A 72,089-nucleotide genomic window follows, 5' to 3' on the forward strand; every position below is an offset into this window, starting at 1 on the left:
TATATATATGTATATATATATATATATATATACACACACAGAATATCCTATAAGTGACTCCACCCCATATATACATATATTGTAGTACAAATCGTTAATCCTCTGTACTGTAGGAAATCTTCTTGGATGAAGCGTTGTTCCTTCGGTGTCACTAGGTGGCGATGAAGGGTTAATGTCAGAGCTCCGCGCCCGGTGTCATGTGTTTTATCGGATGTGTCTGTTTTAGTTTTTTCTTCTCTCTTCATCAGTTTTGGTAAAACCTCCATTAGTTGGGATTGCAGTTCTTCTGTATCTTCAGCACAGAACGCGCCATGTGACGTATGTGAGAACATGCGGCGCTATATCTGTCCTCAATGTCATGACAATCTTGCCAGTGAGGTCACAACCTGAGGTCACCGCGTCCGCACATCTAACACGTGACTCCTGTGATGGGGTAATAGCGGCACAATGTATAGACGCAGTTCACACTGTGCATTTATCTAGCGTTAAAATAGACCTTATTAGATATAATGCTCCGTAGTGGAGTTAATATAATCCGTATTCTATTATATCTGTATTCTATTATAATCCGTATTCTATTATATCTATATTCTATTATATCTGTATTCTATTATAATCTCTATTCTATTATATCTATAATCTATTATAATCTGTATTCTATTATAATCTATATTCTATTATAATCTGTACTCTATTATATCTGTATTCTATTATAATCCGTATTCTATTATATCTATATTCTATTATAATCCGTATTCTATTATATCTGTATTCTATTATTATCTGTATTCTATTATATCTATATTCTATTATAATCTCTATTCTATTATATCTATATTCTATTATAATCTGTATTCTATTATAATCCGTATTCTATTATATCTATATTCTATTATAATCCGTATTCTATTATATCTATATTCTATTATAATCCGTATTCTATTATATCTATATTCTATTATTATCTGTATTCTATTATAATCCGTATTCTATTATATCTATATTCTATTATTATCTGTATTCTATTATAATCTGTACTCTATTATATCTATATTCTATTATAATCCGTATTCTATTATATCTATATTCTATTATAATCCGTATTCTATTATAATCCGTATTCTATTATATCTATATTCTATTATTATCTGTATTCTATTATAATCTGTATTCTATTATATCTATATTCTATTATAATCCGTATTCTATTATATCTATATTCTATTATAATCCGTATTCTATTATATCTGTATTCTATTATAATCCGTATTCTATTATATCTATATTCTATTATTATCTGTATTCTATTATAATCTGTACTCTATTATATCTATATTCTATTATAATCCGTATTCTATTATATCTATATTTATTATAATCCGTATTCTATTATATCTGTATTCTATTATAATCCGTATTCTATTATATCTATATTCTATTATAATCCGTATTCTATTATATCTGTATTCTATTATAATCCGTATTCTATTATATCTATATTCTATTATAATCCGTATTCTATTATAATCCGTATTCTATTATTATCTGTATTCTATTATAATCCGTATTCTATTATATCTATATTCTATTATAATCCGTATTCTATTATATCTATATTCTATTATAATCCGTATTCTATTATATCTGTATTCTATTATAATCCGTATTCTATTATATCTATATTCTATTATAATCCGTATTATATTATATCTATATTCTATTATAATCCGTATTCTATTATATCTATATTCTATTATAATCCGTATTCTATTATAATCCGTATTCTATTATTATCTGTATTCTATTATAATCTATATTCTATTATAATCTGTATTCTATTATATCTGTATTCTATTATTATCTGTATTCTATTATAATCTATATTCTATTATTATCTGTATTCTATTATAATCCATAATCTATTATTATCTGTATTCTATTATAATCTATATTCTATTATAATCTGTATTCTATTATATCTGTATTCTATTATAATCTGTAATCTATTATAATCTGTGTTCTATTATAATCTGTATTCTATTATAATCCATAATCTATTATTATCAGTATTCTATTATAATCTGTATTCTATTATAATCTGTGTTCTATTATAATCTGTATTCTATTATAATCCATAATCTATTATCTGTGTTCTATTATAATCTATAATCTATTATTATCAGTATTCTATTATAATCTGTATTCTATTATAATCTGTGTTCTATTATAATCTGTATTCTAATATAATCCATAATCTATCATAATTCAGATTCTATTATTGGCGCACACAGAGGTAAAACAAAGTAACACCGGCCAATAATATCACCCATATAATATCACCCATATAATGTCACCCATATAATATCACCCATATAAAGTTCCTATATAATATCCCCCCTATAATTTTCCCCATATAATATCACCCATATAATTTCCCCCATATAATATATCCCATATAATGTCCCCCTTATAATGTCCCCCATATAATATCATCCATATAATATCCCCCATATAATATATCCCATATAATGTCCCCCTTATAATGTCCCCCTTATAATGTCCCCCATATAATATCACCCATATAATATCCCCCATATAATATATCCCATATAATGTCCCCCTTATAATGTCCCCCTTATAATGTCCCCCATATAATATCACCCATATAAGATCCCCCATATAATATATCCCATATAATGTCCCCCATATAATATATCCCATATAATGTCCCCCTTATAATGTCCCCATATAATATCACACATATAATGTCCCCCATGTAATATATCCCATATAATGTCCCCCTTATAATTTTCGCATACGCAAATTTTCATTTATGCAAATTTTCGCATATGTAAATTTTCGTACATGCGAGTTTTCATTTATGCTAATTTTTGCATACGCAAATTTTAGCATATGCAAATTTCCGCATATGCGAAAATATAACGTGAATATTACGAATATGCGAATTTTGCGAATATATGACGAATATTCGTCCATATATTCGTGAAATATCGCAAATTCGAATATGGCCTATGCTGCTCAACACTAATACAGTCCTGGGTATAAATAGATCATGGAGAGATCTCTGTACTGTCCTGATATATTATATATATTATTAGGTCATATCCTTGTTATATATACAGTCCTGGGTATAAATAGATCATGGAGAGATCTCTGTACTGTCCCCTGATATATTTATACATAGTTATTAGGTCTCCTCCTTGTTATATATACAGTCCTGGGTATAAATAGATGATGGAGAGATCTCTGTACTGTCCTGATATATTATATATATATTATTAGGTCACCTCCTTGTTATATATACAGTCCTGGGTATAAATAGATCATGGAGAGATCTCTGTACTGTCCTGATATATTATATATATTATTAGGTCACCTCCTTGTTATATATACAGTCCTGGGTATAAATAGATCATTGAGAGATCTCTGTACTGTCCTGATATATTATATATATTATTAGGTCACCTCCTTGTTATATATACAGTCCTGGGTATAAATAGATCATGGAGAGATCTCTGTACTGTCCTGATATATTATATATATATTATTAGGTCACCTCCTTGTTATATATACAGTCCTGGGTATAAATAGATCAGGAAGAGATCTCTGTACTGTCCTGATATATTTATACATAGTTATTAGGTCGCCCCTAAACCTTCTTTTTTCTAAACTAAATAACCCTAATTCTGATAATCTTTCTGGGTCCTGTAGTCCTCCCATTCCCCGTCTTATCCTGGTTGCCCGTCTTTGAACCCTCTCCAGCTCCACTATATCTTTCTTGTACACTGGAGCCCAGTACTGTACACTGTATTCTATGTGTGGTCTGACCAGTACTGTACACAGTATTCTATGTGTGGTCTGACCAGTACTGTACACAGTATTCTATGTGTGGTCTGACCAGTACTGTACACAGTATTCTATGTGTGGTCTGACCAGTACTGTACACAGTATTCTATGTGTGGTCTGACCAGTGCTGTACACAGTATTCTATGTGTGGTCTGACCAGTACTGTACACAGTATTCCATGTGTGGTCTGACCAGTACTGTACACAGTATTCTATACGTGATCTGACCAGTACTGTACACAGTATTCTATGTGTGGTCTGACCAGTACTGTACACAGTATTCTATGTGTGGTCTGACCAGTACTGTACACAGTATTCTATGTGTGGTCTGACCAGTACTGTACACAGTATTCTATGTGTGGTCTGACCAGTACTGTACATAGTATTCTATGTGTGGTCTGACCAGTACTGTACACAGTATTCTATGTGTGGTCTGACCAGTACTGTACACAGTATTCTATGTGTGGTCTGACCAGTACTGTGCACAGTATTCTATGTGTGGTCTGACCAGTACTGTACACAGTATTCTATGTGTGGTCTGACCAGTATTGTACACAGTATTCTATGTGTAGTCTGACCAGTACTGTACACAGTATTCTATGTGTGGTCTGACCAGTACTGTACACAGTATTCTATGTGTGGTCTGACCAGTACTGTACACAGTATTCTATGTGTGGTCTGACCAGTACTGTACACAGTATTCTATGTGTGGTCTGACCAGTACTGTACACAGTATTCTATGTGTGGTCTGACCAGTACTGTACACAGTATTCTATGTGTGGTCTGACCAGTACTGTACACAGTATTCCATGTGTGGTCTGACCAGTACTGTACACAGTATTCCATGTGTGGTCTGACCAGTACTGTACACAGTATTCTATGTGTGGTCTGATCAGTACTGTACACAGTATTCTATGTGTGGTCTGACCAGTACTGTACACAGTATTCTATGTGTGGTCTGACCAGTACTGTACACAGTATTCTATGTGTGGTCTGACCAGTACTGTACACAGTATTCTATGTGTGGTCTGACCAGTACTTTACACAGTATTCTATGTGTGGTCTGACCAGTACTGTACACAGTTTTCCATGTGTGGTCTGACCAGTACTGTACACAGTATTCCATGTGTGGTCTGACCAGTACTGTACACAGTATTCTATGTGTGATCTGACCAGTACTGTACACAGTATTCTATGTGTGGTCTGACCAGTACTGTACACAGTATTCCATTTGTGGTCTGACTAGTGATTTGTACAGCGGTAGAATTATTTATTTGTCGTGGGCATCTATGCCCCTATTGATGCCCCCCATTATTATATTTGCCTTGGCAGCAGCGGCCTGACACTGGTCTCTATAGCTAAATTTACTGGTAACTAAGACTCCCAAATCCTTTTCCATGTCAATCGTCCCAAATTTAATACATAATCCCAGCCTGGATTTTTCTACCCCATGTGCATTACCTTACATTTATCAGTGTTGAACCTCATTTGCCACTTCCCAGCCCAAACCTCCAACCTACCCAGATCCATTTGTAACAGTGCACTGTCCTCTATTGTGTTATCTACTATATACAGTGCACTGTCCTCTATTATGTTATCTACTATACACAGTGCACAGTCCTTTATTGTGTTATCTACTATACACAGTGCACTGTCCTCTATTGTGTTATCTATTATACACAGTGCACTGTCCTCTATTGTGTTATCTTCTATACACAGTGCACTGTCCTCTATAGTGTTTACCACTTTACAGAGTTTAGTATCATCTGCAAAGATTGTTACTTTACTATTTAACCCCTCTACAAGGTCACTAATGAATATATTAAAGAACAGGACCCAAGACTGACCCCTGGGGTCCCCACTAGTAAGTCACCCAACCAGAATAAGTACCATTAATAACCACCCTCTGTTTCCTATCACTGAGCCAGTTACTTACCCACTTACACACATTCTCCCCCAGCCCCATCCTTCTCATTTTATGCACCAATCTTTTATGTGGCACCGTATCAAATGCTTTGGAAAAATCCAGATATACGACATCCAGCGATTGCCCCTGGTCCAGTCTGGAGCTCACCTCCTCATAAAAGCTGATCAGGTGACAAGACCGATCCCTCATAAAGCCATGCTGATATCGGGTCATACATTTATTTTTATCAAAATACTCCAAAATAGCATCTCTTAGAAGACCCTCAAACAATTTACATACAACCGAGGTTAAACTAACAGGTCTATAATTTCCGGGGTCACCTTTTGACCACTTTTTTTTACCCCTTAAGGACCCCTTAAGCCCATTTTGGCCTTAAGGACTCAGACAATTTAATTTTTATGTTTTCATTTTTTCCTCCTCGCCTTCTAAAAATCATAACTCTTTTTTATATTTTCATCCACAGACTAGTTTGAGGCTTGTTTTTTGCGCGACCAGTTGTCCTTTGTAATGACATCACTCATTATATCATGAAATGTATGGCGCAACCAAAAAACACTATTTTTGTGGGGAAATTAAAAAGAAAAATGCAATTTTGCTAATTTTGGAAGGTTTCGTTTTCACGCCGTACAATTTACGGTAAAAATGACATGTGTCCTTTATTCTGAGGGTCAATACAATTAAAATGATACCCATTATTTCGTACTTTTGTATTATTGTTGCGCTTAAAAAAAATCACAAACTTTTTAACCAAATTAGTACGTTTATAATCCCTTTATTTTGATGGCCTATAACTTTTTTATTTTTCAGTATAAGCAGCGGTATGAGGGCTCATTTTTTGCGCCATGATCTGTACTTTTTTTTGATACTACATTTGCATATAAAAAACTTTTAATAAATTTTTTAGAATTTTTTTTTTATAAAATGTATTTAAAAAAGTAGCAATTTTGGACTTTTTTTTTTTTTACGTTCACGCCGTTCACCGTACGGGATCATTAACATTTTATTTTTATATTTCGGACATTTACGCACACGGCGATACCAAATATGTCTATTAAATTTATTTTTTACGCTTTTTGGGGGTAAAATAGGAAAAAACGGACGTTTTACTTTTTTATTGGGGGAGGGGATTTTTCACTTTTTTTTAACTTTAACTTTTAAATTTTTTTACATTTTTTTTTACACTTGAATAGTCCCCATAGGGGACTATTCATAGCAATACCATGATTGCTAATACTGATCTGTTCTATGTATAGGACACAGAACAGATCAGTGTTTTCGGTCATCTTCTGCTCTGGTCTGCTCGATCACCTGGACCGAGGAAGGTGAGGGGATCTCCGTGCGGTGTTCTGAATGATCGGATCCCCGCAGCAGCGCTGCGGGCGATCCGATCATTCATTGAAATCGCGCACTGCCGCAAGTGCCAAGATCTGTATTGATCCCGGCACCTGAGGGGTTAATGGCGACGCCTGCGAAATCGCGGGCGTCGGCCATTGCCGGCGGGTCCCTGGCTGCGATCAGCAGCCGGGATCAGCCGCACATGACACGTGCATCGCTCCGATGCCCGCCGTTATGCACAGGACGTAAATGTACGTCCTGGTGCGTTAAGTACCACCGCACCAGGACGTACATTTACGTCCTGCGTCCTTAAGGGGTTAAATATTGGCACCACATTTGCCATGTGCCAGTCCTGGGGAACAGTCCCCGTCACTATAAAGTCCCTGAATATTAAAAATAGGGGTCTGTCTATTACATTACTTAATTCCTTTAGAACACGAGGGTGAATGCCATCTGGACCAGGTGATTTGTACATTTAGATTTTTTTGTAGGCGGCACTCTACTTCTTCCTGGGTTAGACAGGTGACCTGTACTTCTTCCTGGGTTAGACAGGTGACCTGTACTTCTTCCTGGGTTAGACAGGTGACCTGTACTTCTTCCTGGGTTAGACAGGTGACCTGTACTTCTTCCTGGGTTAGACAGGTGACCTGTACTTCTTCCTGGGTTAGACAGGTGACCTGTACTTCTTCCTGGGTTAGACAGGTGACCTGTACTGGGGAGTTTACCTTATCTCGCTGTATTTCACCTTACATTTAATTTTCCTCGGTGAACACAGTGGAGAAGAATTTGTTTAACCCCTGAACGACCACGGACGTAAATGTACGTCCTGGTTTGGCGGGACCATCGGAAGGGTGCTCGCATCATACAGCCGCATCATACAGCAGCAGCCGGGGACCCGCCCGTAATGTCCGACATCCGCGATCGCGCGGATGACCACCTTTAACCCCTCCGATGCCGTGATCAATACAGATCACGGAATCTGCGGCAATGCGGCACTTTGATTGGATGATCGGATCGCCCGCACCGCTGCCGCGGGGATCCGATCATCCAGCATGACAGCCGGAGGTCCCCTTACCTAGCTCTGGCCGTCTCCCGGGGTCTTCTGCTCTGGTCTGCGATCGAGCAGACCAGAGCAGAAGATGACCGATAATACTGAGCAGTGCTATGTCCTTTACATAGCACTGCACAGTATTAGCAATCAAAGCATTGCTATAGATAGTAAAAATAAAAAGTAAAAAAAAAAGTGAAAAATCCCCTCCCCAATAAAAATGAAAATGGTCTTTTTTTCCCATTTTACCCCCAAAAAGCGTAATTTTTTTAAATAAACATATTTGGTATCGATGCGTGCGTACATGTCCGAACTATCAAAATATAATGTTAATGATCCCATACGGTGAATGGTGTAAATGTAAAAAATGTAAAAAGTCAAAAAATGCTGCTTTTTTGTCACATTTTATTTAAAAAAATTTATAAAAAATGATCTAAAAGTTTTATATATGCAAATGTGGTACCAAAAAAAGAACAAACGAAAAAAAAAATTAGCCCTCATACCGCCCTATATACGGAAACATGAAAAAGTTATATTTTGTACAAAATGTTTTCGATTTTTTTTAAGTGGTACAAAAATATAAAAGTATCTAGCCATGGGTATCATTTTAATCGTATTGACCCACAGAATAAAGAACACATGTCATTTTTACCATAAAGTGTACAGTGTGAAAGCAAAACCCTCCAAAATGTGCAAAATTTTGGTTTTCATTTAAATTTCCTCCCTAAATTTTTTTTTTATTGGGTTCACCGTACATTTTATGGTAAAATGAGAGGTTTCATTACAAAGTACAATTGGTCACGCAAAAAACAAGCCCTTGTATGGGTCTTTAGATGGAAATATAAAAGAGTTATGGATTTTAGAAGGCGAGGAGGAAAAAACGAAAATGCAAAAATAAAATTGGCCTGGTCCTTAAGGTAAAAATGGGCTTGGTCATTAAGGGGTTAATATATTTGCTTTTTCTTGATCCCCGTTTATAATTTCTTTGTCATCATTTTTTAAAGGGCTGACACTTTAATTTTTGACCTTTTTGCTATTTATATAGTTAAAGAACATTTTGGGGTTAGTTTTATTCTCTTTGACAATGAGTCTTTTTGTCTCTATTTTTCCGGCTTTTATCTGTTTTTTTTTACATATTTTACTTTTTTCTCTATAGCTTTTTAATGCTTCCTCACTGCCGTACTGTTTTAGTAGTTTAAATGCTTTATTATTGTCATTTATTGCCCCCTTAACATTTTTATTCTTCCATATTGGTTTTCTTTTATTTCTGACCCTTTTATTCCCATAAGGTTGATACATCTTACAGTGAGAATTTGAGATATATTTTTTATTTTTTTATTTTTTTTTATTTGAAGGTTTTTTATTTTCAAACAATAAAACAAAATACAATAAAAAGATTATGGCATAGGAAGAAAGCATACAAGTAGGCATATCCGTCGATAGAATGGTAGTGGCTACCTCTAAGGTTTGCATAGGACTGCAAGGTCCACACATTGAACTCAAAACAATGCTAAGGCAATTATGGAAGCAGTTCAGCAAGTAACAGGCATTGCAAGATCCACCCAACAAGGAGGGTGGGACAGGCTGTGTTCCACATAAGGGAAAACCATAACAATATTCGAGAATGACTCTTGTTTAGAAAAACAGGCGAGTCCAACAATGAGGGAGAAGAAGAAAAGACAGACAAGATATCAGGATAGACGAGGCAGCGAAATAGACCCAAAATAAGAAAACAAGGGGGGGGGGAAGGAATGGGGAGAAGAAAAACAGAAGAGCATAAGAGCAATAAAGACTACAAACGGACATGGGGAGACAACCAGAAACAATAGGAATAGGGGACACAAAAGACAGTCAAATGGAGGAAGGGCAGAGGTAGGGAACATGAGAGGGGCCAGGAGAGGAGGTGCAAACTCTAGCAGGCTGCTAAGGGGCGGGAGGAGGGCCAAACAGATCCCTATACCCAGGGGAGGATTGAAATGTCAGCCAATCAAACCAAGTTTTCGTGTAACGGTCATTCATACTCCTAGCTCCTCCATACTCTGGGTAAGCATAATTTCAGTTAACCACTCCCCAACAGGATCAGGGGACTTCCACCTACGTGGAATGACCGTACGCGCCGCCTGGAGCATATGACTAATGAGGGACTTCTGGACCGAGTTGGCCGACATAGATAGATGAGAAAGAAGAACAGCATCCGTTGAATGAGGAATGTCCCCCTTTGTCACCTCCCGTGTCACTCTGAGTACCGTAGACCAGAAAGATGTGAGACTAGGGCAAGACCACCATATGTGGGTCATAGTGCCTACTGACTCCCCACACCGCCAACAAGCGCCAGGAACCATTGGAAACCAATGCCGAAGTTGAGCAGGTGTACGGTACCAACGAGTGAGCACTTTATAATTCGTCTCTTGGGCCTTACAGGCCATCACTGATTTATGACAGAGCCTAAAGCACTTAGCCCACTGGGCTGGAGATAATGATATACCCAGCTCTTGTTCCCACGCTGCACAGTAAGATGGGAGAGTCGTGTTGTAACAGGAAAGCAACAAGCGGTACAGAAAGCTAATCTTGTGAGAGGGCATTGGGGGCAGAAGACACAGTTTCTCAAATGCGGTCAGCTCCCTATGCAGCTTCGATCGTCGTTTGGTAGCTGCATAAAAATGGTGAAGTTGCGCATAGGTATAGAGACAACTTCCACTAGGGGATCCTTCCCGCATAAGAGAAGCAATGGGCAACAGGTCAGTAGCGGAAAGCATATGGCAGAAACGAGCAGGGGGTAATGTGGGAACCTACAATAGGCACCCGGGGGTTAGCCCAGGAGGAAAAGCAGGATTGCCAGTGACAGGGAGCATGGGACCAGCAGGGTCTATTAAGGAATCATTTAACTTCTGGCCACATAAAACGGACTACGTCCGTTGGGAGGTGAAGGTCAGCAAGGACAAGGAGGAGGGGGGTGGGGGCCATGTCCAGGGCAGTCCAGCCAACACACCAGGGTATAAGACATGGGCCATCCATACCCAGAGTTTCAATTCAGCGTTATGCAACAAATCCAACAGTCTAGCATGCATAGCTGCCAGATAGTATGAACGACAGTCCGGAAGGCCCAAGCCCCCCTCCTGCTTTGGACGGAATAAGACCCTACGGCTAATCCGCGGTCTTCCACCCTTCCACACAAATAACCCAAACCTCCCGTGCATAGTACGCCAATAAGAGGCTGGCAAGGGTATGGGGATTGTTTGTAAAAGGTACAACAGCTTGGGTAGAAGAGTCATTTTCAGGGCATGGACCCTCCCAAACCAAGAAAGAGTCTTGGTCTGCCAGTTCTCTAGGTAGGACGTGAAGTGGGAAAGGAGAGGGGCAAAATTACGCTGGTATAAGAGGGATAAGTCTGAGGGGACCACAATACCTCGATACTTGATTCCCTGAGGGGGCCAGGAGAAGGGAAAATTGGATTTAAGCACATCAACCATTGGGAGGGGGAGTGAAACATTCAGAGCCTCGGATTTGGATACATTAATTTTAAAATTGGACCAAGCCCCGAATCCGGACACCACAGACATCAAGGAGGGGAGTGACACAAGGGGGTTAGTGATATAAACCAAAAGGTCATCTGCAAATGCAGAGCATATATAGTCTACTTCACCAATCATAATCCCCGTATTGTCCGGATTCTCGCGGATTGCTGTCAGAAGGTGTTCCATGACAAGCACATAAAGCAGGGGGGATAATGGGCAACCCTGGCGAGTGTCGTTATGAACAGAAAAGGGGGGGGGGATAGAGAACCATTAATCCTTAACCTAGCGGAGGGGTTATGGTATAAGGACATAATTTTAGCCGTAAGAACCGGACCCAACCCTATAACTCCCAGCACCTCCCTCAAGGACGACCACAAAATGCGATCAAACGCTTTTTCGGCATCTAGGGATATAATCATGAGGGGGATTTGTCTTGATTGGGCATGATGAAAAATATCCAGGGTTTTTAACGTGTTATCACGTGCCTCCCTTCCCGGTACAAAGCCCACCTGATCAGAATGAACAAGCTTAGGCAAATGGGCTCCCAGCCGAATTGCGATCAATTTAGAAAACAGCTTAGTGTCCACATTTAGCAGCGAAATGGGCCTATAGCTGGCGCATATTTGTGGGTCTTTGCCCGGTTTGGGAAGCACAGCAACGTGAGCCATAGTAGATTGGGGAGGAAATGGGCATTCCGGACCCACTGCATTAAAGGAAGCTATCATCAAGGGAGCTAGTTGTTCCCCAAATTTCTTATAGAAAGCCACGGTGTAGCCATCCGGGCCCGGACTCTTCCCCCCGGCAGCGAGGAAATAACTCCAAGGAGCTGCTCCGCTGTGAATGGGGTGTCCAGCTCCCCAGACACCTCAGCAGAAAGCCTGGGGAGGTCAGGTATGGGGAAAGAAGCAGGGCCAGGACGAGTAACGGCAGGAAGGTTATAAAGGTCACTGTAATATTGACAAAATTCCGCGGCTATTTCAGAGGTTGTATGGACCCATGTACCTGAACTCTGTTTAATACAGGGAATATGGGAAGACACCCTGCGTTCTCTTAGTGCTCTAGCAAGCATCCGGCCACTTTTATTGCCAAATTCATAGAATTTACTGCGGCATAAGTGTTAGGCCCGCTTGTAAGAGGCGTCCAAAAGACGTCTAGCTTCCTGGCGCGCCAACATCAATTCACCTAAGACAGAGGATGAGAGAGCTCGTTTGTGAGCCAGTTCAAGGTCTGCCACCTTCCTAAGAGCACGCTGCAGAGCATGGGCTTTTCCCCTTTTTAACCTGGTGCCATGCTTAATAAATACCCCACGGATCACGCATTTAACAGCTTCCCATTTCATCAAGGGGGATGTGGAGTCCCGGGCATGATCCAGGAGGAAATTAGCAATCGACCTTTCCACATCGGTCGCACAGACAGGGTCTAGCAGGAGCGAATCATTCAACCGCCAGGTCCACTCCCCCCTGATCAATGAAGGCAAGCTCAGCGTGCATAGTACCGGTGCATGATCGGACCATAGGATATTCCCCATACTAGAGGAGGTAACCCAGGGGAGGGCACTATGTTGCAATAAGATATAGTCTATCCTGCTATAGGAGTTATGAGAGGGTGAGTAAAAACTAAAATCCCTATCCGAAGGGTGAAGCAAGCGCCAGACATCGCATAGTTGCAGGAGGCTCAGTGTACGCTTAAGGCGTTTAATGGCAGTGTACGAAATGGATGAGCGCCCTGACGAGTTATCCAAGACCGGGTCAAGGGTCAGATTAAGGTCCCCACACAGGATTAGGGTACCCGCAGAAGCGGCATAACCTCATCCACCAGGCTCCCCAAAAACGCTATTTGATTCACATTAGGGGCATAAACATTAAGTAATGTAAGTTCCTGACCCCCCACCATGAGAGAAAGGAGGACGTATCTAGACTCCGGATCAATCCTGCAGTTCAGGACCTGATGAGGGAGGGATTTGTGGACAGCAATCGCCGTCCCACAGGACCTGGAGTGAGGGTTGTCTGCGCAGTACCAGGATGTATAGTGTGGATGCTTAAGGGAAGGAGCATGGCCTACCTTAAAATGAGTTTCTTGCAGACATACCAACTGCACCTTTTGCTTATGGAAATGGTGAAGTACCTGTGAGCGTTTTTCAGGCGTATTCAGTCCCTTTGCGTTGTACGTAGCAATCTTAAGATCCGCCCCAGCCATATTGGAAGAGATGAACAACAATTAGTAAAGGACCACACTAGCTATGAGGCACTATTAAGTGAGAGAGAGAGACTCCCCTGAGGATAGGGGGGGGGGGGGAAGGGGTGACATACACAAGGATTGGGGAGGACACAGGAGGAATGGAGACACAAGGAAAGAGGACGTCAAATAGGTGAGGGTGGGGAGAAAACCAAACAAAACCAAAAAAGGAGACTTTTAGAAAATACCAAGGAGGCCAAGAGAAAGCAGAGGAAAAGTAGACAAGAAAGCGGAAAAAGAAATTAAACTAAGATAAATAATGTAGAAAAAAGAGGAAACCCAAAAGGCAGTAAAGGACAGGAAAGATTCTACTGCTGCTGTATCTAAGAGGAAGAAAACAACAAGGACCTAAGGTTGTCAACCCCGGTACTCGCTACCTACGAGGGGGTGAAGAATGTCAGGCCACAGAAAAATGGAGATGGAGACTCCTGCCACCACTAACTTAGGACAGTAACATTAAGGAATAACTCCCGCCACCGGAAAGGACCGGGGAGGGAGCAAGGGGAGCAGAGGCAGGAAACAGGGTAGGGAGAAGAGCAAATGACACAATATGACCATGCAAGAACACCATGATCCAGGGCACATTCGGTATGAAAAAAGAAAAACAGAAATAACATAGGCACATTGCATCAAGTACACTAATATCTCCATCACATATCTCCATCGCAGTAGGTACACCCGCTGCGTCATCACAGAGCAATCACCACAATAGCAACCACCGAGACTAGGTAGGCTACTGAGAGGAGCCAGCAGGAGGCATTTGCAGAGCTGTACGTGGACCTTTGCGGGAGGGGTCCCTTGGTGGGAGACCCGCTCTAGGAGTCTTTGCAGGGGGGGAGACCAACCCCTGAGAAGTACTTTGCAAGGGACGTTTGGTAGAGAAAGTCTGTGGCAGAGGCCAGTCCGTCAGGGACAGATCAGGGAGGTCAAGTTCCTGAAGAAAGCTGGGTAGGTCATCCGGTGACCTCAGGGTAATAAAGCGACCTTTTTGTTTCACATTAAGAGAGAAGGGGAAGCCCCAGCGATATTGAGTCCCCCTCTCACGTAAGGCAGACAGTAGAGGCTTAAGAGCAGCTCGTTGCGCCAGTGTGTGGCGAGAAAGATCCTGGTATAGCTGTATGGGCGTGTCCTTATAGAAGAGCCTTTGGCGCCATCTGGCGCTATGCAGAATATCCTCCTTTAGTCAATAGAAATGAACACGGCAGATTACATCTCGAGGGTTATTATCATCAGTGCTCGGGGGTCTCAAGGCTCTGTGGGCTCTGTCCATCTCAATGTATGTATCCAGTGGACGACCTAGTAGGTCATTGAATATAGATGTAAGGGCATCCCAAAGTTCACCAGAGGAGACTGCTTCCGGAAGACCCCGGACTCGGATATTATTCCTGCGGCTACGGTTTTCAAGGTCGTCCAGGTGTCGATGTATGGAGAACAGTTGTTCTTTATGACTATTCACCACCGATTGCACAGCTTGAACAGAACTGGAGGTAGACTCATGGGAGGTTTCCACCACCGAGACCCTATTTTCAAGAGTAGATAGTTCTGAGCGAAATTGCGCAAATTCTGGTTTGCATTCATTGACAATTTGTTGAGCAAGATTGGAAATGTCCACCTTGGTAGGAAGGGCATGTACCAAGGATTGTAAATCCGTCAGTGTGATGGGTGTGGAGGGAGGTTGAGTGCCATAGACACCAGGCAACTGGCATTGCGGGACCCCAGGATGAGGACCAGGTATAGGAGATGGAGCATAACTGAGGTGAAACCAAGCTGCCAGCAGGTGGGAGAGAAGACGGAGCAGGCAGGTGCACTAAACCCCCAGGGAGGAGACACTCAGTTCCCCTAGGAGGGGACCCAGGGTCCATAAGGGAGAGGTGGCAGGCTTCCCCTTCAGGAGATGATGCTGGGGCTTCAAACCAAGGTGACCCCGAGGCCCAGTTTGGGGATGGGACCGGGGCCCGGACCGAGGCCGGTGAGGGTGGCTTCAGGGCTCTATGCACTTCAGGTGAGCCCATCTGTGTCTCAGCAACCGGGGAGGGATGGTGGTCAGAGCGCTGCTGAGAGGGAGGGAAGGCCCCATAGGAGACTGCAGACGCGGCTCAGAAGGGGTTAACGCACAGTCCCCTGTTAGCAGGTCCAGAAGAGGGGGTCTCACTGGGGTGGATCCCTGCGGTACCGGCCGGGGAGAGAGCCGTGGGGAGTCTGAGGGCAAACAGAGGGGCTGCGGGCTCCTTCCCTGCTGACTCACCCCTCCGGTCGCGGTGCGCTCCGACTGTGGTGCTGTAGGAGCTGGCTGGCGGGAGTGCTGCGCATTCGGTCGCGTCTCCTCTATCCCGGCTTGGACCTCCGTCGGCGATGACAGTGCCGATCCCTCCGGGACTCCAGGAGCAGCAGCTTTCGGCAGGGGAGTGGAGGCCGGGGTCTGGCGAGCAGGCTGGCAGTTCTCCTGTGCAGGCCCCTCCAAGATGGCGCCCGGCAAGGCCGTCCGGAGCGAGGACCCTGAGCGGAGGGTCTGGGAGCGGGTAAAGTAGCTTTCCAGATCCATCTGGGGGGTCAGTGATGTCGAGGCAGATTTCTTCTCCCGGCGGTGAGTTTTCCCCATTAATACCAGCAGGGCAGGTGCAAATATAACAGCGGCAGGCAGGAGCTCCGGAAAGTGCGACTTCACGCGGCCATGACCAGACACGCCCCCCAGAATTTAAGATATTTTGAAGTCTCCCATTTACTGTCAGTATTCTTGTTTCTGAGGACATTATCCCATTTTATATTGTTCAGGGCTTCTCTGAGTTGATCGGACTTTGCCTTCCTAAAGTTCATTGTTTTTGTGGCCCCTCGAGAGATTCCCTTATTGCAGAACAAGTTATAATGTATTATATTATGGTCACTATTTCCTAGGTGTCCTTCTACCTGCACATTAGTTACTCTGTCAGGTCTGTTGGTTAATATTAAGTCTAGTAGGGCGCCCCCTCTGGTCAGGTCTGTTGGATAATATTAACTCTAGTAGGGCGCCCCCTCTGGTCAGGTCTGTTGGTTAATATTAAGTCTAGTAGGGCGCCCCCTCTGTCAGGTCTGTTGGTTAATATTAAGTCTAGTAGGGCGCCCCCTCTGGTCAGGTCTGTTGGTTAATATTAAGTCTAGTAGGGCGCCCCCTCTGTCAGGTCTGTTGGTTAATATTAAGTCTAGTAGGGCGCCCCCTCTGGTCAGGTCTGTTGGTTAATATTAAGTCTAGTAGGGCGCCCCCTCTGTCAGGTCTGTTGGTTAATATTAAGTCTAGTAGGACGCCCCCTCTGGTCGGGCCCTGCACCATTTGGGACAGATAATTGTCTTTAGTTATAGTCAGATGTTTCCTTTTTGAGATTCTCAGGTCTCAGTCTCCAGTTTATATCAGGATAAAGTCTCCATTATTATCCACTCGTTCTGATGATTATTTCCTCAGTAATTGATCTTCTGCCTCTTCCATTATGTTTGGAGGTTTATAGGTTATAACCCCTATCCGAATTTTTTTATTTTTATCTCCATATATTTCTACCCATAATGACTCCACATCTCCTCCCGTATTTCCTCCCGCAGTGCGACCTCCACATTATCGTTTCCCTCCCGTATTTCCTCCCGCAGTGCGACCTCCACATTATCGTTTCCCTCCCGTATTTCCTCCCGCAGTGTGACCTCCACATTATCGTTTCCCTCCCATATATCTTGCTGCTGTGCGGCCTTCAGACTGGACTTTACATAAAGACAAACTCCTCCCCCTTTCTGTTTTGTCCGATCCTTTCTGAATAGACTATAACCCTGTATGTTACCGCCCAGTCACAGCGATCGTCCAACCAAATCTCTGTTAGGCCCCTTTCACACTATAAAAATTCATCCGTAATGAATGTCCGTCATAAAAATCTTGGAAATCGGCCATTAATCAGCCGTTAAAAAATCCCATAATGGGATTTTTCTAATAGCCATTTTAACCCGTTATCGCCCATTATTAATAGCGGCCGTAATTTTGTGACGAGCGATAGTAACGGGAGAAATAGTGCATGCACTATTTCTTCCATTCATTCACCCGTCACAAAATCACGGCCGTTATTAATACTGGGCGATAACGGGTTAAAATGGCTATTAGAAAAATTCCATAGACTATGATGGGATTTTCCAACGGCCGTTTAACGGACGATTTCCAGGGCTTTTATACTGGGCGTTTATAACGGAGGTATTTTTACAGTGTGAAAGGTGCCTGATACCCAACTATGTCATAATCCTCCTCCGAGATTTTCAACTCCATTTTCTGTTTTATTGGTCAGACTTCTGGCATTAGTCAACATGCAATTCAATGGTGTGTGTGTTTTTTTTTCCTATAACGCCTATCCCTATTAACTATTCTAACCCCTCCCCCGCTCCTATCCCTATTAACTATTCTAACCGCTCCCCCCGCTCCTATCCCTATTAACTATTCTAACCCCTCCCCCGCTCCTATCCCTATTAACTATTCTAACCGCTCCCCCCGCTCCTATCCCTATTAACTATTCTAACCCCTCCCCCGCTCCTATCCCTATTAACTATTCTAACCGCTCCCCCCCGCTCCTATCCCTATTAACTATTCTAACCCCTCCCCTGCTCCTATCCCTATTAACTATTCTAACCCCTCCCCCGCTCCTATCCCTATTAACTATTCTAACCGCTCCCCCCGCTCCTATCCCTATTAACTATTCTAACCGCTCCCCCCGCTCCTATCCCTATTAACTATTCTAACCGCTCCCCCCGCTCCTATCCCTATTAATTATTCTAACCCCTCCCCCGCTCCTATCCCTATTAACTATTCTAACCCCTCACCCGCTCCTTTCCCTATTAACTATTCTAACCCCTCCCCAGCCCCTTTCCCTATTAACTATTCTAACCCCTCCCTCCTCCCTATCCCTATTAACTATTCTAACCCCTCCCCCGCTCCTATCCCTATTTACTATTCTAACCCCTCCCTCCACTCCACCTCCAGGTACATTAATAATTCCCCCCTCTCTATCTACACTATCTTCTCCCTCTATGTTGTAGGTTCCCTCCCCCCCAGTCCCTAGTTTAAACACTCCTCCACCCTTCAAGCCATCTTCTCCCCCAAGCATAGCTTCACCCTCCGCATTGAGGTGCAGCCTGTCCCTACTGTAGAGCCATATGTTCCCCCATTTAATGTCCCCCATATAATGACCCCATATAATATCACCCATATAATGTCCCCCATATAATATCTCCCATATAATATCACCCATATAACGTCCCCTATATAACATATCCCATATAATGTCCCCTATATAATATATCCCATATAATATCACCCATATAATGTCCCCTATATAATATCTCCCATATAATGCACCCTATATAATATATCCCATATAATATCACCCATATAATGTCCCCTATATAATATCACCCATATAATGTACTCTATATAATATATCCCATATAATGTCCCCCATATAATATATCCCATATAATATCACCCATATAATATCACCCATATAATGTCCCCTATATAATATCACCCATATAATGTATCCTATATAATATATCCCATATAATGTCAATCTCCACTGAGAACGCAGATACAACCTGTCTCTCTTGTATGGATAATTAGTCATTGGTAACTCTGCGGCCATGAAGTTGTTAAATAAACACGTCAGAAGATGGTAATCTTTATCATTACGCTTCTGTTACATTATTTTCCTTGGAGGCGAAGCTGATGCATTTTTCACTAAATCACTTTATAAAAATAATGATATGTTTTACGTGCAGCTCTAAACATAGTATTACATATCCAGGATGCGCTTGCAGCTGGCACGTCTGGTGACTGTGGTGACAGATAATTACGATATGGAGAGTGGAGGAAATAGAGAAAAATGGTATCATAAGGTGTCCAGGTAGGAGAAGGAATGGCCGCCTGCGATGTCTTCAGAGGATCAAGCTTGTGTGAGCTTCATTCCCTATCTAAAGTCTGTGTGAGCTGTCCTCAATAAATGCTCTCCTCTCTCTCTACAGTCTGTGTGAGCTGTCCTCAATAAATGCTCTCCTCTCTCTCTACAGTCTGTGTGAGCTGTACCCTATAAATGCTCTCCTCCCCCTCTACAGTCTGTGTGAGCTGTCCTCCATAAATGCTCTCCTCCCTCTCTACAATCTGTGTAAGCTGTCCTCTATTAATGCTCTCCTCCCTCTCTACAGTCTGTGTGAGCTGTCCTCTATAAATGCTGTCCTCCCCCTCTACAGTCTGTGTGAGCTGTCCTCTATAAATGCTCTCCTCCCCCTCTACAGTCGGTGTGAGCTGTACTCTGTAAATGCTCTCCTCCCTCTCTACAGTCTGTGTGAGCTGTCCTCTATAAATGCTCTCCTCCCTCACTACAGTCTGTGTGAGCTGTCCTTTATAAATGCTCTTCAACCTATCTACAGTCTGTGTAATCGGTCCTCTATGAATTCTCTCCTCCTTCTCTACAGTCTGTGTAAGCTGTCCTCTATAAATGCTCACCTCCCTCTCTACAGTCTGTGTAAGCTGTCCTCCATAAATGCTCTCCTCCTTCTCTACAGTCTGTGTAAGCTGTCCTCTATAAATGCTCTCCTCCCTCTCTACAGTCTGTGTAAGCTGTCCTCTATAAATGCTCTCCTCCCTCTCTACAGTCTGTGTGAGCTTTCCTCTATAAATGCTCTCCTCCCTCTCTACAGTCTGTTTGAGCTGTCCTCTATAAATGCTCTCCTCCCTCTCTATAGTCTGTGTGAGCTGTGCTCTCTAAATGCTCTCCTCCCTCTCTATAGTCTGTGTGAGCTGTCCTCTGTGAATGTTCTCCTCCCTATCTACAGTCTGTGTGAGTTGTCCTCTATAAATGCTCTCCTCCCTATCTACAGTCTTAGTAAGCTGTCCTCTATAAATGCTCTCCCCCTCTCCACAGTCTGTGTGAGCTGTCCTCTATAAATGCTCTCTCTCTTCTGTGTGAGTGGTCCTCTATAAATGCTCTCCTCCCTCTCCACAGTCTGTTTGAGCTGTCCTCTATAAATGCTCTCACCCTCTCTATAGTCTGTGTGAGCTGTCCTCTATAAATACTCTCCTTCCTCTCTATAGTCTATGTGAGCTGTCTTCTATAAATGCTCCCCTCTATATCTACAGTCTGTTCGAGTTGTCCTCTATAAATGCTCTCCTTCCTCTCTACAGTCTGTGTGAGCTTTCCTCTATCAATGCTCTTCTCCCTCCCCCTCCCCCTCCCCCTCCCCTCCCCCTCCCCCTCCCCCTCCCCCTCCCCCTCCCCCTCCCCCTCCCCCTCCCCCTCCCCCTCCCCCCCTCTCTCTCTCTCTCTCTCTCTCTCTCTCTCTCTCTCTCTCTCTCTCTCTCTCTCTCTCTCTCTCTCCCTCTCTCCCTCTCTCCCTCTCTCTCCCTCCCTCTCCCTCCCTCCCTCTCTCTCTCTCTCTCTCTCTCTCTCTCTCTCTCTCTCTCTCTCTCTCTCTCTCCCCCTCCCTCCCCCCCTCCCTCCCTCCCTCTCTCTCTCTCTCTCTCTCTCTCTCCCTCTCCCTCTCCCTCTCCCTCTCCCTCTCCCTCCCTCCCTCTCCCTCTCCTCTGTCTATTTGAGCTGTCCTCTATAAATGCTGTCCCCCCCTCCACAGTCTGTATGGGTTGTCCTCTATAAATTCTCTCCTCCTTCTCTCTAGTCTGTGTGAGCTGTCCTCTATGAATGCTCTCCTCCCTATCTACAGTCTTAGTAAGCTGTCCTCTATAAATGCTCTCCCCCCTCTCCACAGTCTGTGTGAGCTGTTTTCTATAAATGCTCTCTCTCTTCTGTGTGAGCTGTCCTCTATAAATGCTCTCCCCCTCTCTACAGTAGTGATGTCGCAAACATAAAATCTTTGGTTCGCGAAACGCGAACACGAACTTCCTCAAATGTTCGCGAACCGGGCGAACCGCCATTGACTTCTCTCTCTCTCTCTCTAGTCTGTTTGAGCTGTCCTCTATAAATGCTCTCCCCTCTCCACAGTCTGTATGGGCTGTCCTCTATAAATGCTCTCCTCCCTCTCTATAGTGGGATTTGAACCTAAGGCCCCAGCGCTGCAAGGCAGCAGTGCTAACCCCTGAGCCCCAATGCTACCCTTAGCATACATCTAATATCTACGGTTGCTAAAATGGACAGAGATGTCAGCAGAGAGTACCAGAAAAATTAGGCATGTACACATGGAGGAAAAATTGGGTATTGTCGTAGCCGCAGCTGTAGCAACAGCCAGAAAAATTGCAGCACCATAACAAGTGCAGCAGCAGAGTCCCGAAAAATTAGGCATGTAAAATTTATGTTTGTTTCGCCAGGCAGATAGTGCCCTAAAACATTACGGCTTGAACCCTAGTTGGTGGCGGCTAAGTCACGCAAGTCATCCGGCATTCAAATGCAGCGTGTGGACCATTTTTAGGCAAGGCAGCTCATCTGATCAGGCCTTGTTCAGTCAAATGTATCGCCCAGTGTCAGTCCCTTCGGGATCCATCCCTCATTCATCTTAAGAAAGGTGAGGTAATCCAGACTTTTTTGACCAAGGCGACTCCTCTTCTCAGTGACAATACCTCCTGCTTCACTGAAGGTCCTTTCTGACAGGACACTTGAAGCGGGGCAGGCCAGAAGTTCGAGCGCAAATTGGGATAGCTCAGGCCACAGGTCAAGCCGGCACACCCAGTAGTCAAGGAGTTCATCGCTCCTCAGAGTGTCAATATCTGCGGTTAAGGCCAGGTAGTCTGCTACCTGTCGGTCAAGTCGTTCTCTGATGGTGGACCCCGAAGGGCTGTGGCGATGCGTAGGACTTAAAAAGCTCCGCATGTCCTCCATCAACAGCATGTCTGTACAGCATCCTGTCCTTGCCAGCGTGTTCGTGGGAGGAGGAGTAGGATTACTTTCACCTCTTCCCCTGTTAGATCCCTGTTGTGCTGTGACATGACCCTTATACGCTGTGTACAGCATACTTCTTAATTTATTTTGGACCTGCTGAATCCTTTCCGCCTTGCTGTAATGCGGTAACATGTCAGGCACTTTATGTTTATATCAGGGGTCTAGTAGTGTGGACACCCAGTACAGGTTGTTCTCCTTTATCCTTTTTATACGGGGGTCCCTCAACAGGCACGACAGCATGAAAGACCCCATTTGCACAAGGACGGATGCCGAGCTACTCATGTCCCGTTCCTCGTCCTCAGTGATGTCAGGGAAGGTATCATCTTCTTCCCCCCAGCCACGTACAACACCACGGGAACCAGACAGGTGACAAGGAGCACCCTGGGATGCCTGCTGTGGTTGGTCTTCCTCCTCCTCTTCAAAGCCACATTCCTCCTCTGACTCCTCTTCCTCACAATCCTCTTCCAGCGTTGCCGCAGGTCCAGCAAGCGATGCTGATAAGGCTGTTTCTGGTGGTGATGGTGTCCACAACTCTTCCTCTTCACGCTCATCTACTGCCTGATCCAGCACTCTTCGCAGGGCACGCTCCAGGAGGAAATCAAACGGTATGATGTCGCTGATGGTGCCTTCGGTGCGAATGACCAGGTTTGTCACCTCCTCAAAAGGACGCATGAGCCTACAGGCATTGCGCATGAGCCTCCAGTAACGTGGCAAAAAAATTCCCAGCTCCGCAGATGATGTCCTAGCACCCCGGTCATACAAATATTCGTTGATGGCTTTTTCTTGTTGGAGAAGGCGGTCGAACATTAGGAGTGTTGAATTCCAACGTTTCGGGCTGTCGCAAATCAAGCGCCTCACTGGCATGTTGTTTCGCCGCTGGATATCTGACAAGTGCGCCATGGCCGTGTAGGAACGCCTGAAATGGCAACACACCTTCCTGGCCTGCTTCAGGACATCCTGTAAGCCTGAGTACTTGAGCACAAAGCGTTGTACAATCAGATTACACACAAGTGCCATGCACGGCACGTGTCAACTTGCCCAACTTCAATGCCGCCAACAAATTTGTTCCATTGTCACAAACCACCTTGCCGATCTCCAGTTGTTGCGGAGTCAGCCACTGGTCCACCTGTGCGTTCAGGGCCGAGAGGAGCGCTGGTGTGGTGTGACTCTCTGCTTTGAGGCAAGTCAACCACAAGATGGCGTGACACTGCCGTATCCGGGATGTTGAATAGCACCTGGGGAGCTGGGGAGCTGGGGAGCTGGGGGGGGGGGGGGGCGGGGATGTGGAGCAAGATGCAGCAGTGGAAGAGGACTCGGCCGAGGATGTTATTGAAGAGGATGGAGTAGGAGGAGTAGAGGAGGTGGCAAGTCGTGGCGGTGTCACCAACTCCTCTGCAGAGCCACGCATTCCATGCTTGGCAGCCGTCACCAGCTTTACCCAATGCGCAGTGTAGGTGATATACCTGCCCTGACCATGCTTTTCAGACTAGGTATCAGTGGTCAGATGGAACCTTGCCCCTACACTGTGTGCCAGACATGCCATAAAATGCCTCAGACTCCACCAGCTTGTATGGTAAAAGTTGGCGGACTAGCAGTTCTGACAAGCCAGCTGTCAGACGCCGGGCTAGGGGGTAACTTTAAGACATTGTCTTCTTGAACTCAAACATCTCCTTGACAGATACCTGACTGTGGGCAGATGAGCAGGAACTGCTCAAGGCGAGAGACGGAGAGGCAGATGGTTGAGAGAGGGCAAGGAGGGCAGCAGTGGTTGACCTGGCTGAAGATGCTGGACCAGGAGGAGGATGGCGGCTTTGACTTTGTGTGCTGCTTGTACTGACGTGTTGATCCCATAGGCGTTTGTGATGTGCGATCATGTGCCTTCGCAAAGCAGTTGTGCCTAGGTGGGTGTTGGACTTCCCACAACTCAGTTTCTTCTGGCACAAGTTGCAAATGGCCTCGCTGTTGTCAGAGGCAGACACACAAAAAAAATGCCACACTGCTGAGCTCTGCGATGACGGCATTCTGGTGGTGGCAACAGCATGCGTTGATTGGTGTCTCGTCTGGCTGACCCCGGGTGCCGATGCATGCTGTCTGACTGTGCCACTAGCTCCTTGCGACGACCTCCCCCTGCTTCCAACTCGTCTCCTCCTCCTCCTCCTCTCTGTCTCCCCATCTGAACTTTCCCCCTCTTCTTCTCTTCTAGCGGGCACCCACGTGGCATCCACGGACACATCGTCATCATTAACACCTTCACCGCTATCTGACACCTCAAGAAAGGAAGCAGCAGCGGGTACAACATCATCATCACACCGTACGTCCATGTGTGTAATGCTGCCTGACAGACATATCCCTGTTATCTACATCCTCTGGCAATAATGGTTGCGCATCACTCATGTCTTCAAACTGATGTGTAAATAACTCCTCTGACGGATGAAGTAAAGTTGCTGCGGTGCTAGTGTTGGTGGTGGCGGCAGGCGGGCAAGTGGTAGCATGAGAGGTGCCCGAAGCTAAGCTAGAGGAGGAGAAGGAGGGTGCGTCTGATAGCCAGTCAACTAAGTCCTCAGAACTTTGGGGGTTCAGGGTACGTGGTCTCTGAACACTGGCCATTCTAGGGCCAAAGAGAATCCCAGTGTAACGCTGATATCCATCCCGCAGCGCTCGCGGCGTCTGGTCTCCTGCAGCGCCCCGGTCTCTCACTCTGACCGGGAGCGCTGCTACAGTGCTGCCGATGGGGATGCGATCCGCATGGCGGCACTAGTCCGCTTGCGGATCGCATCTCCGTTTTGATTACCTGCCCCGTCCTCTGTCTCAGCCCCGGCGCGTGCGGTCCCGCTCTCTAGGGCGCGCGCGCGCCGGGTCTCTCAGATTTAAAGGGCCAGTGCACCATTAATTGGTGCCTGGACCAATCTGCTCCTATCAGTCCTAATTACTGTGAATACTATATAAAATCACTTCCCCTTCCTGTCCCTGATGGATCTTGTTGCCTAGTGCCTTGTGAAAGCGTTTAATGTGTGACTTTCTGCTGTTGCCCCTGACTACGAACTTTTGCCGCCTGCCCTGACCTTCTGCTACGTCTGACCTCGCCTCTGTCTAGTCCTTCTGTACCACGCCTATCTCAGCTATCAGTGAGGTCGAGTCGCTATCGGGGGATATGACCAGGGAGTTACCGCCGCAGCAAGCCGATCCCGTCTTGCGGCGGGCTCTGGTGAAAACCAGTAACTCCTTAGAACCGGTCCCCCGGTGCGGCCCGCGTCTTCGCCTCACTGACCAGAGGATCCACTACCTGCATACCAGTCCGGATCGTGACACCCAGCACCACAACGGCCCCTGCGGGATGGCCTTCCTCTGCCTGTCATTTTTTTGGTAAAATTTGCACAATTGTCACACCAAATGTGGTTTGCACTAGGGTGACACAATTTGCCCTGCAGGCAAAAATACTGGCAACTGTGACGTGAACTGACAGTGACGACTGATTTTATTTAACAGCCAAAAAAGGTATTTTTCTTTTTAATTTGCACAACTGTCACACCTAATTTGATTTGCACTAGTGTGACAATGAGCAAAAAAGCTTGCCAGCGGAGTTCCCCTTTTAAGCAGTGGTCCCCAACCAGGGTGCCTCCAGCTGTTGCAAAACACATGGACTGATATATTTCAGCCCTTTGAATACTGTAGTAGTTAGTTCCTTGAAGTAACTTAAGTTTTATACTGGAGTATCCCTTTTAACCAGCGGTTCCCTCCCAACCAGGGTTCCTCCAGCTGTTGCAAGACACACGGACTGATATCTTTCAGCCCTAAAAAGGGCTTTTTTGGGTGCTGTCCTTAAAGCAGATGTTACACTTGTGCTCTAGGAGTAAACTGGACCCTGAATACACCACCTAGTAGCAACCTAGCTATCGCTTTCCCTATACAGCAGGAGCAGCTTCTCTGACCATCCACTTCCTAAGCCTGCAGCATGCTGAATGAGGCTAAAATGGCGTCCGTGCAAGAGGTAGGAGGTAGTGTTGCTCGCGAATATTCGCAATTCGAATATTATTCGCGAATATCGCATATTCGCGAATTCGCGAATTTCGCGAATATAGTGCTATATATTCGTAATTACGAATATTCGTTTTTTATTTTTTTTATTTATTTTTTCACAGTACACATCACAGTGATCATCCCTCTCTGCTTCCAGCTTGTGTGGTGTAAAGAAGGCTGTAATACTACTGTGTGAGACTGGCGTGTAACAATTCGCATATGCGAAAATTAGCACATGCTAATATTCGCATATGCGAATTTTCACGAGTGTTAATTTTGTATATGTAAATTTTCGCATATGTTAATTTTCGCATGTGCGAATATTCGCATATGCGAAAATAAAACAAGAATATAACGAATATGCGAATATTCGTCCATATATTCGCGAATATTCGCGAATTCGAATATGGCCTATGCCGCTCAACACTAGTAGGAGGGTCTGGAAGGGAGGGACTGCTGCTGATTGGCTGTAATGTGTCTGCTGACTCACAGGGTCAAAGTTTACTACAATGTTAAAGTATAGGGGGCGAATCGAACTTCACATATGTTCGCCCGGCGATGCGAACACGAACATGCTAAATTCGCCGGGAACTGTTCGCCAGGCGAACAATTCGCGACATCTCTACTCTACAGTCTGTTTGAGCTGTCCTCTATAAATGCTCTCCTCTCTCTCAATAGTCTGTGTGAGCTGTCCTCTATAAATGCTACCCTCCCTATCTACAGTCTGTGTGAGTTTTCCTCTATAAATGCTCTCCTCCCTATCTACAGTCTTAGTAAGCTGTCCTCTATAAATGCTCTCCTCCCTCTCTACAGTCTGTGTGAGCTTTCCTCTATAAATGCTCTCCTCCCTATCTACAGTCTGTGTAAACTGTCCTCTATCAATGCTCTTCTCTCTCTTTCTCTCCTGTCTATTTGAGCTGTCCTCTATAAATGCTGTCCCCCCCTTCACAGTCTGTATGGGCTGTCCTCTATAAATGCTCTCCTCCTTCGCTACATTCTGTGTAAGCTGTCCTCTATAAATGCTCTCCTCCCTCTCTACAGTCTGTGTGAGCTGTTCTCTATAAATGCTCTCTCTCTTCTGTGTGAGCGGTCCTCTATAAATGCTCCCCTCCCTATCTACAGTCTTTGAAAGCTGTCCTCTATAAATGCTCTCCTCCCTATCTACAGTCTGTGTGAGCTGCCCTCTATAAATGCTCTCTCTTTCTTTTCTGTGTGTGGGAGTTGCCCTTTATAAATGCCCTTCTACCTATCTACAGTAAGCTGTAATATCGAGCTCTATCTTCTTCACTGATGGAGGATGGAATGGAGGTCTATCCTCTTCAGTCATGGAGGCTGGAATGGAGGTCTGTCCTCTTCAGTGATGGAGGATGTAATGGAGGTCTGTCCTCTTCAGTCATGGAGGATGGAATGGAGGTCTATCCTTTTCAATGATGGAGGCTGGAATGGAGGTCTGTCCTCTTCAGTAGTGTTGAGCGGCATAGGCCATATTCGAATTCGCGAATATTCGCGAATATATGGACGAATATTCGTCATATATTCGCGAATATTCGCATATTCATTATATTCCCGTTTTATTTTCGCATATGCGAACATTCGCGTATGCGAAAACTATCATATGTGCATATTGGCATACACAAAATTAGCATTCGCGAAAAATTCGCATATACGAAAATTAGCATATGCTAATTTTCGCATATGCGAATTTTCGTACGCCAGTCTCACACAGTAGTATTACAGCCTTCTTTACACCACACAAGCTGGAAGCAGAGAGGGGTGATCACTGTGATGTGTACTGTGAAAAAAAACAAAAAAAAAAACGAATATTCGTAATTACGAATATATAGCGCTACATTCGCGAAATTCGCGAATTCGCGAATATGCGATATTCGCGAATAATATTCGAATTGCGAATATTCGTGAGCAACACTACTCTTCAGTGATGGAGGATGGAATGGAGGTCTATCCTCTTCAGTGATGGATGGTGTAATGAAGGTCTATCCTCTTCAGTGACGGAGGGTGGAATGGAGGTCTATCCTTTTCAGTGATGGAGGTTGGAATGGAGATCTATCCTCTTCAGTGATGGAGTCTGGAATGGAGGTCTATCCTCTTCAGTGATGAAGGATGTAATGAAGGTCTATCCTCTTCAGTGATGGAGGCTGGAATGGAGGTCTATCCTCTTCAGTGATGGAGGGTGGAATGGAGGTATTTCCTCTTCAGTGATGGAGTGTGGAATGGAGGTCTATCCTCTTCAGTGATGGAGTGTGGAATGGAGGTCTATCCTCTTCAGTGATGGAGTGTGGAATGGAGGTCTATCCTCTTCAGTGATGGAGGCTGGAAAGGAGGTCTATCCTCTTCAGTGATGGAGTGTGGAATGGAGATCAATCCTCTTCAGTGATGGAGAGTGGAATGGAGGTCTATCCTCTTCAGTGATGGAGTGTGGAATGGAGGTCTATCCTCTTCAGTGATGGAGTGTGGAATGGAGGTCTATCCTCTTCAGTGATGGAGGCTGGAAAGGAGGTCTATCCTCTTCAGTGATGGAGGCTTAAATGGAGGTATATCCTCTTCAGTGATGGAGATACACTATACAACCTGTAACCTGAAGGGGTTAATAATGCATACACAATATTAAATACTAAAGTAAAACTTTAATTGTATTGATAAAGTAATAAAGAAGTGAACTAAGGATTGAACTATGGTTAATTACTTTATTAATTGAAGTTCCCACGTGGACGACATGATGAAAATCCTTCACGAGGGGACATCTCACCGGTCATACATAATGTACGGTGGTGGGACACGTCTAGTCTTTCTTCTAAGTACCACCAGCTCGGTGTTACATTCTTTTTTTTTTTTTTTTTAAAGAGCCGAGGAACGTGCTCTCGAATCACCCAAAGCGCAAGAAAAAGTCAAACGTGTTACACTAAAACAAGTGCACAAAGGATGTGGTCTATCGCAAGCCCTTCTCCGACAGGAGAGAGGCCGCCGAACAAACCTACCCTTCACCTGCGGACCAAAAAGTACCTGCGAGGTTCCAGGTTCGATGTCCTTTTCGCCGAAGCTACTAAGGGACCACAAATGCTCCCGGCATCCCCCTTGGTGTTAGCCAAGGTATCTGCCCGCAGAGCCGATAACGGTCGGTACCCTGCCAAAGCAGGAGTACCCGGGGTGTTTGCAGGGAGGTGAGGAACCTGATGGCCACACATACACATCTCCCCTAGACCGCCAGGAGGGACACCCAGAAGGGCTACCACATCCTGACAATCCTGTGAACACAACACGCAAACAGTGACACAGTGACAAAAATGAATAAGTGAATGTTCGCAGATAAACTGCCCGGACATCCAGCCGGATCTATAAACATTTCTCTGATCCTAGCAAGAAGGCCGGGAATCAAGAGGTGAGTGCCACAAGGTGAAGAGTTCCTGGTGCCCGTGCTTCCACTCAGTGAGTCAGTACTCCTAGTGAATTTCGGCACCTCGGGGTCACCACTCCCCGAGGCTCTAAAGTATCTCGGCTCTAGACCCTCTCAGCCTCATGGCGAGACCCGGAGGAAGCAGGTCACATCGGGGCAGCAGTCGGGCTGATTGCTCAGAACCAGCCCCGAAACGCCCCGGTACACCGGCCCCCTACCATGCAGCACCCATCCCTACCAGCTCCACAACGGCGTCACCTGCCACCAGCATGAAACTGATAAGAACAGATATTACACTTGATCTTAGCCAAAAGGCCTAGAAGCGATGGTGTTAAATTCATTTTGTTGCAGCCATTCCTCCTGTGTCCCAGGAGCAATTTTTTGGAATGACAATGCCAGGCCACATGTGAGCCGCTTACGTGGCCTAATGCAGCATCACCGGGCTTGTCTCCCATTGAACACATCTGGGACGTCATTGGTCGGTGACTGCACAGGGAGCTGCCAGCAGTGGATCTGGATGATTTGCAGCCCAAGTGCATTCAGCGTGGCAGAACATCATATCTTGCTAGACAGGGAGGAGCCAGTTATTTGTGTAGTGTAGAGCAGAGTGGAGGTCACCTTCAGCCATCTGCTGTGGACATGTACCTCACCACATGGGGACAGGCCCAGAATACCCAGTTCCTGCATTAATCTGTTCCTGACATCACCCTTCACAGGATCTCACCGACCATGTCATCAAGTTCAGGCAAGTCAAGTTTTGAAAGGATAACATGAGAGAGAAAGCCTCGGGCAACTCTAGACCAGATCAGTCCGCCCTGGGGTAAGCCCTAACACAGGATTCATAAGTGAAGAGCAGAGTCAGTGTTTGTCAGCTTCATGTAAGTGGCATTTGAGCAGTGGATCGGCTGAACCTGTGTGGATGATGGCGTGGGCCATACCAGGGAGCGGAGTCTAATGTGGCAAAGCGGGATGGACTTGCTGCGGCAGGCGGCACCCAGGTAACTACCCCAGACACGACTCATCCACACAGGCTGCCGAGGTGACACGTAGCACTGGAAGGATGAAGAAAACTCGTAGTCAGGAAAAGCAGAAGGTCAGGGCAGGCGGCCCTTGAGCTTGGTCAGGTATTAAGCAAGGAGGTAAGAACACAGCAAAGTAATACTGTGCAAGAACGCTTTCTCTAATGAGCACAAAGATCCGGCAAGGGGAAAGGGAAGTGCTGACACTTATAATGTCAGTGAGCAGCAGTAACCAATTAAGGGCGTACTGGTCCTTTAAATTGCAGGGAGCCGTCATGTGCCCTAGAGGGCAGAGGAAGCAGGAGGTAAGTAACTGCCTGGCGAACCGTGGCATTGCCGGCAGAGAAGGACAGGGTAGGAGAGCGTTAGTGGCCAGCGTTTCTGGCTGGAGCGCTAGTTGTAACACTTCAAAGTCTTATGCAAGTTACCATGTCAAGTCACAGTCAGTTCAGTCTGTCCAGTCAAGTTCAGATACAAATCTTCTGTGGGGAGAAAAGCCAAGTGAGCAAATGGACGCCATTTGCAAAAGATGAGGAAACGGGAGAGAAAGCCACAGGCAACTCTGGTCCACAAGACTATGTCCACCCTGGCGGTAAGCCCTAACACAGGAGTCCTCAGTGAAGAGCAGAGTCAGTGTTTAATTCAGTCAAGCAAGGACTACAAGTCCCATAGTGCCTAGAAGCAACTGTGATCCCTAAATCATTCTCCAGTAAATATTGCATAAATTAGTGAACTGTTCCTGTCTATTAAGTAGTTTCTGTTAACCTGTATCTGCGCTCTTTATTGCCTCAGTGCTGGTTTCCACAAAAAAAATTTTTTGTGGAGGATAAATGCAACAAATCTAACAAAGTGCAATATGAAAAAAAAATCACAAGTTCTACAGCAGAAGACAATAGGTGCTCAGACTACGGCTGAGTTCACACTGTGGAACTGCCCAATGAATGGTCCTGCTCATAGAATACATTGCTGACTACGTTCAGAATACATTGCTGACTGGTCCTAACTGACTGCCCTTAAAATCTTGACGATTCCTCGGTCTGAATGTGGTCTAAATGTAACATGAGTTATCAGCTGACTGCTGGGCTCCAGATCTCTCCAGATCCCCCATCCTGTCCCCAGGGCTGACCCTACTGTCCCCTGACTTCATCTCCCAAGATAGTTGGGAGGCCACCATATATGTTGTATGTTAGATTCTGCCCTAACGGAGGGCTCGGCCGACACATGCCTAATATGTATGGGGCCCTTAAAGAGGTATTCTGGGATTTTTGGTTCTTTGAATGTAAGACAGGGGCTGCAGAGTTAGTCTAGTTACTAATATCCTTCACATACCTGTGTTTGATGGCTGGTATAGAATTTCTTTGTCTTTCTTTTCCCCAGAAGTTCATTTTCTGCAGCCTACAAAATGACCTTTATCTTGGACTTTTCCCAGCTTGCTGGGCGACCCGAGACAATATATCACAAGTCAGGTGCTGAAAGGGAGCTTGGCTGCTCCGTCTGTTGTGTGTGAAGCCGCCCTCTGATGACGTTACCGGTGGCACATGTGCATTCATCATCAAACAGATCCACAGCTAGTGTGTCAGGTGATGTCGGGCAAGTCATGTGATTGAATGGAGCGTGGCTGTGCTGAAATGGGTGGGGTGACCGATGTGTGGGAGGGAAATAAGTCACCTCCCACCTTGAAACAAAGGATTTTGGGGATCAGTTCTGCCTGTCAGGAGGAGCTGAGGGGATGAATCTGTTCTGACTGTCACGAGGAGCAGAGGGGACGGATCAGTTCTTCCTGTCAGGAGGAGCGTAGGGGACAGATTACTTCTGCGTGTCAGGAGGAGCTGAGGTGACGGATCAGTTCTGCCTGTCAGGAGGACCGGAGGGGACGGATCAGTTCTGCCTGTCAGGAGGAGCAGAGGGGACGGGTTAGTTCTGCCTGTCAGGAGGAGCAGAGGGGATGGATCAGTTCTGCCTGTCAGGAGCGGCAGAGGGGACGGATCAGTTCTTCCTGTCAGGAGGAGCGGAGGGGACGGGTTAGTTCTGCCTGTCAGGAGGAGCAGAGGGGATGGATCAGTTCTGCCTGTCAGGAGGGGCAGAGGGGACGGATCAGTTCTGCCTGTCAGGAGGAGCAGAGGGGATGGATCAGTTCTGCCTTTCAGGAGGAGCAGAGGGGATGGGTTAGTTCTGCCTGTCAGGAGGAGCAGAGGGGATGGATCAGTTCTTCCTGTCAGGAGCGGCAGAGGGAACGGATCAGTTCTTCCTGTCAGGAGGAGCAGAGGGGATGGGTTATTTCTGCCTGTCAGGAGGAGCGGAGGGGACGGATCAGTTCTTCCTGTCAGGAGGAGCAGAGGAGACGGGTTAGTTCTGCCTGTCAGGAGGAGCAGAGGGGATGGATCAGTTCTACCTGTTAGGAGGAGCAGAGGGGACGGATCAGTTCTTCCTGTCAGGAGGAGCGGAGGGGTCGGATCAGTTCTTCCTGTCAGGAGGAGCAGAGGAGACGGGTTAGTTCTGCCTGTCAGGAGGAGCAGAGGGGATGGATCAGTTCTGCCTGTCAGGAGGAGCAGAGGGGACGGATCAGTTCTGCCTGTCAGGAGGAGCGGAGGGGACGGATCAGTTCTGCCTGTCAGGAGGAGTAGAGGGGACGGGTTAGTTCTGCCTGTCAGGAGGAGCAGAGGAGATGGATCAGTTCTGCCTGTCAGGAGGAGCAGAGGGGACGGATCAGTTCTGCCTGTCAGGAGGAGCAGAGGGGATGGGTTAGTTCTGCCTGTCAGGAGGAGCAGAGGGGATGGATCAGTTCTGCCTGTCAGGAGGGGCAGAGGGGACGGATCAGTTCTGCCTGTCAGGAGGAGCGGAGGGGATGGATCAGTTCTTCCTGTCAGGATTAGCAGGGGGACGGATCAGTTCTTCCTGTCAGGAGGAGCGGAGGGGACGGATCAGTTCTTCCTGTCAGGAGGAGCAGAGGGGACGGGTTAGTTCTGCCTGTCAGGAGGAGCAGAGGGGATGGATCAGTTCTACCTGTTAGGAGGAGCAGAGGGGACGGATCAGTTCTTCCTGTCAGGAGGAGCAGAGGGGACGGGTTAGTTCTGCCTGTCAGGAGGAGCAGAGGGGATGGATCAGTTCTGCCTGTCAGGAGGGGCAGAGGGGACGGATCAGTTCTGCCTGTCAGGAGGAGCAGAGGGGATGGATCAGTTCTGCCTGTCAGGAGGAGCAGAGGGGACGGGTTAGTTCTGCCTGTCAAGAGGAGCAGAGGGGATTGATCAGTTCTGCCTGTCAGGAGGAGCAGAGGGGATGGGTTATTTCTGCCTGTCAGGAGGAGCGGAGGGGACAGATCAGTTCTTCCTGTCAGGAGGAGCAGAGGGGACGGATCAGTTCTTCCTGTCAGGAGGAGCGAAGGGGACGGATCAGTTCTTCCTGTCAGGAGGAGCAGAGGGGACGGATCAGTTCTTCCTGTCAGGATGAGCAGAGGGGACGGATCAGTTCTTCCTGTCAGGAGGAGCAGAGGGGACGGATCAGTTCTTCCTGTCAGGAGGAGCAGAGGGGACGGGTTAGTTCTGCCTGTCAGGAGGAGTAGAGGGGACGAATCAGTTCTGCCTGTCAGGAGGAGCAGAGGGGACGGATCAGTTCTGCCTGTCAGGAGGAGCAGAGGGGACGGATCAGTTCTGCCTGTCAGGAGGAGCGGAGGGGACGGATCAGTTCTGCCTGTCAGGAGGAGCGGAGGGGACGGATCAGTTCTGCCTGTCAGGAGGAGCGGAGGGGACGGATCAGTTCTGCCTGTCAGGAGGAGAATATGAACGAAACAAAGAAAGGAAAGAAACATTTGCTCCTTTCCAAATCCATAATTCCTCCAGGATCCTTTAGTCAGCGACCGCGCCGAGGAGAAAAGTATATAAAAAGTTTTTATTTTCCTAAAGAAAATATTACTGCGTGCATCTGCGCCATTGTTTGTGAACATATCGGTGAGTGTGTCTGCACCATTGTTTGTGTACATATTGCTGAGTGCGTCTGCGCCATTGTTTGTGTACATATTGCTGAGTGCGTCTGCGCCATTGTTTGTGTACATATTGCTGAGTGCGTCTGCGCCATTGTTTGTGTACATATTGCTGAGTGCGTCTACGTCATTGTTTCTGTACATATTGCTAAGTGTGTCTGCGCCATTGTTTGTGTACATATTGCTGAGTGCGTCTGCGCCATTGTTTGTGTAAATATCAGTGAGATGCATCTGCGCCATTGTTTATGTAAATATCAGTGAGATGCATCTGCGCCATTGTTTGTGTAAATATCACTGAGATGCGTCTGCGCCATTGTTTGTGTAAATATCGCTGAGTGCGTCTATGCCATTGTTTGTGCAAATATTGTTGAATGCGTCTGCTCCATTGTTTGTATAAATATTGCTGAGTGCGTCTGCTAAATTGTTTGTGTAAATATTGCTGAGTGCGTCTGCGCCATTGTTTGTGTACATATTGCTAAGTGCGTCTGCGTCATTGTTTGTGTAAATATTGCTGAGTGCGTCTGCGCCATTGTTTCTGTACATATTGCTGAGTGCTTCTGGGCCATTATTTGTGTAAATATCGCTGAGTGCGTCTGCGCCATTGTTTGTGTAAATATCACTGAGTGGGTCTGCGCATTGTTTGTGTACATATCGGTGAGTGTGTCTGCGCCATTGTTTGTGTAAATATCAGTGAGATGCTTCTACGCCATTGTTTGTGTAAATATCGCTGAGTGCGTCTGCTCCATTGTTTGTGTAAATTTCGCTGAGTGCGTCTGCGCCATTGTTTGTGTAAATATCGCTGAGTGGGTCTGCACATTATTTGTGTACTTATCGGTGAGTGTGTCTGCGCCATTGTTTGTGTAAATGTCAGTGAGATGTGTCTGCGCCATTGTTTGTGTAAATATTGCTGAGTGCTTCTGGGCCATTGTTTGTGTAAATATCGCTGAGTGCGTCTGGGCCATTTATTGTGTAAATATCGCTGAGCAACTAACATAACTAGTATTATTTGCCAAGTTCTTCATTGGCTGGAGTGCAACGTCCATGATGGGAGAAGGTTCACACTCAGCGGACCACCGGGGGGCAGTGTTCTGGCAGATGGACGATTACTTTATTCAAAACCAACGAGGGGTTTACATCTTTTTTTGGAATCTTTTATCCTTTATAGCATATCGCATAAACCAAGAGCCTGCACAGAATCCTTCCTGTACCGCCCACACCTGTCTTTTGTCCTGCCCACACTTCCTGTGTTTTGTCCCACCCACACTTCTTGTATTTTGTCCTGCTCACAGTTACTGTATTTTGTCCCGCCCACACTTCCTGTATTTTGTCTCAACCACACTTCCTGTATTTTGTCCCGCCCACACTTCCGGTATTTTGTCCTGCCCCCACTTCCTGTATTTTGTCCCGCCCACACTTCCTGTATTTTGTCCTGCCCACACTTTCTGTATTTTGTCCCGCCCACACTTCCTGTATTTTGTCCATCCCACACTTCCTGTATTTTGTCCCGCCCACACTTCCTGTATTTTGTCCCGCCCACACCTCCTGTCTTTTGGGATGGACAAAAATACAGGAAGTGTGGGCGAGACAAAATAAAGGAAGTGTGGCTTCCTTTATTTTGTCTCTCCCACACTTCCTGTATTTTGTCCCACCCACACTTCCTGTATTTTGTCCGGTGATACGTTGAGCGCAGTGTGACGATCCATGCACACGGAAGAAGGAAGACGATCACACTGGAGGAAAAAAAAAAGCTGTAGCCACGCTACAGGGGAACCGAGGAAGGTGAGGTAAAGTTTCTTTTCTTTTTTTTGCAGAACAGGCACAAGGGACTCAAGATACTTTTAGTAGACTACTTCTTTAACTTTTAATGAAATAGGCCTTAGATTAAAATCCTATCCATGGTGGTGAGTCTGTAATGGTATCACCTCAATAACACTGTTGTTCGCTGGCCTTCCCCATCTCTGAAGACATTGCGGTATACAGGCAGGAGAGACACTGCGGTATACAGGCAGGAGAGACACTGCGGTATACAGGCAGGAGAGATACTGCGGTAAAAAGGCAGGAGAGACACTGTGGTATACAGGCAGGAGAGATGCTACTGGAGCTTTTCTGAATTAAAACATATTTACACGCCAACATGTTTCACTACCCACAAATGGTGTCCTCAAGGGTAAGGGGACAATGAGTGAGTGCACAGGTCTGACTCTCCAGTGCTGTTCTGCATGTAATGAAAGCAATTACCACTGCAGTTCTTTGGCGGGAGCGCCGATGCCTGCACTGATCCGTTCTGTAGGTTGTGATTTAGAGTCCAGTGGTAATAGCTGGATTGAAGGATAAATCACATGACAGCTGGAAAAAAAAAGATTAACTGTCAGAGGATTATTTAAGATAAAACCTTTGTTAGGAAACCTGTTTTGTGAGAGGGATAAGGTGACATTGACAGAGATTACACAGCGGTGTCTGACAGGCAGGTGAGCGGTGGCTACCGACCGGCCGGCACAAAACCTTCTCCACGTCAAACTGCAGCTAAAACAATGACAGGCAAAATCAAACCGGATTTCTTGCGATTAAATACAATCCAGGTCCTCGCCATAATGACGGTTATTTGATACTTTCCTTTGTAAACAGATTTTTTTGTTTGAACTCCAAAAAGAATATGAAAACAGGGCACTCACCACACCATTCAATGCTTCAGTGAAGGATTTATTAACGGAACCAAGTTATATCAAGTGCGGTGCAGACAAAGATCGGTGCAGGGGTGTCTCGTAGGGCAACGGTGCCGTTTCGCACACAGCAGGCCCACACGTCACTGCGTTCTGAGACACGTTATATAATCCCCAGTGTCCATGGTTACATGTAAACAAACATCAGACAGTGATCATAAAAACATATCTAAAACAATTGTAGAGAATTGGGGATTTTCCTATCCTTGGTGAAAGAAAATATAGATTTTATTAAAGACAGGAGACGAACATTATGCTATTCTTTCTTAACTGTAATTTATAGCAGCAAACATATGGTTAACCCCTTAAAGATGCAGCTTGTTTTCCCCTTAAGGACGCAGCACTTTTTTTGTAAATCTGACCACTGTCACTTCAAGCATTACTAACTCTTTTACCTTTCATTCTGATTCCGAGAATGTTTTTTCATGACATATTCTACTTAAACACAGTGGTAAATTTTCATTGTTACTTGCATCATTTCTTGGTGAAAAATCCCCAAATTTCATGAAAATGTTGAAAATTTAGAATTTTTCTAAGTTTGAAACTCTCTGCCTGTAAGGAAAATGGATATTCCAATTTTTTATATTGATTCACAAATACAATTTGTCTACTTTATGTTGACATCATAAAGTTGATGTTTTTACTTTTTGAAGACATTAGAGGGCTTCAAAGTATAGCAGCAATTTTCCGAATTTTCACGAAAATTTCAAAATCTGAATTTTTCAGGGACCAGTTAAGCTTTAAGTGGGTTTGAGGGGCATTTCTGTGAAAAATACCCCATAAATGACCCCATTATAGAAACTACACCCCTGAAAGTATTCAAAATGACATTAAGAAAATGTGTTAACCCTTTAGGTGTTTCACAAGAATAGCAGCAAAGAGGAAGAGAAAAATCAAAATCTGCATTTTTTACACTAACATGTTCTTGTAGCCCCATTTTTTTCATTTTTAAAAGTGGTAAAAGGAGAAAAAGCCAAATTTCTCTCGAGTATGGACATAACTCATATGCTGACATAAAGTGCTCTGCGGGCTCACAACATGGCTCAAGGGGAAAAGAGAAACTGTGGGATTTAAAACATTTTTTTTGCTGTCATGGTTTTTGGGGGCCATGTTCCATTTTTGAAGCCCCCATGGTGCCAGAACAGCAAAAAAAAATCAAAAAAAATAAACACATGGTATACTATTTTGGAAACTACACCCCTCAAGGAATGTAACAAGGGGTATATTGAGCCTTAACACCCCACAGGTGTTCGACGCTTTGCGTTGAAGTTGGACGTGAAAATGGAAAATTAGATTTTTAACACTAAAATTATGGTGTTACCCCAAATATTTATTTTTCACAGGGAGGATAATAGGAGAAAATGGACCCCAGAATTTGAAGCCCAATTTCTCCCGATTAAGAAAACGCCCCATATATGGACATTAAGTGCTCTGCTGGCGCACTACAGGTCTCAGAACAGAAGGAGCGCCATTGGACTTTTGGTGAGAGAATTTTGCTGAAATTGAAGTCGGGGGTCATGTGCATTTTCAAACCTCCCATGGAGCCAGAACAGCAGAAACCCCCCAACATGTGACACCATTTTGGAAACTATCCCCCTCCAGGAACGGAACAAGGGTTACAGTGAGTACTTACACCTCACATGTTTTTTGAACAGTGGGCCGCAAAAGGGAAAAATTAGATTTTTAACACTAAAATGATGGTGTTAATCCACATTCTTCATTTTCACATGGTGTAATAGAAGAAAATGGACCCCAAAATTTGAAGCCCAATTTCTCCTGATTAAAAGAATGCCCCATATGTGGACATTAAGTGCTCTGTTGGCGCACTATAGGTCTCAGAACAGAAGGAGCGCCATTGAACATTTGGAGAGAGAATTTTGCTGGAATTGAAGGCGGGGGGATGAAAATTCAATGTTAATACTGATATGCCAATTATTTCCCCAGAATGATTACCCAGAGTATAGCCGAAAGTAAGAATGATGCCCGCCCCAAACCCGCATTTCAGGCAACTGCCAACCCCCAATACTGTTGACTCTGTGTCCCATTTTGTTTGGGGAAAAAAAATATGGGGGGTATTGGCAAAGAGTTTTTTTTTTTTTTTTGGGTGGGGGGGGGGGCTGTTTTGGTTTTCAATTTGGAAGACAATGTACTCTGGATTGGTACATTGGAGTTAAATTTTGGGAATGAAAATCAGGTAAAAAGATTAAAATGTAGAACTCCATGGAAGTGTGATACTCCCTGAAGCAGTTTTTAACCCCTTAAGGACTGAGGGTTTTTCCGTTTTTGCATTTTCCTTTTTTCCTCCTTGCTTTAAAAAATAAACTCTTTCAATTTTGCACCTAAAAATCCATATGATGCTTATTTTTTGCACCACCAATTCTACTTTGTAATGACATCAGTCATTTTGCCCAAAAATCTACGGTGAAACGGAAAAAAAAAAATCATTGTGAGACAAAGTTGAAAAAAAAATGCTGTTTTGTAACTTTTGGGGACTTCCGTTTCTACGTAGTACATTTTTCGGTAAAAATGACACCTTATCTTTATTCTGTAGGTCCATACGGTTAAAATGATTCCCTACTTATATAGGTTGGATATTGTCGTACTACATGCAGGAAAATTTATACGTTTAAAATTGTCATCTTCTGACCCCTATAACTTTTTTATTTTTGCACATATGGGCGGTATGAGGGCTCATTTTTTGCGCCGTGATCTGAAGTTTTTAGCAGTACCATTTTGCATTGATAGGACTTATTGATCGGACATATTGACTTTGGAATTTTTTGGCGCATACGCCATTGACCGTGCGGTTTAATTAACAATATATTTTTATAATTCGGACATTTCCGCCCGCGGTGATACCACATATGTTTATTTTTATTTACACTGTGTTTTTTTTTTTTTTATGGGAAAAGGGGGGTGATTCAAACTTTTAATAGGGAAGGGGTTAAATGATCTTTATTTGCTTTTTTTTTTTTTGCAGTGTTATAGCTCCCATAGAAAACTATAACACTGCACACACTGATCACTTATACTGATCATTGTTATCCCATAGGAGACTATAACACTGCACACACTGATCTCTTATACTGATCATTATTATCCCATAGGAACCTATAACACTGCACACACTGATCTCTTATACTGATCATTATTATCCCATAGGGACCTATAACACTGCACACACTGATCTCTTATACTGATCATTGTTATCCCATAGGGGGCTATAACACTGCACACACTGATCTCTTATACTGATCATTGTTATCCCATAGGAGACTATAACACTGCACACACTGATCTCTTATACTGATCATTGTTATCCCATAGGGACCTATAACACTGCACACACTGATCTCTTATACTGATCATTATTATCCCATAGGAACCTATAACACTGCACACACTGATCTCTTATACTGATCATTATTATCCCATAGGGACCTATAACACTGCACACACTGATCTCTTATACTGATCATTGTTATCTCCTAGGGACCTATAACACTGCACACACTGATCTCTTATACTGATCATTGTTATCCCATAGGGACCTATAACACTGCACACACTGATCTCTTATACTGATCATTGTTATCCCATAGAGACCTATAACACTGCACACACTGATCTCTTATACTGATCATTATTATCCCATAGGGACCTATAACACTGCACACACTGATCTCTTATACTGATCATTGTTATCCCATAGGGACTTATAACACTGCACACACTGATCTCTTATACTGATCATTGTTATCCCATAGGAGACTATAACACTGCACACACTGATCTTTCACATTGATCACTGGTTTCTCATAGGAAACCAGTGATGGATGATTCTGCCGCTTGACTGCTCATCCCTGGATCTCAGGCACTGAGCAGTCATTTGGCGATCAGACAGTGAGGAGGCAGGTAGGGACCCTCCTGCTGTCCTGTAAGCTGATTCGAGATCCCGCGATTTCGCCGCGGCTATCCCGAACAGCCCACTGAGCTAACCGGCATACTTTCACTTTCACTGTCATAGCGGGTCGGGCCCGGCACCTAGCAACTGCCGGGACCCGAGGCTAATAGCGCACGGCATTGATCAGGGTGCCGTGCGCTATTAACCCTTTAGATGCGGCGTTCAAAGTTGATCGGGAGCGGACACATGACGTTCCAGTACGTCATGTGTCCTTAAGGGGTTAATGCGGAGGCCCGGATGATTGGGGCAATTGTCACACTGAGTGGTGGTGTCCTTCCGTATCCCCCTCTTGTCCTTCCGAATCCCCCTCCTGTTACACACTCTGCATTTTTTCTGGGGGCACACAGTTCCAGAGGTGCTCTGATCCACTCCTTGGCAGTCACCAAAGATGAAGACCTTTAGAATTTCCTCTTGGAACTGCAGAAATGTCCCTGTGTTGCCAGCGTACTGGGACAGTACAAAAGAGTTGTACATGGCAACCTGTACCATGTAGACAGAAACTTTTTTGTCCCATGCCTGTGTTTTCCGCATGGCGTTATACGGCTTGAGGACTTGATCAGAGAGATCAACTCCCCCCATATACTGATTGTAGTCCAGAATACAACTGGGCTTGAGGACCGCTCCCGCGGTACCTCGCACAGGGACAGGGGTGCTGCCATTCCCATGAATTGTGGTGAGCATAAGAACATCCCTCTTGTCCTTATACTGTACCAACAACAGGTTTTCATGGGTAAGGGCACGGGACTCACCCCGGGGGATAGGAATTAGGAGGGAATAGGAAGGAAGGGCTCTTTGATTCTTCCGCACGGTCCCACAAACGAGCATGGATCTAGCAGCGACGGATGTGAAGAGAGGGATACTAGTATAAAAGTTGTCCACGTAAAGGTGGTAACCCTTATCCAGCAATGGGTGCAAAAGGCCCCAAATGATTTTCCCGCTAATACCCAGAGTGGGGGGACATTCTGGGGGTTCAATACGGGAATCTCGCCCCTCATACACCATAAACTTGCAAGTGTAACCTGAGGTATTCTCGCAAAGTTTATACATCTTCACGCCATACCGCGCCCGCTTGGTTGGGATGTATTGCCGGAAGCTGAGTCTCTCCCTTAAAGCTGATGAGAGACTCATCAATAGCGACCTCCCGCCCCGGGACATGGGCCTTCCAAAATTTGGCCCGAAGTGTTTGATGACTGGCCTGGGGACATGCCGCATTATCAGCATAAGGGTGGTTTCACACCACGTTTTATACTTACGGTTTCCGTATACGGCTGGGAGGAGGGGGCGGGGCTTAATCGCGGCGCCCGCACTCAGCCGTATAGGGGAACCGTATTTAATGCATGTATATGAGCCGACTGGAGTGAACCGCAGCCTCCGGTCAGCTGCGTTTTTGGCCGTATGCGGTTTCCCGACCGCAGGCAAAACCGTGGTCGACCACCCCCCCCCTCCTCCCAGCCATATACGGGAACCGTAAGTACAAAACATGGTGTGAAACCACCCTAATGCAAGCATTTCCGAATGGCCTCCAACATTGCCTGACACAGAATTTTTTTTACCAGGCCCATATGCAGCTCGAGGCCCCAAAATTTCCTAATTTTGGCTGGGGATGGGTGTGTGTGTATGTGTGTGGGGGAAAACTTTATTTGTGTATGTGCTGTGTGTGATGCGAGACTACCTCCCTAACCCACCCTAACCTAACTAGCTAAACCCGCCCTAACAGAAAAAATATAAAGTAAAAATGGGAAAAAATTTTTTTTTTTTTTTTTTTTTTTAAATGGACTTCTAGCTAAAAAAAAAAAGAAGAAAAAAGCCCTGGCCCAAAAAAAAGTGTGCGCCTAATCAGTGGTGTGCACACTTATTAGTGATTGGTGGCAGCAGGGGGCCCAGAAGTCAGTGGGGGGTCCGGCCATTCAGCACAGAACAGTGTCTTGTGGCACGTACAAAATACCCAAACAACAAAATAACGCTTAACCTCGAAAAAATGCACCAGCCTGAACCCAAAAAAATTAATAAATCGCAGACAGCGGTGGGGCAGGCCGCACACAGAGGTACAATCCGTCCACACAGCACAAGCCTGCTACTGGTGGCACGGACCGCCTATAAGTACAAAAAATAAAAACAAAAAAGCCGCTATAACCCGAAAAAGCGCCTGCACCACAAAAAAACCATGCTGATCAGTACTAAGGGACTGATCAGCGGCGGGTGGGCTTTAGCTAACGGTGCCAGACTGCTCTTTTATAGCTAAGAGGGCCCGGCCACACATTTAGCAAAAAAAAGGTCTGCACCCCCCAAAAAAAAACACTGGCCGCAGACCGCAGTGACCCAGTAGGGCAGGGGTCACACAGCTAAAAGTGCTACGGACCCGCTGACAAGTACAGATGGTACGCTGAAAAATATATATATATATTTTTTTTACTCCTAACCTGTCCCTACCTAATCTAAACTGCCCCTGATTGCTTTCTGTTCAAAGGGGCCACAGAAAGGGGGCATTTCTTTTTTTAACTATAAGGGGGGAACGGAGCAACGTGCTCCTTCACCCACCTCCCCCCTCCCCATACTGCAGTGATTGGTGCGGTCACTACGGCAACTGCCACCTCCCAGTACTGTACGGATGATGATTGGTGGTGTATATTACACCACTCATCATCACCCTTATCTGGGTCACGTGACCTGGAATGGCCGCAGATCGCTGGTTTGTATTTACCGGTGAACTTTGGTGGTCTCAGTACCCCCTCCGGTTATGAGCTGGGATGCCTGCTGAATGATTTCAGCAGGCATCCCGGTCCGGTCCCCGACCAGTTAGCGGCAGTGACCGGAATTCCCACGGGCATACAGGTACGCCCTGTGTCCTTAAGAGGTTAATATGTAAAATATGTATAAGAAATGTAATATGTATAAGAAAATGTCTTATGTATCAGCATATAACATTCATATGTGGTAATGTGGTGTCCCGGTACCGTATGTTATACATTACCTATGTAGAGGTCCCCATAGTCAGAGTCCCTAGGATGTCGAGGTCCCTATCTGTTTGTAGCGTAACAGGACCTGCGGGTCATGTGATCAGGTGGAAAACTCTATGGTTTTGCTTTAGGACTAGTGTTGAGCGGCATAGGCCATATTCGAATTTGCGATATTTCGTGAATATATGGACGAATATTTGTCATATATTCGCTAAATTCACATATTCGTAATATTCGCGTTTTATTTTTGCATATGCGAAAATTCGCACATGTGACAATTCACACGCCAGTCTCACACAGTAGTATTAGAGCCTTCTTTACACCACACAAGCTGGAAGCAGAGAGGGATGATCACTGTGATGTGTACTGTGAAAAAAAAAAAAACTAATATTCGCGAGCAACACTATTTAGGACCTTAGGAGGTCCCAGTAACATGTTTACCCACCATGGCTTGTAACGGTGAGTGACAACTGACACGGACCAATCCAAAACGGCCCTGCCCATATAAGGGAGCTGCGGCCATTAATTGCTCTCTTGTTCCTGTGCAGCCAAGCAAGCAACATCTCTTGTTCCTGCGCTGCTGATGAGGACGGATCTGCGCAGTTATCTTCCGCAGTGACTAGGCCCATGCCTTGCGGCAACGGCCATTCATACAAAATTGTGAGTCATCTCAATCCCTGTTAACTTCGCAAGATCCCCGGACCTAAACAGACCCCTAAATCCGAACGGATCTCTGCACAAATCCTAATTCTATTAACCCTTGGATAAGTCAACGGTCCGCAGTATCTGTCAATCATTGCTGAGCTGTATAGAGACTGTATTACTGAGACTGTTACTGTTATACATCTCTATTGTGGACCTTCATTCATTTAAGCACGCACCTATCGTTTCTGGGAAGGGTGGCGATAGGCCGAAGATTTACCTCAGCGTATTAACCCTCACCCTGGCTTCACGAGTGACAAGGGTTAAATTAACCCCTCATATACCGAAGCAACACCCCCACTGTATTATATCCCCCCAAGGGCTACCACAAAGCCTTTTTAGCGTCGCACGAAAAGGATTCGGGTGTGTGCCTACTACAGTTGCCACTAGTGAAAGTGTACTTCCCCAAGTAACGAACTTTATTCATGTGCTTTGAACCGTTTTGTTGTGTACAGGAGCGGTGTCCTTGGTGCACCATACAAGGGGGCCACGAGAAAAGTAAGGGGGGAGGCGAAAATGTATCTGCAACTAGGATGTGTAAACTACGCAATGAATTTATGCTGCGATCGTCTAGTCCGGTCAGAACAGGCGGAGCTGAACTGCTGCCGGAAAAGCGCACGAAGAATGCCCGCGCTGCGCCCCTGGGCGTGGCTGCCAAGTTGCTGTGTCGCAGCTGAAGGGGAACTTGGAGATACAGGAGTCGTTTCTGGAAGGACCGGAAGTCGGGGCTGCACCGATGACGTCCTTCCTGCCGGCCGCCATTTTGGGGAAGCCCACTATAAAAGACACCACGCACAGCGACCTCTTCAGTCTGCACCGGGATTTGGAGAGTACAGACATGGCGGAGAGCAGCGTTCCATGTGGTAAAGATGGCAAAATGGCGCTGGAACAGCGGAAAGTTGTGGCATTCGCAGCCCGACTTTTCCAAGAACTTCCATTAGACGAAGAGGGGGCCTGCAATCTTCCCCCACTGCCTGATTATGACGACGATTAGCCAGAGAAACCTCCAGCGGAGAGCGCAGGGACACCTGGAGGTGCATCACCGGTGAGACTGTCCCCTCACCACAGAACTTGGGGCTCGTCAGCCGAGATCCCATCAGAGGAGTCTACAGTGAGTACCCCGCCAGAGGCAGACTTTTCTTCCTCCTCCAGCCCTGAAGCTATACCCCAGTGGATCTTTGGGGATGAGCCGGGACTCATCGAGCATATGCACGCGGTTCTACAACCCATACCTGGGAAGCCACTCCCACCAATTCCAGCCGCACAAAGGGAAAGGGCCCGTCAAGAAGCTGAGCTGGCTGAACTGAGGAAAGATTAAAGGCCCGACACAGAGAACTGTACGCCCCTAAGCATGTGCATTTGCCTCCTGAAGAAAAAATCCGCTACCAGGAGAATACTAAAGAAATGGAAGCTTTATTCATCTGCAAGTGGAACCATCCCCGGGAAGGGGAGGAGCCTCTAGAACGACGAAGAGCAACTGTGGCCAAGTTTGACAAGGTCAGAGGTTATGGGACACTCCTAGAATGCCATACTGGGCAGACCATCCTCGTAAACCGGCGAGCAGTACAGAGGCCATATCTTCATAAAAAGTTCTACACATTGGAGGTCGGTGAGATAGTGGAGTACACCCCCGTCCAGAACCTGCGTGGAGAATGGGCTGCAGCGGTCACAAGACCAACAGCCCCAACACCGCTTCCCTTCAAATACTTTCCGTCTACAGATTGGGAATCAGATCCCTTCAACCTGAGGCCGAAATGGTCTGCTCCTGATGCCTCCACCAACGTACTCAAGGAGGAGGAGCCTCTACAACATCAATCATCTTCTGTGTACAGTAAAGTACCAAGTCCTTCTCAAGTTCAAGAAAGTATGCCTAAATTGCGGGCACCAAGGACCATACCTAGACCCTCTCGGAGCAATGAGAGTTTGTCTGTTCCAGAGGTACCAACATATGTACCTAGACCCTCTCGGAGCAATGAGAGTTTGTCTGTTCCAGAGGTACCAACGTATGTACCTAGGTCCTCTCGGAGCAATGAGAGTTTGCCTCCTGCACAGGTACCAACCTATGTACCAAGGCCCTCTTCGGACATGGAGAGTTTGTCTGTTCCAGAGGTACCAACGTACGTACCTAGGTCCTCTCGGAGCAATGAGAGTTTGTCTGTTCCAGAGGTACCAACCTATGTACCAAGGCCCTTTGCTGACATGGAGAGTTTGCCTGCTTCCAGAGTACCGACGAAAGTGTTTTTGCCCCATTCCTAATTTGGAGATGGTGCTCAAGCCCTATTGCCCCACTTATATTCCGGCCAGTAAGCCTTGGGCCACTCTAAATCCTACTGTTAATCATTCTACTCTCACCAATGTGGTGTGGTAGAGTCACATTAACTCCTTGCCTGCCTTAGATGTTGGCAGATATAGAGGATCTACAAGAGGCACAAGAAGATTCAGAAGAAATGTCTTTTGAAGGACTGTAAAGTAATGTTTATTGCTTTTCTGTGCTAACCACTTTTGTTTTACAGTAACAAAGTTCAAGACATGTGCCTAGCAGGACTGTGCTAAAATTGTTCCAGTTTTAAGTTCAGCAACGTAACCATCAAGCTTTGTGCCTAACCATCAGGTCAAGAGACTCCTAGCCTGTAGGAGATTCGTAAGTTTTGTTCCCGGCTAATTGTGGTATGGCCGTGTTTTCCATTCCTTCCCATGAACTCTTAGTGTAGGTGGACTGCTGATCCTTACACGCCAATTTGTATATTTTTCCATAGACTCCTAGTGTAGGTGGACTGCAGATCCTTACACGACCGTTTTACTTACATAACCCTATATTTATAGGACTTTCTCGCCAAAATGTTGCACTTATCAGGTGTATGCGCCTGACTCTTGTTGGAGTATTGATAAATGTATAGTAAAAATGTATATGGTTCTTGTACACAAGAAGAATAGCTTCATGTCTGTGTACATAAAAGTAAGTCAAGGTTGTACCCAGAAAATTGTCCGCTATATGCACGTGTACACCAAACACAAAAATGTAAATAACTCTTGTACACATGTACATACAAAGATGTAAAAATGCTCAAAGGTGTTTAGTAGTTACTTAATAGGTGACACCCCGGCTCCTCCGAGGGTAGTATTGCTGCTGTCGCCAATCGCTAGCACCTTTCTTAACAAAAACAGTAGGGTAACTTAACAAAAACAGCAGGGTAACTTACCCTTAAGATAGTACTTGCACACACAGTACTCTAGACTACTCACCTAAATATAGTACTTCAGTCTATTTCAGTACATAAACAAAAATAAAATGTATCTCACATTCAAACAAACACTTAGGAACTGAAGCCTATTGATGTCCAATTCCTACCACTGTTAGGTACACTCATATGTCTTTTCTCTGTATTACGTGTGTGAGATGCTCTACCCGGCCAGTAGGTGCTCTTGCGAGTATAGAAATGAAAATGTATTTCTAAAGGTAACCTAGGTAGGTTATTTGGAAGTGCTCTAGGGGTAAGTAGCGTGTAGCCGATAGACCCTAGCAGCCATCTTACTGTGTCCTAGCTTCCGGCTAGCCAGTATACCGCTCGTGTACTAACAGGTAACTTATTGTTGGCAAAAATAAAACATTTGTGAGATTTCAAAATGTATAGTCAGCTTGAAGCTAAATGTATAGAGAGCTGTACTAATGTCTAGTTAGCCTCATAAATGTTACAGAGAGCTATAATAAATGTTTAAGGAGCTAGAAACTAAAGGTTAGATAGCTTCATCACTGTCTAGGTAGCATCAAAATGTATAGATAGATTTCTATTGTCTAGTCAAGATACTAGTAAGAGTATCCAGAGAATGTGTTTAATGTTTACCTAGGTTTTGTCAGGATGTATAGAAAAAAATAATATATATATATATATATATATATATATATATATATATATAATCCTGTTTTAGTCCTAGTTCCTCTGCCTTTGGGGACAGGCGTTGAGGTCGACTTATTTTAAGCAAGGGGGTTTGTGGTGTCCCGGTACCGTATGTTATACGTTACCTATGTAGAGGTCCCCATAGTCTGAGTCCCTAGGACGTCAGGGTCCCTCTTTTCTAGTCTTCCCAATGTCACCTCTCACTTAGCCACTGAATGTATTGTAGTTTTATCTGATATTTATACAGTTATAAGTATAAAAAGTGTATATATTGAATTGTCTACCTGTTTGTAGCGTAACAGGACCTGCGGGTAATGTGATCAGGTGGAAAACTCTATGGTTTGCTTTAGGACCTTAGGAGGTCCCAGTGACAGCTGACACGGACCAATCCAAAACGGCCCTGCCCATGCCCATATAAGGGAGCGGCGGCCATTAATCGCTCTCTTGTTCCTGTGCAGCCAAGCAAGCAGCATCTCGTCCTGCGCTGCTGATGAGGACGAATCTGCTCAGCTGTCATCAGCAGTGACTAGGCCCAAGCCTTGCGGCAACGACCATTCATACAAAACTGTGAGTTATCTCAAACCCTGTTAGCTTCGCAAGATCACCGGACCTAAACAGACCCCTAAATCTGGACGGATCTCTGCACAAATCCTAATTCTATTAACCTTTGGATAAGTCAACGGTCTGCAGCATCTGTCAATCATTGCTGAGCTGTATAGAGACTGTATTACTAAGACTGTTGCTGTTAATTGGATGTACCGCAAGTACCTCAGTAAGTTTATGCAAGTTCAAGTTTATCTCTATTGTGGACCTTCATTCATTTAAGCATGCACCTATCGTTCCTGGGAAGGGGGGCGATAGGCCGGAGATTTACCTCAACGTATTAACCCTCACCCTGGCGTCACGAGTGACAAGTGTTAAATTAACCCCTCATATACCGAAGCAGCACCCCCACTGTATTATATCCCTCCAAGGGCTACCACAGTAACAATGGTACAGTCTGAATGGATATAATGTCCCATCTGAATTAACTCCTCCTCTTTCTTTGATGAGGTTTAAGATGAAGAACTCTTTAAAGTAGAAGTAAGTATATATTGTCCAAATTGGAACTGAACAAACTAGAGCAATGAAGGTAGTATAATGAGGTATAACCAGACTGGAAACAGATTATCCATATTGGAATCGGGAACTCAAGAAGATCTGACTTCTGAAGAAGGTTAAACTGTAGTGTTGCTCGCGAATATTCGTTTATTTATTTTTTTCACAGTACACATCACAGTGATCATCCCTCTCTGCTTCCAGCTTGTGTGGTGTATAGAAGGCTCTTATACTACTGTGTGAGACTGGCGTGTGAATTTTCGCATGTGCGAAAATTAGCATATGCTAATTTTCGCATTTGCTAATTTTCACTTATGCTAATTTTTGTATATGCTAATTTTTGCATACGAATATGCGAATTTAGCGAATATATGACCAATATTTGTCCATATATTCGCAAAATAACGCAAATACGAATATGGCCTATGCCGCTCAACACTATTAAACTGAAAGAAAAAGATGACATTCGTCCAGTTCCCTGTCTGACCCATACCTCCCAGATTCATCTTTATTTTTCATATTAGTAAACTCTCTTTACTCTTCCCTAACTCTTTCTTTTCCCTAAATAAATCATTACAATTTCCACCTGGGCCCTGGCACACCATTCCCCATCAATGTCTTCCCACCATCCTCTTTCACCTATTCATGCTGCTAGTTGTTTTCTTCGTTATACATCTTCATTAATATTTCATTTATTTTGCCCTTCCGTGCCACCATCCTTCCTGACTCTCTCGTGATCCACTGACGATCCGTCTATCACACATCCTCAGGATCAACGAGGTGGAGGAGAGAGTACTGCTCATTCAACTCATCTTATTTTTAAACTATTGTACTAAACTATTATACAGCTTTATCTTTTTCTTTCTTTTTCTCTTTTCCTCCTTCTCTCTCCTCTTCTTCCTTCTCCCTCCCTTGCGAGGAGGTCTTCATTCATCCCCCTCATCCTTTAAGTGGAAGAACCCTCCATTCTATATCATACCTTCAGTGTGAAGGTAAAAAACCAACAAAAACTAAAAACCAATATATATATATATATATATATATATAATAGTAATATTACTTATATACGGTATATAAAGAATCATAGTTACTCAAATTAAACTAGATAATATTTTCCTCCCATTCGATATTTCTTTCTTATAATTTCCATATTCCCCTATATTCTATTGTTAGGGTCTTCTTGATCAGACAGAGAACCTCCCCTTACAGAACAATGATCCACGCCACTGATGAAGTGCATTCGGCGTGAAACGTGCGTTGGGGTAGGTGCAGGTAATACATGGCTCTGTTTTGGTAGTGATTTTTTTCTCCTTTGACTTCTTTTTGCTCTTGTGTGTTCAATTCTGGGTTATTTTTTGAGATTGTTGTATCTCTTTTCTATCAGTATTTGTCTATCACATGCAATATTTGTCAGCTATCTATATGTTATACCATCTATCTCAGCCTGTATGTTCCTATCATTTCATCCAGCCTTGTGCACTGTGCTGTTCTATATAAAAAGATATTTTAATACATGTCATGTTTTATCAGACCTTTAATAAAGTTTTGCTATTTCATAATTTAATGTTGCTGATGTTATCTTTTGTTTTGGTGTTGAGTTTCCGATTTGGCTGCCTCAGCACCCTTTCCCTGTAGACGTTACTTTGTCGAGGATAGATTTGTAATTCACTTTTATTTAAGAATCTTAACCCTTCTAGTACTTATCAGCTGCTTTATACTACAGATATATTACAGAGGAAGTTGTGTAGTTCTTTCTAGTCAGACCACAGTGCTCTCTGCTGGCACCTCTGTCCATGCCAGGAACTGTCCAGAGCAGTATATGTTTGCTATCGGGATTTTCTCCTACTCTGGACAGTTCCTGATATGGACAGAGGGGTCAGCAGAGAGCACTGGGGTATACATTCACAAATTTCTCTGTTTTCCTTTAATATCCAAAAGAAATGCCAATGAATATGAAGTGGTAACAACAGAACTGTGTAAAGTTAAGCAGAAATTACGTACTAGAATATCAGAACAGTTTGCAAAATTCTCTAAAAATTTTGAAAAAAAGTTGTCTACCGTACAAGAAATGATAAAAGGAGTAAAAAGAGACAAGTTCATACCTGATAAAAAGACTTTGAACAACAACAAATTTTCTCTTGGAATAAAAAGGATGGAAAGACAAGGAGACAATATAAACCACAGAGAACAGGAAGAAAAATCCTAGAAGTACTGACTTCATGACTACAGAGTCCGATACCAGTCATTCCAATGAGTCTGAACAGGGACATCAGCCGAGACAAGTGGCCCTTTAGGAAAAGGATTAGGGGAGGAGAAAAAAGAATATTGAGAAAAAGGAAGAGGAAGAGTGTAACATGGCGGAAATGAACAACATCGTAGTGAATTTGACAGATGTGATACTGAACCATGTGACTTTGTCGGTGTTAAACAAGGGACTAAATTGTGGAATAGTAAAGGGTTTAGATTGGGCTAAGTTTCAGGAGGATTGGTGGAGGGGAATGAGAAAAATGTATTTAAAAAAATGGGTTCCTGTTAATAAATCACATAGTGAAAAAAAAAACATGGAAAAAGATGGTGAATCTGCATGTAGGATCAGAAATTTGGGATTTAGTGTTCCAAAAGAATGAAATGAAAAAGAACAACAAGCCTGTTCGATCTATGTGAATTGGCCAATATAGACATGTCACAAGGGAGTAATGTAAATGCGGATCTATTCAAGGGCGATAACCTGTCTAGAAAGAAGTAAAGACCTACAGTACGGCAATGGGGTCGCCAATCTCTTGCTCATACGCAAATATTTTTCTTGCTGTACTTGAAAACAATTGCGTCTTTACAACCCGCAATCCTTTTATAAGTAAAATCCAATTATACCTCCAATTTGTAGACAATCTTTTCATTACAGACGACACCGAGTCTGAGTTCGATTTGTTCATTAAATATCTGAACGATCAGAACGGTATAAATATGCGATTTACATCCCAGTTTGGAAATGATCGTCTTGAATTTCGAAATGATTGAAAATAAGATTTTAACATCAGGGTTTCGCAAACCAATTGCAAAAAAACGCATTATTACATTACAAATCATCCCATCCACCTCATGTAAAACAGAGTATGCCTTTTAGCCAAATGTTGATGTTAAAAAAAGAGTGAATAGCAATAATTAAAATGTTTATACTCAAGCAGATGAATTACAGAAGCGGCTGATGCAGCGGGGAGGCTCGAAGAAAATAATCGATGACGCAAGAAAAAAAATTGATAAGATTCCGAGAAAGCAGTTGTTAAAACCCAAACAGAAGAAAACAGATAAGACAAGATTAGTGTTTGTTTTTTCAAATTTTTTGACAGAATCAAAACCCATCATAACATATAAAAACAAATTGACAATTAGAGATAACATAAAATCCAAACAAAAAAAGAAAAAAACAAACAGATTTGGCTTACAGAGTAAAGACCGGTCGCCAATTTTTGCTGTGGGTCCCGTTAGTTTTTCCATTTAAACTCTAAAGCAAAAAATATTACTTTAAATGTTTATAATGTGAAGATAAGTCAATTAATAACATGCTGGTCTACCAATATTGTTTATGCCTTAACATGTAGTTGTCATTTGTTCTATGGAGGGAAAACCAAGAGGCCGTTATTCCACCGCGTCCGTGAGCACCCACGATCCCTAAAAACTGGAGAAGGAACAGCGCAATTCATTCAACATATGAATGAAAAACATAAAGGAGAAATTAATTCCTTTCAATTCACTGGCATTGAAAGGGTGGAGCGTGCACACGGAGGAATGAGAAAGGAAGAAATCCTAGATGAAAAAGAAGTCAGGTGGATTTTACGGTCAGAGGCTTTGGGTACGACAGGTCTAAATGACAGAACAGAGCTAAATGTATTGTTAGAATTCTCTGTTGTTTTTAGATATGTTTTTATGATCACTGTCTGATGTTTGTTTACATGTAACCATGGACACTGGGGATTATATAACGTGTCCCAGAACGCTATGCCGTGTGGGCCTGCTGAAGCGCTGGAAGTGTGCGAAACGGCAACTTTGCCCTACGAGACACACCTGCATCGATCTTTGCCTGCACCGCACTTGATGTAACGGAATCCGTTAATAAATCCTTCACTGAAGCATTCAATGGTGTGGTGAGCGCCCTGTTTTCATATTCTGTTTGGAGTTCATTTATGGATGGTCCATGTATTAGACAGTGAACCCGAGTGACCAGGATGGTGAGATCCAAGAGCCGGCAAATAACGTTCACATACAGGTGCCACCGTCACAGCAGTGCAGAGGGAATGTTTGTTGTTGGATTTTTTGTTTCATTTCTCGCAGGTTTGGAAATAGAATAAGAAAAAAAGCAAGAAAAAAAAAGAAGAAAAAAGAAGAGAAGAGAAATAGAGAAGAAGAGAAGAGAAATAGAGAAGAAGAGAAAAAGAGAAATAGAGAAGGAGAGAAGATAAATAGAGAAGAAGGGAAGATAAATAGAGAAGAAGAGAAGATAAATAGAGAAGAAGAGAAGACGGGAAGAGAAATAGAGAAGAAAAGAAATAGAGAAGAAGAGAAGACGGGAAGAGAAATAGAGAAGAAGAGAAGAGAAATAGAGAAGGAGAGAAGATAAATAGAGAAGAAGGGAAGATAAATAGAGAAGAAGAGAAGATAAATAGAGAAGAAGGGAAGAGAAATAGAGAAGAGAAATAGAGAAGAAGAGAAGAGAAATAGAGTAGAAGAGAAATAGAGAAGAAAAGAAGGGAAGAGAAAAAGAGAAATAGAGAAGGAGAGAAGATAAATAGAGAAGAAGGGAAGAGAAATAGAGAAGAGAAATAGAGAAGAAAAGAAGAGAAGAGAAATAGAGAAGAAGGGAAGATAAATAGAGAAGAAGGGAAGAGAAATAGAGAAGAAGAGAAGAAGGGAAGAGAAATAGAGAAGAGAAGAAGGGAAGAGAAATAGAGAAGAAGAGAAATAGAGAAGAAGAGAAATAGAGAAGAAGAGAAGGGAAATAGAGTAGAAGAGAAATAGAGAAGAAGAGAAGAGAAATAGAGAAGAGAAAAAGAGAAATAGAAAAGAAGAGAAATAGAGAAGAGAAATAGAGAAGAAGGGAAGAGAAATAGAGAAGAGGAGAAATAGAGAAGAAGAGAAGAAGGGAAGGGAAATAGAGAAGAAGAGAAATAGAGAAGAAGAGAAGAGAAATAGAGAAAAAAGAAAAATAGAGAAGAGAAATAGAGAAGAAGAAAAGAAGAGAAGAGAAATAGAGACGAGAAAAAGAGAAAAAGAAAAGAAGATTAATAGAGAAGAAGGGAAGAGAAATAGAGAAGAAGAGAAATAGAGAAGAAGAAAAGAGAAATAGAGAAGAAGAGAAATAGAAAAGAGAAGAAGAGAAGAGAAATAGAGAAGAAGAGAAATAGAGAAGAGAAGAAGAGAAATAGAGAAGAAGAGAAATAGAGAAGAGAAGAAGAGAGGCGAAATAGAGAAGAGAAGAAGTGAAATATAGAAGAGAAGAAGAGAAATAGAGAAGAGAAGAAGAGAGGCGAAATAGAGAAGAGAAGAAGTGAAATATAGAAGAGAAGAAGAGAAATAGAGAAGAGAAGAAGGGAAGAGAAAAAGAGAAGAAGAGAAATAGAGAAGAAGAGAAGAAGAGAAGAGAAATAGAGAAGAAGAGAAATAGAGGAGAAAAGAAATAGAGAAGAAGAGAAGAGAAATAGAGAAGAAGAGAAATAGAGAAGAAGAGAAGAAAAGAAGAGAAGATAAATAGAAAAGAGGAGAAATAGAGAAGAGAAAATAAATAGAAGAAGAGAAATAGAGAAGAAGAGAAGACGAGAAGAAGAAGAGTAGAAGAAAAAGAGAAGAGAAATAGAGAAGAGAAATATAGAAGAAGAGAAATATAGAAGAGAAGAGAAAGAGAAGACAAGAAGAAGAAAATAAGAGAAAAAGGGAAGAGAAGAAGAGGAGAGAATAGAAGATAAATAGAAGAGAAATAGAGGAGAATAAAAGAAGAAAATAAGGGAAGACGAGAAGAGAAATAGAGAAGAAGAGAAAAGATATAGGGGGAGATTTATCAAGGGATTCAGAGTGCTTTTTTTTTTTTTTTGTTGCTTACAAAAGTCGCATATGCGCCTAAGCAAATTTTTTCTGACTTTTGGCTGTAAGCCAAAATTAACAAAAGAGCTTACTAAAGTAAATGTCTATTTTCACTGTTTTCAGGGATTTATCAAGTGTGAAGTTCGCACAAAAAGTTGCAACCGCCTCCAAAGCAGCGTAAATGTAAGCAAGCCCGGAATTTTCTTACAAAACTTTCTTTGGAGAGCGGGATTTCCGTTTTACCCCCCACCCCTAACAGTCGGAAAGAGAGACAAAAAGAAAAAGCAGGGGGCGCTCCCTTGTGATGTATATCAAAAAGGTGTGTGTCCTCCACCCCCACCCTTCGGTCATCTCCCGCCGACTTCCCCCCACCCCTCATCTCCCCCTTGTCATCTCTCAACCACCCGCTCATCTTTCCCCCTTGCCCCGTCATCTCCCGAAACTCCCCACTTATCTTTCCTCTGCCGCTTATCATCTTTCCTCTGCCTTTTATCATCTTTCCTCTGCTGCCTATCATCTTTCCTCCGCCGCTTATCATCTTTTCTCTGTCACTGGTCAGCTTCACCTTGCCGCCTGTACATCTCCCACCCTACCGTTTGCTGTTACAGGATTATAACTCCCAGCATGTCCTTTCAATGAGAACATGCTGGGAGTTGTAGTTGCAGCGGTGAGCGGTCCAGTGGTAGATGCAGGCCATCCTGCTCCCCGAAATATAAAACTACAGTGTAATCTCATACTTACCGGTCTAAGCTGTGATTTGCTGAGACCGACTGGCCATAGGTAGTTTTCTGGGTTATGTCCGGTTATTCTCAATAAGGTGCAATGTGCTGCTGTCCCTCCGAATAGATATTATGTATCCGAATAGATACATTTATCATTGTAGGTGTAAGTGATGCATTTATCATTGTAGGTGTAAGTGAAGCATTTATCATTGTAGGTGTAAGTGAAGCCTATATCATTGTAGGTGTATGTGAAGCATTAATCATTGTAGGTGTATGTGAAGCATTTACCATTGTAGGTGTAAGTGAAGCATTTATCATTGTAGGTGTAAGTGAAGCATTTATCATTGTAGGTGTAAGTGAAGCCTATATCATTGTAGGTGTAATTGAAGCCTATATCATTGTAGGTGTATGTGAAGCATTTATCATTGTAGGTGTATGTGAAGCATTTATCATTGTAGGTGTAAGTGAAGCATTTATCATTGTAGGTGTAAGTGAAGCATTTATCATTGTAGGTGTAAGTGAAGCATTTATCATTGTAGGTGTAAGTGAAGCATTTATCATTGTAGGTGTATGTGAAGCATTTATCATTGTAGGTGTAAGTGAAGCATTTATCATTTTAGGTGTAAGTGAAGCATTTATCATTGTAGGTGTATGTGAAGCATTTATCATTGTAGGTGTAAGTGAAGTATTTATCATTGTAGGTGTAAGTGAAGCATTTATCATTGTAGGTGTAAGTGAAGCATTTATCATTGTAGGTGTAAGTGAAGCATTTATCATTGTAGGTGTAAGTGAAGCCTATATCATTGTAGGTGTAAGTGAAGCCTATATCATTGTAGGTGTATGTGAAGCATTAATCATTGTAGGTGTAAATGAAGCATTTATCATTGTAGGTGTAAGTGAAGCATTTATCATTGTAGGTGTAAGTGAAGCATTTATCATTGTAGGTGTAAGTAAAGCATTTATCATTGTAGGTGTAAGTGAAGCCTATATCATTGTAGGTGTAAGTGAAGCCTATATCATTGTAGGTGCATGTGAAGCATTTATCATTGTAGGTGTATGTGAAGCATTTATCATTGTAGGTGTAAGTGAAGCATTTATCATTGTAGGTGTAAGTGAAGCATTTATCATTGTAGGTGTAAGTGAAGCCTATATCATTGTAGGTGTATGTGAAGCATTAATCATTGTAGGTGTATGTGAAGCATATACCATTGTAGGTGTATGTGAAGCATATACCATTGTAGGTGTAAGTGAAGCCTATATCATTGTAGGTGTATGTGAAGTATTTATCATTGTAGGTGTAAGGGAAGCCTATATCATTGTAGGTGTATGTGAAGCATTTATCATTGTAGGTGTATGTGAACCATTTATCATTGTAGGTGTAAGTGAAGCATTTATCATTGTAGGTGTAAGTGAAGCCTATATCATTGTAGGTGTATGTGAAGTATTTATCATTGTAGGTGTAAGTGAAGCCTATATCATTGTAGGTGTATGTGAAGCATTTATCATTGTAGGTGTATGTGAAGCATTTATCATTGTAGGTGTATGTGAAGCATTTATCATTGTAGGTGTAAGTGAAGCATTTATCATTGTAGGCGTATGTGAAGCATTTATCATTGTAGGTGTAAGTGAATCATTTTTTACACCTTTTTTTGTGCGCTGTAATGTGTAGGAGCAAATGTATTAAATGGTCGCAGAGCATTTCATACATTTTGTGCTGGTCACATTTTCTGAGATTTCTTTCTTCACATACACCAAAAAGCTAAGTCTGGGCTGGTGTATTTTTAGAGACTTTTCAGTGGCTTTGCTCCTTTTTTTGCGCCTTTTCACAAAAAGGCGTAGTTCATAAAACCCTTCCATATCATGTGTATTGCCAAAATCAGTGGATTACAACTCCAGATCAGCAGAAATATGTAAACAAAAGGTGCAAAAAAGGCGCAAATAAACCCTGCTTGCGCCTTTTTTGCGCCTTTTCTAGACACAACAAACTGTCTAAAGTCAATGATAAATGTCGGCCTATGTCCTAAAAGATACAAAAATGCAGATAAGGTTACAGTTGTTTGATATGTTCCTGCTCAAAAGCAAAACTTTACAATACAAGTGCAATAGTCTGCTGTGACACTGTATTCCTGCAGTGAGAGCGCCGCTCCAATGGTTGCTATGGACGCGTGTGGCTTACTGCTGTGGCTCACCGCTAGTTACTGAGGATGCGTGCGGCTCACTACTGACCTCTGTAATAGCCGAAAAATACCTGATCCTTATTTCTGTGTCCTAGAAGATCCTCTGTGGAGTCCCAGTCCTTGATTCTCTATCTGTGGAACGGTCTAGGAGACAGCCCCTGCTGGTGGCGTCTCTACCAGAACCCGTTCCTGCCGTTCGGTATAGGTGAGGTAATCAGGTGATCGCTTGGTTAGTGACGTCACTACGGGTGCGAGTTTGGACCACAAAGCTCCGACGCATTTCGAAAGAATATCTGTTTTCTTCGTCGGGGAGTGCCCAAGGTCCGTGATTACCCACTTTTTATATCCTGTATAGAGGAATTGGGAATGTTTGTATCACCGGCCGGATTCCTTGTTTTATCACTTGCTGGACGGTTATTTATATAATTCAAAAGTTTGTGACAAAGGGGATTATAACTTTATAAGGAGGAGTACTGTAATAATATACATGTAATGATAAACGAGCGGAATAGGTTGTTTATAAAAATCCAAAAAGTTCCATTACCATATTTAAAGGGGTACTCCGCTGCTCAGCGTTTGGAACAAACTGTTCTGAACACTGGAGCCGGCAGCTCGTGTTGTCATAGCCCTGCCCCCTCATTATACCAAGCCCCTCCCCCTCAATGCAAGTCTATGGGAGGGGGCGTGACAGCTGTCAGTGTGTGCAGTGTTATAGTCTCCTATGGGATGACAATGATCAGTATAAGAGATCATTATAAGAGATCAGTGTGTGCAGTGTTATAGCTCCCTATGGGATAACAATGATCAGTATAAGAGATCAGTGTGTGCAGTGTTATAGTCTCCTATGGGATAACAATGATCAGTATAAGAGATCAGTGTGAGCAGTGTTATAGTCTCCTATGGGATAACAATAATCAGTATAGAGATCAGTGTGTGCAGTGTTATAGCCCCATATGGGAGCTATAACATTGCAAAAAAAAAAGTGAAATAAAGTGAATAAAGATCATTTAACCCCTTCCCTAATAAAAGTTTGAATCACCCCCCTTTTCCCATTTAAAAAAAAAAACTGTGTAAATAAAAATAAACATATATGGTATCGCCGCATGCGGAAATGTCCCAATTATAAAAATATATTGGTAATTAAACTGCACGGTCAATGGTGTAAGCACAAAAAAATTCCAAAGTCCAAAATTGTGTATTTTTGGTCACTTTTTATATCATGGAAAAATGAATAAAAAGCGATGGTACCGCTAAAAATTTCAATTCACAGCGCAAAAAATGAGCCCTCATACCGCCCCATACGCGGAAAAATAAAAAAGTTATAGGGGTCAGGAGATGACAATTTTAAACGTATACATTTTCCTGCATGTAGTTAGGATTTTTTTCAGAAGTGCGACAAAATCACCTATATAAGTAGGGGATCATTTTAACCGTATGGACCTACAGAATAAATATCAGGTGTCATTGTTACCATAAAATGTACTGTGTAGAAACCGATGCCCCCAAAAGTTACAAAATGGCTTTTTTATTTATTTTTGTCTCACAATGATTTTTTTTCCGTTTCGCCGTAGATTTTTGGGCAAAATGACTGACGTCATTACAAAGTAGAATTTGTGGTGCAAAAAATAAGCCATCATATGGATTTTTAGGTGCCAAATTGAAAGAGTTATGATTTTTTTAAAGGTAAGGAGGAAAAAATAAAAGTGCAAAAACAGAAAAACCCTGAGTCCTTAACCCCTTAAGGACTTAGCCCATTTTGGCCTTAAGGACTAATTTTTACGTTTTCATTTTTTCCTCCTCGCCTTCTAAAAATCATAACTCTTTTATATTTTCATCCACAGACTAGTATGAGGGCTTGTTTTTTGCGCGACCATTTGTCCTTTGTAATGACATCACTCATTATATCATAAAATGTATGGCGCAACCAAAAAACACTATTTTTGTGGGGAAATTAAAACGAAAAACGCAATTTTGCTAATTTTGGAAGGTTTTGTTTTCACGCCGTACAATTTATGGTAAAAATGACATGTGTTCTTTATTCTGAGGGTCAATACGATTAAAATGATACCCATTATTATATACTTTTATATTATTGTTGCGCTTAAAAAAAATCACAAACTTTTTAACCAAATTAGTACGTTTATAATCCCTTTATTTTGATGACCTCTAACTTTTTTATTTTTCCGTATAAGTGGCGGTATGGGGGCTCATTTTTTGCGCCATGATCTGTACTTTTTTTTGATACCACATTTGCATATAAAAAACTTTTAATATATTTTTTAGAATTTTTTTTAATAAAATGTATTAAAAAAGTAGGAATTTTGGACATTTTTTATTTTTTTTCGTTCATGCCGTTCACCGTACGGGATCATTAACATTTATTTTAATAGTTCGGACATTTACGCACGCGGTGATACCAAATATGTCTATAAAAATGTTTTTTACGCTTTTTGGGGGTAAAATAGGAAAAAACGGACGTTTTACTTTTTTATTGGGGGAGGGGATTTTTCACTTTTTTTTTACTTTTACTTTTACATTTTTTTTTACATTTTTTTTTACACTTGAATAGTCCCCATAGGGGACTATTCATAGCAATACCATGATTGCTAATACTGATCTGTTCTATGTATAGGACATAGAACAGATCAGTATTATCGGTCATCTCCTGCTCTGGTCTGCTCGATCACAGACCAGAGCAGGAGACGCCGGGAGCCGCACGGAGGAAGGAGAGGGGACCTCCGTGCGGCGTTATGAATGATCGGATCCCCGCAGCAGCGCTGCGGGCGATCCGATCGTTCATTTAAATCGCGAACTGCCGCAGATGCCGGGATCTGTATTGATCCCGGCACCTGAGGGGTTAATGGCGGACGCCCGTGAGATCGCGGGCGTCGGCCATTGCCGGCGGGTCCCTGGCTGCTATCAGCAGCCGGGATCAGCCGCGCATGACACGGGCATCGCTCCGATGCCCGCGGTTATGCTTAGGACGTAAATGTACATCCTGGTGCGTTAAGTACCACCTCACCAGGACGTACATTTACGTCCTGCGTCCTTAAGGGGTTAAGGGGTTAATAAGTGGCTTTGTTTGATAGATGTGGAAATTATTGAAATACCCATTTCCGCTGTTGTATATTCTGTGTGGTTCTCCTCTGTTTTAGATTTTTTCGGAGTTCATCCATGTTCCTTACAGTTGTTTGTTGTTGTTTCTCCTTCATTTGCATGAGTACTTTTCCCCTTTCCGTTTTTATCACTTTTTCCTTCACTGTGTGTAGGTGTATTTCCTTGTATCCTTTTTCCAAAAATTTCTGTTGTAAGGCTTCTGCTTGGTATTGGTAGTCCTCCACGTACGTACAGTGGCGTTTAAGGAGTAAAAATTGGCTATGTGGATTGTTCTGTAGCCAAAGTGGTAAATGGCAACTGCTTCAATGTCTAAAACTGTTACTGTCCGTGGGATTGTAAAAAGTTTTTGTTACAATTTTGTTGTCTTTAAAGTTAGATCTAAGAAGTTGATTTCCTTGGTATTGTAAGGGGCAGTAAAATTCAAGTAAAAATCTTTTTTATTAATATTAATTAAAAACCGACACTCAATAAAAACTATTGTTACAAAGTAAAAAATAAAAAACTGTGCCAGTGATTCCTCGCTTCCCTTCCTTATAAAAACCACATCATCAATAAAACATTTTCAGAGGACCGGGCCCCCGTCCTGCTTACCATTGGGGAATATAGCTTTCTCCTCCCAATGTCTGACATACAAGTTCGAATAGCTGGGCGTGAACCTGGTCCCCATGGCGGTGCCCCGATTTAAAATAGTTGTGTTTCAGAATAAATAAGATACATTCACCAATATATTGCACTTGTTCTGGAGCGATTTCTTTGTCTTGTTTTATGAAATATTCCGCAGCTATTCTTCCTTTTTGGCGTTCTATAATGGTGTAAAGGGAGGTTACATCAAATGTCCCCAAAAGATATTTTTTTCCCCATTTTATATCCTTTAAAATCTCCAGGATATGTGTTGTATCTTCCAAGTATGTTGATAATTTTGTAACAAAGCTTTGTAGTTGCGTATCCACATAGCGAGAGAGTCAACTCCTGATATTATGGGCATCCCCGGGGGATTCTCCTTAGCCTTATGGATTTTTGGGATTTGATAAAAACCTTGTATTTTGGGTGTGTTTACCATAAGGTACCCCCCTTCTTCTTGTTTAATATTCCTTCGGATAATCCTTGTGCCAGCAATATTTTTAGTTCCTTTTCGAATTTCTCTGTTGGGTTACTCTTGAGTTTCCCGTTTGTGTGTCCTCTAGTAAACGTAAGCACTCCTTATGGTATTCATCCTGATTTAAAATAACTATGTTTCCGCCTTTATCCGCTGGGCGTGCGACTATATTATTGTTGGTTTGTAGTGATTTTAGGGCTTGTTGTTCTGCTCCACTTAAATTATTGGTTGAGTATTTATGGTTTATTTTTTATTTTTCGTAAGTCTCTAATAACCATTGCTTCAAACGCATGTAGAGACTCGGAATATTCATTTTGTGGAAAACGTTTTAATTTCTTGGTTAGTGTGGTACCATATATACTCAAGTATAAGCAGACCCGAATATAAGCCGAGGCCCCTAATTTCACCCCAAAAACCAAGGAAAAGTTATTGACTTGACTATAACCCTAGGGTGGGAAATACATCATCCAGACCCCCCGTCATCATCCCCCCCCCTTCATCATCAACGCCAGGAATAATGACGTTGCCTTGACGACGACGCACAGGGACGTTGCGCACGAATGTCCCTGTGAGTCGTCATCAAGGCAACGCCACTAGTCCGGTCCAGAAGCACAGAGAAGAGGGCCCCCTGGTGAAAATGGACAGACCGCAACAACTAACCCTCCCCACCATACGGTCCCTGCAGCATAGACATAGAAACATAGAATGTGTCGGCAGATAAGAACCATTTTGCCCATCTAGACTGCCCACTGAATACTATGAATAGTCCCTGGTCCTATCTTATATGAAGGATAGCCTTATACTTATACCTATTTTATATGAAGGATAGGGCCAGACGGCCCGGACCAGCTCACTCTTCCTTCCCGCCGAGGGGAGGTGAGTACAAAACAAAAGGGGGAGGGGGGGCTGGAAGATGACAAAGGCTGCAGTGGTCTTCAACCTGCAGACCTCCAGAAGTTTCAAAACTACAACACCCAGCATGCCCGGACAGCCATCGGCTGGGAGTTGTAGTTTTCCAACATCTGGAGGTCCGCAGGTTGAAGACCACTGAGAAGGGATTGACAGGCGGAGAGTTCACTCGAGTATAAGCCAAGGGGGGGGCGTTTTCAGCACAAAAAATCATGCTGAAAAACTCGGCTTATACTCGAGTATATACGGTATGTTTATATATAGTAGTCCTTTTTTCCATCTCTTGTTGAGGATTTCTTTTTAAATATTTTTTTAAGGTTATTTCACGCATACATTTTTCAATGCCTACAAAGGCATCAAATTTATTGAGATTGTTCGTCGGGGTGAATTTGAATCGCTTTTTTAGTAAATGTTCCTCACTATTAGTAAATTGTGTGAACTCAGTCTATAGATTTTTTGCTCCCATCCCCCCCCCCCCCCCCCCCTCACCCAATGTTTCTGCTATTAGTTTCCTCCTCTTTTTTTGGGCGAATTTCCCACCTCTTTTCCCTCTTTCGTTGTTTTTTTTTACCCTTTATATAAAAACAAAACACTCCTAGGGGTCGTTGATGATTTTGGAATGGTATCTTTTCTGTTATTATTGTGACTGATGTTTTATCTTTAGATATTAGGTTTTACCGTTATGTTATGGAAGGTGTTCACTATGTTGTGAAGTTTCTCTCTCTGTTACTTGTTGGTTCTGTGTATTGTGACTGATTATTATTGTATTCTTGGATACTTGTCTCTATGTTGCGTCTTGATACTATGTTGTGAAGTTTCTCTCTCTGTTACTTGTTGGTTCTGTGTATTGTGACCGATTATTATTGTATTCTTGGATACTTGTCTCTATGTTGCGTCTTGATACTATGTTGTGAAGTTTCTCTCTCTGTTACTTGTTGGTTCTGTGTATTGTGACTGATTATTATTGTATTCTCTGATACTTGTCTCTATGTTGCGTCTTGATACTATGTTGTGAAGTTTCTCTCTGTTACTTGTTGGTTCTGCATATTGTGACTGATTGTTATTGTATTCTTGGATACTTGTCTCTATGTTGCGTCTTGATACTATGTTGTGAAGTTTCTCTCTCTGTTACTTGTTGGTTCTGCGTATTGTGACCGATTGTTATTGTATTCTTGGATACTTGTCTCTATGTTACGTCTTGATACTATGTTGTGAAGTTTCTCTCTGTTACTTGTTGGTTCTGTGTATTGTGACCGATTATTATTGTATTCTTGGATACTTGTCTCTATGTTACGTCTTGATAATATGATGTGAAGTTTCTCTCTCTGTTACTTGTTGGTTCTGTGTATTGTGACCGATTGTTATTGTATTCTTGGATACTTGTCTCTATGGTATGTCTTGATAATTTGTTGTGAAGTTTCTCTCTCTGTTACTTGTTGGTTCTGTGTATTGTGACCGATTATTATTGTATTCTTGGATACTTGTCTCTATGTTACGTCTTGATAATATGATGTGAAGTTTCTCTCTCTGTTACTTGTTGGTTCTGTGTATTGTGACCGATTATTATTGTATTCTTGGATACTTGTCTCTATGTTACGTCTTGATAATATGTTGTGAAGTTTCTCTCTCTGTTACTTGTTGGTTCTGTGTATTGTGACTGATTATTATTGTATTCTCTGATACTTGTCTCTATGTTGCGTCTTGATACTATGTTGTGAAGTTTCTCTCTCTGTTACTTGTTGGTTCTTGTTACGCCTAGCGCTCCGGGTCCCCGCTCCTCCCCGGAGCGCGTACGGCGTCTCTCTCTCCGCAGCGCCCCGGTCGGTCCCGCTGACCGGGAGCGCTGCACTGTCATGGCCGTCGGGGATGCGATTCGCACAGCGGGACGCGCCCGCTCGCGAATCGCATCCCAGGTCACTTACCCGTTCCCGTCCCCTGCTGTCATGTGCTGGCGCGCGCGGCTCCGCTCTCTAGGGCGCGCGCGCGCCAGCTCCCTGAGACTTAAAGGGCCAGTGCACCAATGATTGGTGCCTGGCCCAATTAGCTTAATTGGCTTCCACCTGGTCCCTGACTATATCTGACCTCCTCCCATGCACTCCCTTGCCGGATCTTGTTGCCCTTGTGCCTAGTGAAAGCGTTTTGTGTGTCCAAAGCCTGTGTACCAGAGCTTCTGCTATCCACCCTGACTACGAACCTTGCTGCCTGCCCCGACCTTCTGCTACGTCCGACCTTGCTTCTGTCTACTCCCTTGTACCGCGCCTATCTTCAGCAGCCAGAGAGGTTGAGCCGTTGCTAGTGGATACGACCTGGTCACTACCGCCGCAGCAAGACCATCCCGCTTTGCGGCGGGCTCTGGTGAAAACCAGTAGTGACTTAGAACCGGTCCACTAGCACGGTCCACGCCAATCCCTCTCTGGCACAGAGGATCCACCTCCTACCAGCCGGGATCGTGACAGTAGATCCGGCCATGGATCCCGCTGAAGTTTCTCTGCCAGTTGTCGCCGACCTCCCCACACTGGTCGCCCAGCAAGCCCGACAGATTGCCCAACAAGACCACCAGCTGTCGTACTTGACCACCATGACTCAGCAACTCCAGTCACAGCTACAGCAATTTCAGTCTCAGCTACAGCAGCAGCAACCATCTCCTCCGCCAGCTCCTGCACCTCTTCCGCAGCGAGTGGCCACTCCTAGCCTCCGCCTGTCCTTGCCGGACAAATTTAATGGGGACTCTAAGTTTTGCCGTGGCTTTCTTTCGCAATGTTCCTTGCACTTGGAGATGATGTCGGATCAGTTTCCTACTGAAAGGTCTAAGGTGGCTTTCGTAGTCAGCCTTCTGTCTGGAAAAGCCCTGTCATGGGCCACACCGCTCTGGGACCGCAATGACCCCGTCACTGCCTCTGTACACTCCTTCTTCTCGGAAATTCGAAGTGTCTTTGAGGAACCTGCCCGAGCCTCTTCTGCTGAGACTGCCCTGCTGAACCTGGTCCAGGGTAATTCTTCCGTTGGCGAGTACGCCATACAATTCCGTACTCTTGCTTCTGAACTTTCCTGGAATAATGAGGCTCTCTGCGCGACCTTTAAAAAAGGCCTATCCAGCAACATTAAAGATGTTCTGGCCGCACGAGATACTCCTGCTAACCTGCATGAACTCATTCATCTAGCCACTCGCATTGACATGCGTTTTTCTGAGAGGCATCAAGAGCTCCGCCAGGAAAAAGACTTAGATCTCTGGACACCTCTCCCACAGTCTCCATTGCAATCTGCGCCTAGGCCTCCCGCCGAGGAGGCCATGCAAGTGGACCGGTCTCGCCTGACCCTGGAAGAGAGGAATCGCCGTAAGGAAGAGAATCTTTGTCTGTACTGTGCCAGTACCGAACATTTTTTGGTGGATTGCCCCATCCGTCCTCCACGTCTGGGAAACGCACGCTCGCACCCAGCTCTCGTGGGTGTGGCGTCTCTTGATGATAAGTCGGCTTCTCCACGTCTCACGGTGCCTGTACGGATTTCTCCTTCAGCCAGCTCTTCCCTCTCAGCCGTGGCCTGCCTGGACTCTGGTGCCTCTGGGAATTTCATTCGGGAGTCCTTGGTGAATAAATTCTGCATCCCGGTGACCCGTCTTGTCAAGCCACTCCACATTTCCGCGGTCAACGGAGCCAGGTTGGATTGCACCGTGCGTTTCCGCACGAAGCCCCTCCTAATGTGCATCGGACCTCATCATGAGAAAATTGAGTTTTTGGTCCTCTCCAATTGCACTTCTGAAATTCTCCTTGGACTACCCTGGCTTCAACACCATTCCCCAACCCTGGATTGGTCCACAGGGGAGATCAAGAGCTGGGGTACCTCTTGCTTCAAGGACTGCCTTAAACCGGTTCCCAGTACTCCCTGCCGTGACCCTGTGGTTCCTCCTGTATCCGGTCTCCCTAAGGTCGTTATGGACTCTGCCCGCCTTAAGAAGTGCCTCTCCCCCCCTCCCAGTCCAGTCAGGCAAGCCTCGGTGCCTCCTCATGGCCCTCGTCCTGGTGTCACACTGACCCGTGCCAGGCCTCGCCCTCTGCCCTCCCTCCCCATTCCCACTCCTGCGGTACTGCCTGCCGTTGAGGAATCCCTCCATCCTTTCCCGGTGTCCTCATCCCAGGGGGGGCAGTTACCGGACAAAGAGAAGGGGAGACCTAAGGGGGGGGGGTACTGTTACGCCTAGCGCTCCGGGTCCCCGCTCCTCCCCGGAGCGCGTACGGCGTCTCTCTCTCCGCAGCGCCCCGGTCGGTCCCGCTGACCGGGAGCGCTGCACTGTCATGGCCGTCGGGGATGCGATTCGCACAGCGGGACGCGCCCGCTCGCGAATCGCATCCCAGGTCACTTACCCGTTCCCGTCCCCTGCTGTCATGTGCTGGCGCGCGCGGCTCCGCTCTCTAGGGCGCGCGCGCCAGCTCCCTGAGACTTAAAGGGCCAGTGCACCAATGATTGGTGCCTGGCCCAATTAGCTTAATTGGCTTCCACCTGGTCCCTGACTATATCTGACCTCCTCCCATGCACTCCCTTGCCGGATCTTGTTGCCCTTGTGCCTAGTGAAAGCGTTTTGTGTGTCCAAAGCCTGTGTACCAGAGCTTCTGCTATCCACCCTGACTACGAACCTTGCTGCCTGCCCCGACCTTCTGCTACGTCCGACCTTGCTTCTGTCTACTCCCTTGTACCGCGCCTATCTTCAGCAGCCAGAGAGGTTGAGCCGTTGCTAGTGGATACGACCTGGTCACTACCGCCGCAGCAAGACCATCCCGCTTTGCGGCGGGCTCTGGTGAAAACCAGTAGTGACTTAGAACCGGTCCACTAGCACGGTCCACGCCAATCCCTCTCTGGCACAGAGGATCCACCTCCTACCAGCCGGGATCGTGACAGTTCTGTGTATTGTGACCGATTGTTATTGTATTCTTGGATACTTGTCTCTATGTTACATCTTGATACTATGTTGTGAAGTTTCTCTATCTGTTACTTGTTGGTTCTGTGTATTGTGACTGATTATTATTGTATTCTTGGATACTTGTCTCTATGTTACGTCTTGATACTATGTTGTGAAGTTTCTCTCTCTCTGTTACTTGTTGGTTCTGTGTATTGTGATTGATTGTTATTGTATTCTTGGATACTTGTCTCTATGTTGCGTCTTGATACTATGTTGTGAAGTTTCTCTCTGTTTCTTGTTGGTTCTGTGTATTGTGACTGATTATTATTGTATTCTTGGATACTTGTCTCTATGTTGCGTTTTGATACTATGTTGTGAAGTTTCTCTCTCTGTTATTTGTTGGTTCTGCGTATTGTGACTGATTATTGATTGTTATTGTATTCTTGGATACTTGTCTCTATGTTTCGTCTTGATACTATGTTGTGAAGTTTCTCTCTCTGTTACTTGTTGGTTCTGTGTATTGTGACTGATTATTATTGTATTCTTGGATACTTGTCTCTATGTTGCGTCTTGATACTATGTTGTGAAGTTTCTCTCTCTGTTTCTTGTTGGTTCTGTGTATTGTGACCGATTATTATTGTATTCTTGGATACTTGTCTCTTTGTTACGTCTTGATAATATGTTGTGAAGTTTCTCTCTCTGTTACTTGTTGGTTTTGTGTATTGTGACCGATTATTATTGTATTCTTGGATACTTGTCTCTATGTTGCGTCTTGATACTATGTTGTGAAGTTTCTCTCTCTCTGTTACTTGTTGGTTCTGTGTATTGTGACCGATTATTATTGTATTCTTGGAAACTTGTCTCTATGTTACGTCTTGATAATATGTTGTGAAGTTTCTCTCTCTGTTACTTGTTGGTTCTGTGTATTGTGACTGATTATTATTGTATTCTCTGATACTTGTCTCTATGTTGCGTCTTGATACTATGTTGTGAAGTTTCTCTCTCTGTTACTTGTTGGTTCTGCGTATTGTGACTGATTATTATTGTATTCTCTGATACTTGTCTCTATGTTGCGTCTTGATACTATGTTGTGAAGTTTCTCTCTCTGTTACTTGTTGGTTCTGTGTATTGTGACTGATTATTATTGTATTCTTGGATACTTGTCTCTATGTTTCGTCTTGATACTATGTTGTGAAGTTTCTCTCTGTTACTTGTTGGTTCTGCATATTGTGACCGATTGTTATTGTATTCTTGGATACTTGTCTCTATGGTATGTCTTGATACTATGTTGTGAAGTTTCCCTCTCTGTTACTTGTTGGTTCTGTGTATTGTGACCGATTATTATTGTATTCTTGGATACTTGTCTCTATGTTACGTCTTGATAATATGATGTGAAGTTTCTCTCTGTTATTTGTTGGTTCTGTGTATTGTGACTGATTATTATTGTATTCTTGGATACTTGTCTCTATGTTACGTCTTGATAATATGTTGTGAAGTTTCTCTCTCTGTTATTTGTTGGTTCTGCGTATTGTGACTGATTATTGATTGTTATTGTATTCTTGGATACTTGTCTCTATGTTACGTCTTGATAATATGTTGTGAAGTTTCTCTCTCTGTTACTTGTTGGTTCTGTGTATTGTGACTGATTGTTATTGTATTCTTGGATACTTGTCTCTATGTTGCGTATTGATACTATGTTGTGAAGTTTCTCTCTCTGTTACTTGTTGGTTCTGTGTATTGTGACCGATTATTATTGTATTCTTGGATACTTGTCTCTATGTTACGTCTTGATAATATGTTGTGAAGTTTCTCTCTCTGTTACTTGTTGGTTCTGTGTATTGTGACTGATTATTATTGTATTCTTGGATACTTGTCTCTATGTTGCGTCTTGATACTATGTTGTGAAGTTTCTCTCTCTGTTACTTGTTGGTTCTGTATATTGTGACCGATTATTATTGTATTCTTGGATACTTGTCTCTATGTTTCGTCTTGATAATATGTTGTGAAGTTTCTCTCTGTTACTTGTTGGTTCTGCATATTGTGACCGATTGTTATTGTATTCTTGGATACTTGTCTCTATGGTATGTCTTGATACTATGTTGTGAAGTTTCCCTCTCTGTTACTTGTTGGTTCTGTGTATTGTGACTGATTATTATTGTATTCTTGGATACTTGTCTCTATGTTGCGTCTTGATACTATGTTGTGAAGTTTCTCCCTCTGTTATTTGTTGGTTCTGTGTATTGTGACCGATTATTATTGTATTCTTGGATACTTGTCTCTATGTTACGTCTTGATAATATGTTGTGAAGTTTCTCTCTCTGTTATTTGTTGGTTCTGCGTATTGTGACTGATTATTGATTGTTATTGTATTCTTGGATACTTGTCTCTATGTTGCGTCTTGATACTATGTTGTGAAGTTTCTCTCTCTGTTACTTGTTGGTTCTGTGTATTGTGACTGATTATTATTGTATTCTCTGATACTTGTCTCTATGTTGCGTCTTGATACTATGTTGTGAAGTTTCTCTCTCTGTTATTT

The 72,089-nt window shown here is 43.8% G+C and overlaps 2 pseudogenes; one reads left to right on the plus strand and one right to left on the minus strand.

Annotated features, from left to right (window-relative positions):
• Positions 1 to 30,470: 30,470 nt before the first annotated feature.
• Positions 30,471 to 30,561, minus strand: LOC130277889 (U2 spliceosomal RNA; annotated as a pseudogene).
• Positions 30,562 to 31,682: 1,121 nt separating this feature from the next.
• LOC130276650 (golgin subfamily A member 6-like protein 22) lies at positions 31,683 to 56,527 on the plus strand (annotated as a pseudogene).
• The last annotated feature ends 15,562 nt before the right edge of the window (positions 56,528 to 72,089 follow it).

Source organism: Hyla sarda, chromosome 6 (genome assembly GCF_029499605.1).
Source record: "Hyla sarda isolate aHylSar1 chromosome 6, aHylSar1.hap1, whole genome shotgun sequence".
NCBI classification, from domain to species: Eukaryota; Metazoa; Chordata; class Amphibia; order Anura; family Hylidae; genus Hyla; species Hyla sarda.